This window comes from Rhinoderma darwinii, chromosome 3 (genome assembly GCF_050947455.1).
Source record: "Rhinoderma darwinii isolate aRhiDar2 chromosome 3, aRhiDar2.hap1, whole genome shotgun sequence".
Taxonomy (NCBI): Eukaryota; Metazoa; Chordata; class Amphibia; order Anura; family Rhinodermatidae; genus Rhinoderma; species Rhinoderma darwinii.
The window spans coordinates 237,446,465-237,518,553 of NC_134689.1; positions in this window are offsets into that span (position 1 = coordinate 237,446,465).

Here is a 72,089-nt window from a genome sequence, read left to right on the forward strand (position 1 = left end):
TTAAGGGGTTTGAAGCACATCGGCAGCCCCCACGAAGTGATCGTGGGGGCTACCGATGCTTGTCACGGCAATCGGAGGTCAGACAATGACCTCCGGGTTGCCATGTACGGAGGCCTCGGAGGAGCAGCCTCCGGCCGGTCCTCCGAGGCTTCCTGTCAGTGTGACGGTCACGTCACAATGACAGTTGGAGTACGTTACACTACGTGTGTAGTGTAATGTACTCTAGCAGCGATCAAAGCTGCAAGTCTAAGTGTCCCCTAGTGGGACAAGTGAAAAAAGTAAAAAAAAGAATAAAAATGTTTTCAAAAAAGTGTAAAAATAAAAGTTATAAGTTATATAAACAAACACTGCATTTTTTTCCTATAATAAGTCTTTCATTATAGGAAAAAAATGAACACGTTAAAAAAAGTACACATATTTGGTATCCCCGCGTTCGTAACGACCCCAACTATAAAACTATAATGTTCTTTTTCCCGCACGATGAACACCACAAAAAAAATCAATAAAAAACGACACCAGAATCGCTATTTTTTGGTCACCACCCCTCACAAAATAGAGAATAAAAAGTGATCAAAAAGTCGCTATTTTTTGGTCACCACCCCTCACAAAATAGAGAATAAAAAGTGATCAAAAATGTACCCGAAAATAATACCGATAAAAACTACAACCCGTCCCGCAAAAATCAAGCCCTTACACCGCTTTTTTGACTGAAAAATAAAAAAGTTACGGCTCTCAGAATATTGTGACACAGAAAATAAATTGTTTTATAAAAAAGTGATTTTATTGCGCAAACGCTGCAAAACTTAAAAAAACCCTATATACATATGGTATCGCCTTAATCGTACCGACCCGCAGAATAAAATATAATGGTCATTTATAGTGCACGGTGAACGCCGCAAAAAATAAACTAAAAAACATTGTCAGAATTGCTTGTTTTTGGTCACCCGGCTTGCAAAAAAATGTAATAAAAAGTGATCAAAAAAATCGCATGTATCCCAAAATGGTACCAATGAAAACTACAGATTGTCCCGCAACAAATAAGCCCTCACGCAGCTCCAGTGGTGAAAAAATAAAGACGTTCTGGCTCCCAGGAATATGGCGATGCAAAATGTGCAGAGCGTTCTAAAAGCGGGTAACATCCGACACCATTTATCAGTGCGACACTGGCCACATATCTATGAATTATTATTTATTTATCGCATTATTATACCCTCTTATTATGCCATGATGTTCTCTGCACAGATTACATATGCCCCCACATTATAAACTGAAATACCAGCGAAACCCAAAACAGAAAAACTACCAAGCAAAATCTGCGCTCCAAAAGCAAAATGGCGTCCCTCCCTTCTGAGCCCTGCAGCGTGCCCAAACAGCTGTTTGCGTCCACATATATGGCATCGCCATACCCGGGAGAACCCGCTTAAAGCTTTATGAGGTATTTGTCTTCAGGGGCAAAAACTATGACTTAATAGCACGTCATGGTGCGGGGGTTGATGTATGGAGCGGGCTCACATGCTGAGCCCGCTCCATACGCTGCGGGTGTCGGCTGTGTATTACAGCTGACACCCGGGACTAACGGACAGGAACAGCGATCGTGCGGTTACAGGAGTCTGTAAAAATAACAATATACTGCAATACATTAGTATCGCAGCATATTGTACCCGCGATCCAATGATCGCTGGTACAAGTCCCCTAAGGGGACTAATAAAATGTGTAGAAGAATTAAAGTTATTAGTAGTGAGAAAGAAAAAAGTTTAGTTAAAAAAAAAAACCTTTTCCCATTTTTCTTCAAAAGTAATGTAAAAAAATAAACAGAATTGTTATCGCTACGTCCGTAAAAGGCCGAACTATTACAATATGCCATTATTTAACTCGCACGGTGAACACGGTAAAAAACTGAAATAATTGAAACCATCAAAATCGCTGTAGTTTTCGTTTTTACCGCACGGCGAAAGCTGTAAAAACGAAAACCCCCAAAAATGGAATCAGATTTTTTTCCTATATTCCTATATTTTCCTATTTTTTTTTCAGTTTCCCAGTACTTTTTATGGCACTTTAAATGGTATCAATAGAAACTACAATTCCTCCCGCAAGAAATAAGCCCTCACATCACTTTACTGACGAAAAAAGAAAAAAGTTATGGCTCTTGGAAGGCGGGTAGTAAAAAACGAAAATAAGAAAGCAAAAAATGGATCAGTCCTGAAAGGGTTAATTCATTTCTAATGAAAAAAATGTATGACCCCATGTGGGGTATTTCCGTACCCGGGAGAAATAGCTTTTCAAAAATTGGTTGTTTATTTCTCCTTTATCCCTTGTGAAAATTCAACATTTTAGTGGAAAAAAATTGTGATATTAATTCTCTCCGCCTAATTCTAATAAATTCTGCAAAAGACCCATGCTCACTGTACCCCTAGAAAAATTCCTTGAGGGGTGTTTCCAAAATGGGGAAACTTGGGGGGCTTCCACTGTTTTGGTCCCTCCAGGGCGTTGCAAAGGCGGCATGGCACCGAAAAACAATCCATCAAAATCCGTGCTCCAAAATCCAAATGGCGCTACTTCCCTTCTGAGCGCTGCCATGGGTCCAATCAGCAGTTTATTACCACATATGGGATATTGCTGTAATCAGCAGACATTGCTTTACAAATGTTGTGGTTCTTTTTTCCTTTATTCCTTGTAAAAATTTAACATTTCTATGCTTTTTCAGAAAAAAAGTAGATTTTCATTTTTACAGACTAATTCCAATATATTTAGCGAAAAACCTGTGTGGTCAAAATGCTAACTATACCCCTAGATAAATTCCTTGATAGGTGTAGTTTCCAAAATGGGGTCACTTTTGGAGGGTTTCCCCTGTTTTGGTCCCTCCAGGGGGTTGCAAACGCGACATGGAACCGAAAACCAATCCAGCAAAATCCGTGCTCCAAAATCCAAATGGCGCTCCTTCCCTTCTGAGCCTTGCTGTGGGTCCAATCAGCAGTTTATTACCACATATGGGATATTGCCGTAATCGGGAGACATTGCTTTACATATGTTGGGGTGCATTTTCTATATTATCTCTTGTAAATATTAAAAATTTCTATGTTTTTTCAGAAAAAAGTAGATTTTCATTTTTACAGACTAATTCTGATAAATTTACCGAAAAACCTGTGTGGTCAAAATGCTAACTATATACCTAGATAAATTCCTTGAGGGGTGTAGTTTCCAAAATGGGGTAACTTTTGGGGTGTTTCCACTGTTTTGGCACCACAAGACCTCTTAAAACCTGACAAGGTGCCTAAAATATATTCTAAAAAAAAGGAGGCCCAAAATCCACTAGGTGCTCCTTTGCTTCTGAGGCCGGTGCTTCAGTCCATTATCACACTAGGGCCACATGTGGGATATTTATAAAAACTGCAGAATCTTGGCAATAAATATTGAGTTGCATTTCTCTGGTAAAACCTTCTGTGTTACAATTTTTTTTTTTATTAGTAATGAATTTCGGCAAAAAAAATTTAATTTGTAAATTTCACCTCTACTTTGCTTTAATTCCTGTGAAACGCCTAAAGGGTTAAAACACTTTGTGAATGCTGATTCGAATACCTTGAGGGGTGCAGTTTTCAAAATGGGGTGACTTCTGGCGATTTTCTAATATATAAGGCCCTCAAAGCCACCTCAGAACTGAACTGGTCCCTGAAAAAATAGCCTTTTGAAATTTTCTTGAAAATATGAGAAATTGCTGCTAAAGTTCTAAGCCTTGTAACGTCCTAGAAAAATAAAAGGATGTTCAAAAAACTATGCAAACATAAAGTAGACATATGGGAAATGTTAACTAGTAACTATTTTGTGTGGTTTTACTATCTGTTTTACAAGCAGATACGTTTAAATTTAGAAAAATGCTAATTTTTGCAATTTTTTTCTAAATTGTGGTGGTTTTCAGAAATAAATACCAAAATTATCGACAAAATTTTTTCACTAACATAAAGTACAACATGTCACGAGAAAACAATCTCAGAATCGCTTGGATAGGTAAAAGCATTCCAACGTTATTACCACATAAAGTGACAGATTTTAAAAAATTGGCTGGGTCCTGAAGGCCAAAACAGGCTGGGTCTTGAAGGAGTTAAGTACCTGCAGCTAATTCTTAATTTGGAGAGTTTCTTCATATCTGGCAGCAGACCAAGTCCTCTATCCTACAGGCAGTGGACCGCATGAAGAGAAATGCTGATAGAAAATGAAAGTCCTCCTCAGTTTCTTCCTGGAATTAAAGTCTGGTTATCGTCAAGGAATATTTGTTTGAAAATCTTCTCTTACAAATTGGCCCCAGATTTCTTGGTCCTTTTGAGGTTCTGCAACAAATAAATCCTGTGTCCCATAAGCTTCGGCTACCTCTTATCCTCAAAATTTCCAACTCGTTCCATGTGTCCCTCCTAAAGCCTGTAGTCCTGAACCGATTCTGCATATCCCCTGGTCCTATAGTTGCTCCCTGCGGTTCTTCTGACATCTTTGAGTTAAAAGAGATCTTGGATTTACAAGAGGGTAGGAGGGAGGACCTTCTACCTGGTGGACTGGAAAGGGTTTGGTCCTGAGGAGAGATCATGGGAGCCTGAAGTGAAGGTGGATGCTCCGGCTCTCATCAGGAAATTTCTCTCACGCTCTGGACCTAAGAAGAGGGGGTGTAAGGGGCGGTACTGGAATGGCTGTGGACTGCCAGCATTACTCACCCACCAACGGCCACAACCGCGTCTTAGGTCCAGAGCGTGAGAGAAATTTTCTGATGAGAGCCAGAGCATCCACAATCTCTTCCGGCTAACTTGAAGAGTATCTAATTTGAAGATCCATTCTAATTCCATACATTTTTAATTTTGAGATTATATCACCTCCATGTCTATGACGCAGTACATAAACAATGCAAAGTTTGAAATCATCTTCCCCATGACCCATCTCTACGATGGTATACGATGGTGATTATTGCAGTAGAATGATGATTACCCTGAGGGAAGTTTGATGTTCCATATATGACAACATTATATGCCCATCTGATTTATTATATATGTGAATTAACCAAACTGAATTACATTGGGATTCATCACCTAATGGTCTTAGTATCTTAGACATTATTGACTAGTTGAATATATGTCCCGTCTTGATGTATATCCCCACTATAATTTGGGGTGCACCAAGATGGAGTATGTTGTTCATCTTATGGCTGAGGTGTTCTAATATGGCTGCCGACCTCTTTGCGATCCCTCCCATTGGTCAGGATTTGCCTATCTGTGATGGGTTTGTATATCTGAGATAGTGCAGAGATTGTGCTCTTTTCTAAAATGGCACCTGATATATTCAGCAGCGCCACCTTGCATACGTGAGTTGGCGCGTAAAGTCAAGAGGCATACAGGCGCGAGATTAAGCATAATCTAATTAGTGGACATGTACAATTGGTAGTATAGTACAATATTCAAGGAAAGGTGTATGGGCAGCACAGTAGAACAAAACCTCCAGGGCATACGGGTGCAAGCCTCCAGGGATCGAACTTGTAAATCCCCAATAGTATACAAATGTAGAGAGAAAGAGGCAGCACTCCAAAGGTCAAAATATAAGAAGTTTATTCAAGCTTGACAAAGGCTGCATTGAGCAGGTGAAACGTTGCGCCTTTTTCACTGATGAGTGAATAAACTTCTTATATTTTGACCTCTGGAGTGCTGCCTCTTTCTCTCTAGTATAGGACAATGACAGCCTCCTAGTGATGGTGAAGTAAATCCCTTTTAATTTGTGTATGTATTATACACCCGGTGATATAATTCACATTTGTTCGTGTGTGTTGCCAATCTTATTGATTGGTCTTATTTATATGATATAACTATAACACGCTATGAATATTTCACTTTATCGATATATATTCATGTATGTCTGCATATTTCCATATGATCCCAGTGAAGCGAGTTTTATACAAGGTTTTGTACCTTTTTTATTTATTTTTTTCCACTTTTTTTTTAAATGTTCTTGTATTTGTAATTGTGAAACGTATATATATATATATATATATATATATATATATATATATATATATATATTTGGTCACATTGTTACACTGTTATGCTTGAGAGGCTCATACTAAGCTGAAACGTTGCATGTGGAATTAAACAGGATTGCTATTTCATTTATTTGGTTGTGCTGCCTCATTCTCTATTTCTAGAGAACTTAGATCTGATCAATTTACAGGTGGATCCGACCCGCCGACACAGAGCCCGTCAGGTCAGCGGGACTGGCGGATTCAGTGTAAAACAAGAGATACAGCTCTATAGAGAATACAGAACAGCTGTATCTCCAAAATGAAAAGATTTTTTTTAATAAAGACTAATTACAAAATTACACTGATTAATCTATTTATTAAAAAAAAAAAAAAATGCCCTCAAAGTTATACATAGCCTTTAAAGTTTTTGCTTTTTCCTCTTATGAGCTTGGTTTCTTCAATATCAAGCAAGCACAAAACCGGTTCACCCACCTATGACAGCAACTTCTGGATCTGTCCCTCAAGGACAAACCGGAGATGACAGATTATCTATAAATCTAGTGACTTACAGGTAACGATGTAGTTTTTTTCCTCTTTTCTACTCCATCCGGTCCAGACTTCATGACGACTTCTCCGAGCCATGACCCATTTCTGCACAATTTGGCACTCAGATGTCTTCGGCTCATCACTTTTCCAACGTTTCCACACCTATAAACAAAGATTAAATTATCATGGTGCCACACACAGTGCCCCTAAAAATAATAGCACCAAACACTGTGCCCCTAAATAAAATAATATCAAACGCTGTGCCCCTAAATATTATAGATAGAGCCACACACTGCCCCCTGTAGATAGCGTTACATACAGACCCCTGTAAATAGCGCTACACAGCCCTCCCCCTCTTTAAATAGTGCCACACTGCCCCCTGTAGCAATAGCTACACACAGACCGCTGTAGATAGCGTCACACAGCCCTTCACCTCTTGTATATAGTGCCACACAGGCCCCCCTTGTATATAGTGCTACACAGTAACCCCCTTAGATATAGTGATACACAGCACTCCCCCCTTCTATAAAGTGCTATACAGCAATCCCCCCTTGTATATAGTGCCACACAGCGCCACCCCCCCCTTGTATATAGTGCTACACAACGCCTCCCCCCTTGGACCTGCGGCTCTTGTAATTGATCAGTATAATGTCCCCGATTGCTTCCCCCACAGTATATTGCCACCCATAGCTGCCCCATACTGTAAATAGCGCTGCACAGCCCTCCCCCTCTTTAAATAGTGCCACACTGCGGCCTGTAGATATCGCTACACACAGACCGCTGTAGATAGCGTCACACAGCCCTTCCCCTCATATATAGTGCCACACAGGCCCCCTTGTATATAGTGCTACACAGCAACCCCCCCTTAGATATAGTGATACACAGCACTCCCCCCTTCTATATAGTGCTATACAGCAATCCCCCATTGTATATAGTGCCAAACAGCACCACCCCACTTGTATATAGTGCTACACAGTGCCTCCCCCCCTTGGGCCTGCAGCTCTTGTAATTGATCAGTATAATGTCCTCGATTGCTGCCCCCACAGTATATTGCCACCCATAGCTGCCCCATACAGTATAATGCCCCCCATACAATATAATGCTCAACATAGCTGCCCCATTCTGTATAATGCTCTCCATAGCTGCCCCATACAGTATAATGCCCCCTATAGCTGTCCCATACAGTATAATGCCCCCATAGCTGCCACACAGTATAATGCCCTCCAAAGCTGCCCCATACAGTATAATGTTCCCCTTAGCTGTCCTATACAGTATAATCTCCCCATATGTATGTACCTAATAGAAAAATAATAACTTAATTACTTACCTATTCCCGTTCCCACGATGGGTGAAGGATCCTTCTCCTCCTCTGCACTGTCCCGTGAGTGACTCGGTGCAGACAGGCGCGATGATGTCACTACATCGTGCCTGCCTGCGCCGAGCCGCTCATGGCTGTGTGAATGCTGGAGGGAGGCTCCAGCATTCAACCCAACTGAATCTGCGTCCTGCAGCAGCATGGGAAGGATGGCAATAAATGAATAAGGGATATATTTATTTAGTGTGCAAAATATAAGGATATGCCATAAAAAAATGCCTGCAGTCCCCTACATTAAATTTATGGGAGTTTTGGAAAGAGCCGAGCAAGCAGCAACCTACACTTGATAGGTAAGTTTCCCAGAGGGCAAGCATTTATGGCATATCCTGTTGCATTCCTGTGCACGCAATGTTTTGTGTGGTTTTTAAGAATTTTTTTAGGGCATGGTACGTTTTTTTAAATTATTTTTTTAAATCCAGCATGCTCTAGATCAGGGGTCTCAAACACGCGGGCCGTGGTACGCTTAGGCTGTCATCAGCGTCCAGTGGCGAGAGGAGAGCAGATGGAAGGAGGAGCGCTCCAGCACTCCTTCATGACTTCAGTCCTTTTCCCACTCTGCCGACGCATTGGTGGTAGTTGAGCAGGGACCCGACAGTCCTCTGTAGATAGTGCCCCACACACCCCACTTTTGACAGAGCTACCCCCTCCCTGTGGATGTCTCCATTGGGGCTCTCTCAGGATCAGAATCCCCAGCCAGAGCGCTGCCGATGTGCTGGCCTAGGATTCCTCTGCTGTAGTTTGCGCCCCACACACCCCACCCTGTTGACAGTGCTACACACCCCATCCTGGTAGGTAGCCATAGGGGCTCCCAGGGCTTGCTCCAGGTTTATCTGGGCTCTTGGGTGACACAGACTTAGACGGGGGGGGGGGAACTCGCATCTGCAGTAAAATGGCAGAAAACTTCATTTTGTTCCCCCATATAGACGTTAGGCCCCCAGTTTGTACCCCCATAAATTTAGTGCCCACTGTAGATAGTGCCTCACAGCCCCCTTCCCAGGTAGTGCCACACAGCCCCCTTCCCTGGTAGTGCCACACAGCCCCCCTCCCAGCTAGTGCCACACAGCCCGCCATTTCCAGGTAGCGCCCCACAGCCCCCACCTCCAAGGTAGTGCCACGCAGCCCCCACCTCCCAGGTAGTGCCACACAACTCCTCCCTCCCAGGTAGTGCCACACAACCCCCTCCTCCCAGGTAGTGCCACACAACCCCCTCCTCCCAGAACTATCTCTGCGGTTTGCTCATGTCACTTGTGATGGTTGTCATAGCCCCATATGCCAGTTTTAAACACAACAAATTGATAGCTCTGCCTTAGGCCTCATGCACATGACCATAACCATGTGCACGGCCGTGATTTCCGGGTCGGCCAGCCACGGAGGGACAGCCGCAAGCTGCCCCCAAATCGCAGGCTGTGCATATGGCCGCGGCCATTATTTTCAATGAGCCTGGACCGCAGAACACGGCCTTAATAAGGCTTGCCCATTCTTTCTGCGGTCCGGGCTCCATGTACATGGCCCCATAGGAATGAATGGGGCCGCAATTCTCCCGTGGATTTTGGAGGGAATTGCGGCTGCAAAAGCACGTTCGTGTGCATGGGGCCTTACTCTGTTGTTTGTGTTTATGTTATGTTACCAGTGTTTTCAGAATCTATTACAGCTTTATGTATATTTAAAGCTTAGTCAATGTGACTGACATTGAGAGTTGTATCACATGTCAGATTATGCAGAAACTATACAGGCCTAAAGAAGGGGGCCTAAAATCTGTTCGAGGAACATGAAGAGATGCTTTTACTAGCTCCCCTAAAAAAACACTACAAAAAGACTCCCCTGTAGCCACGTTCCATTATAAAATAAAAATATTGCTTTTAATATAGTAAAATTGGGGCAAATTTACTGATAGTGTTTTAAATTCAGAGAGTTTAAAATTAGAGTAGATGCGCCAAATTTAGCAAAGTGGCTGATGCTGGATAACAAATTTGCTAAATCTTTAGACACTTATAATAACTTTATACCACCGCTTGTTTGGCATATTTTAAGCCACTCCCCATTTTCTTCCAAGCTACGCCCCTTGTTGGACGAGTCGCAAACATCTGTTGTTTTTGCCACATTTCATTGATAAACCGCCGGATGCGGTCGGATCTGGCTTTTAATGACGTATACCAGCCTGTGGGACATCAATCAAGCCAGGTCCTGCCAGCGTGACTCTTCAGAGGAGTGGCCCCACCCCATGAATCTTTATAGGTAATTTGCATATAGCGTGCATTGTTTTCGAAGTTCTATTTTTCACATTGTTATTTTTCTATATTATGAGGCCTGTCTAAATAAGGGTATTATTGTCAACCTATTATTATATTAAACCACTAGCTGGGTTAGTGCCGATATTTAGGGTTCGGCACTAACCCAGTAGAAACTATAATGACTTTCATGTGCCCTAACAACTGAGAACGAGGCCTGAAGTTGCCTTTTCTAGGCCTTACAACATCACTCTTTAATCTCAGAGGTCAACTTCTGAAACCAAGCCTTTTTACGACCACAAACAGTGTTTATATGTCCTAGAGAAAGGGGGGTTGTTGAAAGCTGGATCATTAGCTGAGCCCGCTCCATACGCTGCGGTTGTCAGCTGTATGTTACAATTGACAGCATACCACAAAAAAATAAAAATGAAGGCGCATGCACGTGGGACTGAGACACCCATGGCCGCGGACCGTCGGGATTACTCACCCGCCCGACGGCCGCAGCCATGGATCAGTGAGTGCTGGCCCTCATCTACTCCTTCAGGAGACGCCAGCGCTCACTTCCGCTTCACTCTGCTGTGTCCCGCGCACCTAAATAGTATGTCACCCTGGACTATAAGAAGGGCCCTGCCCTTTCCTTCATTGCCTGAGCGTTGTTGTGTTTACCCATGTTAGTCTTTGCAAATGGTCCCTTAGTGTTTTCCAGTTCCCAGTGTTCCCGTACCTGCTACCGGTATCCTGTATCCTGTGCTACCTTGTTCCTGTTCCAAAGAGAGTTGGAGTTGTGTTGTGCCTTATACTATGCCTTCTGTGTTACAACGCACCTGGTGTCTGCCTGCTGCCAAGGTCCCATCCGAGCCTACCATCGCTACTGTCTGAATTACCACATGTACACTTATTCGAACTATAGACATTGACTTGGTATCCTGTTGGCCAACTGCTATCCCGCTACGGCGGTAAGGCCCTGTGTGTCCACACACCCATCGTGACAGTACGCTCAGGCCATGGATCCCGCTGGTCAATCCAAGACCATGTCGACATCTCAAGCCATACAAGCAGATCTTCGAGACTTTCGGTCATGACAGGACCAACTCCTCCTGGTAGTGAACTCCATTGCACAGTGGCTGGATGCGCAGGCTGCAGCCTTCTCAGCTCCTGTTCCTGTTCGCCCAACTCACCCTCCTGCTACACCTCCTGTCAGCACCAGTGCTGATCACTCGATTCTCGCTACCACTACTGCCTCGTTACAACGGAGACGTGAGTACCTGCAGGGGATTTTTCAACCAGTGCCAGATCCACTTCTATTTACATGCCAGAGCGTTCCCTTCTGATGGTGCCATGATCGCCTTCATCATTTCTCTACTCATTGGCAAGGCCGTAGCATGGGCGAACCCTATCTGGGAACGACAAGGACCAGAGACCCGTCACTTCCAGGGCTTCCTACTGACATTTCGCACTGTTTGAGGAGCCTGACATGTCTCGTCGGCAGCTGCCTCCCTGCTGAACCTTCGCCAGGGAGACACATCGTGGGCGAGTATGCCATTCAGTTCCGTACCCTGGCAGGTGAGCTGTCCTGGAACAATGAGGCCTTGGTGGCTACATTCTGGCAGGGAGTGTTGTCCGAGATCTAGGACGAACTGGCCGCTCGTGATCTGCCATCTACCCTGGACAACCTCATTTTGTTTGCCATCCGGGTTGATATGAGGTTCCGGGAACTATCCCAAGAGGTTTGTCGGAAGAGAAGACTCCCTAGGCTGGCCCTCACTTTCCAGTAGTCCCTATTGCCCTCAGCAGGTGACCCACCTGAGGAGCCTATGCAGGTGGACCGGCTTAAGTTATCTGTCCAGGAGAAACAGAGCAGACGCACCTCGGGACTTTATCTGTATTGCGGCCTCGCAAGACATGTCGTGCATCTGTGTCCTCAGAAGCCAAAAAACTCCAACGCCTAGGATTGGTTGGGGTGACAAGCCTAGGCGATACAGCGCTGGATAGAGAACTCTCTTCTAAACTGTCCATCACCGTCATAATGTCCAACGAGAAGACTCACCGGGCCTCTGCCTATCTGGACTCTGGGTCCGCAGACAGTTTTATTCACAAAGACCTAGTGGATCTCCTCCAGTTGCCCACAACCTTTCTGGAGAGGCCGTTGATCATTGCCTCGGTCAATGGACTGCCTCTGCCTGACCGAATTGTAGCTGTGACCAAACCGCTGAAGATCCAAGTGGGAGTCCTTCATTCTGAGCTCATCTAATTTCTTGTCCTGCCCAAGGCCGTCAACACTGTGTTGCTGGGCATGCCCTGGCTCCGACTACATGCCCCAGTTCTGGACTGGAATTCCGGAGAGGTTCTCCAGTGGGGCCCCAAGTGCCTCAACCGCTGCCTGGGGTAGATCCATCCGGTCCAACCTCCTCTGTCTCAGTCATTGGCAGGATCGCCTTCTCATTATTCTCTGTTCTCGGATGTATTCAGCAATAGGGAGGCGGAGACGCTGCCTTCACACCGGGCGTATGACCGCCCTATTGAACTGGTCCCTGATGCGTCCCTTCCCCGTGGTAGGGTATACCCTCTCTCCTTGCCAGAGACTCAGTCTATGTCGGCCCATATTAAGGAGAATTTGAAGAAGGGTTTCATATGAAAATCCTCCTCCGGGGCCGGGTTCTTATTTGTCAAAAAGGACAGATCTCTACGACCCTGCATCGACTATCGGGGCCTCAACTAGATCAAGGTCAAAAATAGATATCCATTGCCACTTATTTCAGAACTTTTTGACTGCATACGAGGAGCCAAGATCTTTCTAAGCTAGACCTACGTGGGGCTTGCAACCTAATCCGGACTTGCCGGGTTGACGAATGGAAGACGGCATTTAACACCCGAGAGGGGCACTATGAATACCTGGTGATGCCCTTCAGCCTGTGTAATGCTCCCGCGGTCTTCCAAGAATTCATCAATGACATCTTCCAGGATCTCCTCTATGTTTGTGTTGTGGTCTATCTCGATGACATCTTTAATTTTTTTTCCCAGACTCAACAAATCATCAGAGACATGTCCGTCAAGTTCTGCTGCGATTGAGGGAGAATCGCCTGTATGCCAATCTGGAGAAGTGCATGTTTGAGAGGAGTTCTCTACCCTTCCTGGGCTAAATCATGTTGGATCAAGGTCTCAATATGGATCCTGAGAAGGTAAAGGCCGTCCTGGAATGTCCTCAAGGCTTAAGGTCCATACAGCATTTCTTGGGATTTGCCAACTTTTACCGGCAGTTCATCTCAAGCTTCTCCTCACTGACAGCTCCCATCTCTACCCTCACCAAAAAAGGCATGAACGCCAAGGTGTGGACTCCAGAAGCTGAATCCGCATTTAATAGCCTGAAGAGTGCCTTCACAACAGCCTCTACCCGCCATCATCCTGATGTATCTCGACAGTTTCGTTGGAGGTGGACGTCTCCTTGGTTGGTGCTGGCGCACTTCTGTTCCAGAGAGGTCCCAAGGGCAAGGCAGTGGTATTGTAATGACGGGGGTAGGGAAACGGACAAGTGAGCCCTAATCTACCCGCCACTCTGTCCCTGCCTACTTGCAACGACACGCCCTAGGCGACGGGGTACAACTTGGCGGCGGTCCCTACGCTCAGTAAGTGCACGAGACAAACAGACAAGGGAACACAAAGCAAAGGGAAAGGAGCAGTTGCCCACGGCAACACCGTGAGCAACAAGAATGGTGAACGAGCCGAGTCAAAACCAGGAGTGCACGAGGTACCAAACGCAGAGCAGGAGAGTAGTCAGCAAGCCAGGGTTAGTATGGAGCAGGATCAAATAGTCAGAAGCTGTAGCTGGGCCAGGAAACCACACGAGAAGAATCACAAGCAAAGGAGGAACAGGAAAGGCAGGTATAAATAGACAGAGGGCGGGAGCTAGCTCCGTCTGGCCAGGCTGCGATAGGCTCTCCCACTCCTAAGCCTGCCATCCTGAGTGGTGGAAGATGGAGTCAGTCTCAGATACACAGACTCAGGTGCAGACTGATTAACTATGGGAGTATACACAGAAGTTGTGCCTGGCAGATCCTTTACAGTAGCCCCCCTTTTATGAGGGGCCACCGGACCCTTTCTAAGTGGACCTGGTTTATTGGGGAAACGAAGGTGGAACTTCCTGACTAAAACCCCAGCGTGAACATCCCGGGCGGGTACCCAAGTCCTCTCTTCAGGCCCGTATCCTCTCCAATGGACCAGGTACTGGAGGGAGCCTTGGACCATCCTGCTGTCCACAATCTTGGCCACCTCGAATTCCACCCCCTTAGGGGTGAGAACGGGAACAGGAGGTTTCCTCGAGGGAGCCAAGGACGGGGAGCAGCGTTTAAGGAGGGAGGCATGAAACACGTCGTGTATTCGAAAAGATGGGGGCAACTCCAGTCGGAAGGAGACAGGATTGAGGACTTCAATGACCTTATACGGCCCAATAAACCGGGGAGCAAACTTCTATCAGCCTGAGTTTTTTGTACGCTCTGGGATGCCTCTAGGTTCTTCTGAACCTGGGCCCAGACTGTGCACAGACCCACTGGTGATAGCCCTAGATTGGGCACTAAACGTAAGGTCAGGAACAATAAACCTGGTTACTCAAAGAGAACACCTACGTCATACAAACAACCCCCTACGGATCTCTTGAGCAGAAATAGACCATGTACACCTGCTGTCTTCAACTCGTCTTCTATTTTGTCTGTGCCTGTCTCATCATATGCTCAAAATGCCACAATGTTGGTGGGCAATGCCCCACAAACTACTCAGGTGACCACACTGGGAGACGGATATGGTGCATCCAACACTGCTATGGGCCCCTCTGTCACATCTTCTTCTTTTTTAGGACCTCCCAACCTGCACTGGGGTCGCAAATAATAACTCACAGTGCACTTGCCACTAACAATGATAATATGCAGATATTTAACCTATCCTCACATATATTGAATTCTCATCAGTTGACTCTATTACAGAGGGGACTCTCCTATACCCCTGCACCTCCCTTTGATGAGTTCACATGGGCAAAGGATATAAATTTATTTGCCAGAAAATTGGCCCTACATAAACATTTCAGGGGCTCTACACAGGACAACATCCGTCTTGACCATCAGGAACAAAATACAATGAGGGACTTGGAGAGTCTCCTTTGTGAGAATCAGTTTGGAGCCGCTGATGCGGTGGGCCCTTTTTCTACATTACGCCCTAAGTCCAGGCTCACCCCCCCTTTCTCCCAATATGGACATATCGATGTCTTTGTTAAAATGGTCTGTAATGACCTTAAGAAACTTAGGAATGACAGATCTATGCCCTTTGGTAATCTTAACAGCGATGAAAAACTGGCACTGGATGAGTTATGTGGCAATGCAGATCTGGTACTTAAACCTTCCGATAAAGGGGGCAATATCGTGATTATGGACTGTGCTGATTATATAGGCATGGTCCACAGACTATTAGATGACAAAACCACCTACGTCACCTTAAAAAGCAACCCCACTACTGGTTATCTGTTAGAACTGTACGATCTGCTCACTAATGCTAAGAGTGATAATCTTATTACTTTGGACGAATTTAAGCGTCTATACAACCCCACACCCACTCTGGCAACTTTTTATGCCTTACCAAAGGTTCATAAGAACAAACGCCCTATCCCTGGTAGGCCCATAGTTTCGGGTAATGATAACTTGACGCAGGGTATCAGCCTCTATGTGGATGAGATCCTGTCCCCTTTTGTTTCCGCTCTATCGTCCTATCTTAGGGACACTAAGGATACCGTCACCAGGATCCAGGAGATCACTGTCACCTCTACTACCATGCTGGCGAGCATAGACGTGGAGTCGCTTTATACCAATATTCAACACGATCTGGGCCTCACTGCAGTCAAATATTTTTTGAGCACAAAGGGTACCCAATTTCAGCGACACAATGATTTTGTTTTATCACTACTACGTTTTCTTCTCACACATAATTTTTTCACTTTTGATGCCAAATATTATCATCAGATAAAAGGCACAGCAATGGGCACTGTTTGTGCACCTACCTACGCCAACCTTTTCTTGGGTTGGTGGGAGGACACTATCGTTTTTTCAGATGATCTACTTTTTTTCACGTCACATATCTCCTTTTGGGGTAGATATATTGATGACATTCTCATCCTATGGGATGGGGATGTCAACACATTTGTCGACTTCATGTCTATGCTCAACAACAATTCCATTGGCATGAGATTTACTTATGAAATTAACGATCATACGATCAATTTTCTTGATCTGAAGATTTCTCTGGACCCTGGTGGTGGTATCCAAACCGACATATTCCGTAAGGCCACAGCTACTAATAGCTTTTTGCATTGGGACAGTCATCATCCTCCTGCCCTCAAAAGAGGGATACCCATTGGCCAGTACCTGCGGGCTAGACGCAACTGCTCTGATGAGCTATCCTTTCAGAGGGAGTGTGTTGGTCTCTACCACAAATTTTTGGCAAGAGGTTACCCGAAAAAGTGGTTACATAGGGCTTATGCCAGGGCTAGGGCGTCTCTTAGATCTGACCTACTTTCTGTTGGTGGTGCCAGGTCTGCATTGTCAGTGACTTCGGGTACCATCCGATGTATTGGCACGTTCGATGTCTGTTCCTCCCAGGTCGTTAGAGTATTGAAGAAGTATTGGTCTATTCTCACTGCCGACCCTGATCTAAAAGAGGCAATCCCTGCCAACCCCGCCATTACCTACCGTAGGGGAAAAAATCTACGTGATCTTCTAGTACATAGCCATTTTTCATCAACTTCCTTACGGGCACCATCCACCTGGCTGAAGTCACCTGTCACAGGATTTCATCCCTGTGGCAGGTGTTCCTTTTGCCCATTGATGCCTAGAGTCAAGAGTTTTATTAATCCTCTTGACGGCAGGTTATATGACATTAAACAATTTCTTAACTGTCAGAGTGTTGGAGTTGTTTATCTGGCTAAATGTCCCTGCCCAAAACTTTATGTGGGTAAAACTTTGCAGGAATTGAGGAGAAGGGTGTCCAGACATCTCAGTACCATCAACCTTAAGGAGGACACCACTCTTGCCAGACACATGCATAGGTATCACCCTGATAATCCGAAGTTGCTCCAATTTTGGGGCATTACACAGCTTAAGTTGGGACCTAGGGCAGGTAATCTGGATCGTAGGCTTCTACAGGAAGAGGCACGATGGATTCACCGTCTCGGTTCCATGACCCCTCAGGGACTTAATGAGGGCTTTACGTTTAGTGCATTTTTGTGATTTTCTCTGCGTCTCCCTTCACGCATCTGTATGGATTTGTCTATATTGTACTCTATTCGCTTTTACTGTCTTGGTTTCTCGGCTACTTTGCCGGCAACATTTTCTTATTGTGGCCTCCTGACTAGGGGGCTATATGATATAGTATATATGAATATATTTATAAATATGTTTTATTTTGATTCACTGTTCTTACGTGACCTTACTATGCATTTTATGCGCTTGGCGGCCCCTTCTCCCTCCTCTCTCTTCTCTCCCCTCTTTTCTGTTCTATTGTGATGCATGAATGGAGATGCAATCAGTGCCTTCATGCTCTTTGTCATCTTATTTTATTCTTTATTGAATTTTAGGATCACTTCAGAGGTGTTGGTGTGGATGAGCGGCTGCTACCGGTTGGCCTTTTCAGAGGGAGTATGTGATGCACTATGTACATGGTCTGTGAGGGACACGTGGGCATTTTGCCTTTCATGTAGTATTGCACTGGGTCTCTGTTTAGACCTGTGCATATACAGTTCACAGTCAATTGAGATTTATTTCCGGCCCTACACTCTACATGAGTGAGTCATGGTGGCTGTCAGAATGTCCCTTGCACTAAGTCCGTTTTTGTCTTTACGGCGCATGCGCCGATACTCTATGCTCTGTTACACTCTGAGCTAGGCCGCCTTGTTCGGCTCCGCTCTGAGTCTCTCAGCCGCCTCACTGCGCAGGCGTGCCGTCTTTTAACTTTCTCGGCACTTGTCTGTATACTGGTAGTTCACGGGCTGATATGGGCCACCCGTTATCTGGCTTCTTATTGGACACTCACTCTCCCCTGTTGCTCCAGATGGTTGGCCTCATCCTATTGGTTGTCATCCACACACCCACCTCTCGTCATTCCACACTCCCATAAGAGGAGCAGTTTTCTCGTGGCGCCGCCATTAGCCCCATGTACCCCTGAGGACGCTACTAGTTAGCGAAACATGTCGGGGGGGCTCTGTTAATTTTTAATTCCTGCCTCAGCTGGATCTTCGTCTGCATGTTAATAGTGGCACTGATGCCCCTGCACTAACTGTCTGCCGACACTCGGCACACACTGCGAACTTCAGATACTTTGCTAGGTTTCTACAGCTGTCAAATTGACTTCGGTCTGTGGCAGTGAAAGTTTTAAAATTTATGTATAGTTTGCTACACGTAGCTTAATAAAGGTTAATAAAGGTTGTTAATTCTAACTTAATTCTAACTTTATTCTTATTATTATTGGGTGGTCAGGAAATAGGGTTTTGTTTGCCTGCAGGCATTCCTTTTCTGACTATATATTGCACCCGCTGACTACCCAGGGTCAAATTTGTGTTTTTTGTCCCAGACTGTGCACAGTTCCCGATGAACGACCTCTACCTCGGGATTGTTGGAACTACCAGGTGAAACGGAGGAGAACCGTGGATTAAACCCAAAATTGCAGAAAAAGGGGGAGACCCCTGACGAGTTACTGACCCCGTTATTAAGGGAAAATTCGGCGAGGGGAATGAATGAGACCCAATAATATTGACAGTCAGAGATGAAACACCTTAAATATTGTTCTAGAGATTGATTAGTTCTCTCCGTTTGGCCATTAGTTTCAGGATGGAAGGCAGAGGAGAAGGACAGATCAATCTCCAACTTTTTACAGAAGGCTCTCCAAAACAATGAAACAAATTGTACCCCTCTGTCCGAAACAATATTGACAGGGACCCCATGGAGACGCAGGATGTGTTTGACAAACAAGGTAGCTAACATCTTGGCGTTGGGTAATTTCTTGAGGGGCACAAAGTGGCACATATTACTGAAGCGGTCTACTACCACCCACACCACCGACTTGCCTTGAGATGGAGGCAAATCGGTGATAAAATCCATGGACATATGGGTCCAAGGTCTCTGGGGAATGGGCAAAGAACGTAGTAAGCCTGCTGGTCGGGACCTGGGAGTCTTGGACCTAGCACAAACCTCACAAGCGGCGACGTAGGCCTTAACGTCTTTAGGCAACCCAGGCCACCAATAGTTTCTGGCAATGAGGTGTTTGGTACCCAGGATACCTGGATGACCAGATGGTGCGGAGTCATGATTTTCCCTAAGTACCCATAGCCGGTATTGCAGGGGAACAAACAGCTTGTCCTCAGGAAGGTTCCCGGGAGCTGAACCTTGATCAGCTGCAATTTCAGAGACTAAATCAGAATCAATGGAAGAAATGATTATACCAGGAGGCAAAATACAAGCAGGATCTTCCTCCGAAGGAGGGCTGGCCATGAAGCTACGCGACAGTGCATCGGCCTTAATATTTTTAGACCCAGCCCTATAGGTAACCAAAAAGTTGAATCTGGTAAAAAATAGCGCCTATCGGGCTTGTCTCGGGTTGAGCCTCCGGGCAGATTCTAGGAAAACCAGATTCTTGTGGTCGGTAAGGACCGTTACCTGGTGCCTAGCCCCCTCCAGGAAGTGGCGCCACTCTTCAAATGCCCATTTAATGGCTAAGAGTTCGCGTTTGCCAATATCATAGTTAATCTCAGTGGGCGAAAACTTCCTGGAGAAGTAGGCACAGGGGCGGAGATGGGTGAGGGAACTGGTACCCTGGGACAAGACAGCCCCCACTCCCACCTCGGATGCGTCAACTTCCACGATAAATGGCTCCATTTGGTTGGGCTGAACCAGCACAGGGGCCGAGATAAAGCACTTCTTAAGGACCTCAAAAGCCTGGACAGCCTCAGGAGGCCAGTGGAGGAGATCAGCACCTTTGCGAGTGAGGTCCGTAAGAGGCTTAGCGATGACCGAGAAGTTAGCAATAAATCTCCTGTAATAATTAGCGAACCCCAAAAAACACTGTAACGCCTTCAGGGAGGCAGGTTGGACCCATTCCGCCACAGCCTGGACCTTGGCGGGGTCCATGCGGAATTCATGAGGAGTGAGGATTTGACCCAAAAATTGTATCTCCTGTACCCCAAACACACATTTTTCGGTTTTCGCAAACCGTTTGTTTTCCCGAAGGACCTGGAGCACCTTCCTGACATGCTCAATGTGGGAGGACCAGTCCTTGGAAAACACCAGTATGTCATCAAGGTACACTACAAGAAATACCCCCAGGTAATCTCTCAAAATCTCATTTATGAAATTCTGAAAGACCGCAGGAGCATTACACAACCCAAAGGGCATGACGAGGTATTCGAAATGACCTCGGGCGTGTTAAACGCAGTCTTCCACTCATCCCCCTCTTTGATGCGGATAAGGTTATACGCCCCCCGTAGATCAAACTTAGAGAACCATTGGGCCCCCTGAACCTGATTAAAGAGATCAGGAATCAAAGGAAGGGGATACTGGTTCCTTACAGTGACCTTATTCAAGTTACGGTAGTCAATGCATGGCCTAAGACCACCATCCTTCTTCCCTACGAAGAAGAAGCCAGCACCAGCCGGAGAAGTAGAGGGGCGAATGTAACCCTTGGCCAGGCATTCCTGGATATACTCTCTCATGGCTTCACGTTCGGGACAAGAAAGATTAAATATCCTACCCTTAGGGAGCTTAGCTCCTGGTACCAATTCAATTGCGCAATCGTATTCTCTATGAGGAGGTAACACTTCGGAGGCCTCCTTAGAGAAAACATCAGCGAAGTCCTGAACAAACTCAGGTAGCGTGTTCACCTCCTCAGGGGGAGAGATAGAATTAACAGAAAAACATGACGTCAAGCATTCATTACCCCATTTGGTAAGCTCCCCAGTATTCCAGTCAAACGTGGGATTATGCAACTGCAACCAGGGAAGGCCTAAAACCAAATCGGAAGATAATCCCTGCATCAACAGTACAGAGAACTGCTCCAAATGCATGGAGCCAACAAGGAGTTCGAAAACAGGGGTATGCTGCGTAAAATAACCATTAGCAAGAGGAGTGGAGTCGATACCCACTACCGGGACAGGTTTAGGCAACTCAATCAAAGGCATAGCTAGAGACATAGCAAATTCCACAGACATGATATTAGCAGAAGACCCTGAATCCACGAAGGCACTGCCGGTAGCAGACCTACCACCAAAAGAGACCTGAAAGGGAAGCAAAATTTTATTACGTTTCATATTTACGGGAAATACCTGTGCGCCCAAGTGACCTCCCCGATGATCACTTAGGCGCGGAAGTTTTCCGGCTGCTTATTCTTACGCCTTGGACAGGTGTTCACTTAATGCTTGTCATCCCCACAATAGAAGCAGAGACCATTCTTCCTGCGGAACTCTCTACGTTGTCGGGGGGACACGGAGGCCCCGAGTTGCATAGGTACCTCCGAGTCTTCCGTGGACCTCGGGAGGCATCATGGGGGAGTCAGAGGGAAAAACACAAAAACGTTCAAGCTGTCGTTCCATGAGACGTCGGTCAAGTCGTACCGCTAAAGCCATAACCTGGTCCAGGGAGTCAGAAGAGGGATAGCTAACTAACAGGTCTTTCAGGGCATTCGACAGACCCAACCTAAACTGGCACCTTAAGGCAGTGTCATTCCACCGAGAAGCTACGCACCACTTCCTAAAGTCAGAACAATACTCCTCAACAGGTCTCTTACCCTGACGTAAGGTCACCAGCTGACTCTCGGCAAAGGCAGTCCTGTCAGTCTAGTCATAAATGAGTCAGAGAGCAGAAAAGAAACGATCAACGGAGGAAAGTTCAGGGGCGTCAAGAGCCAAGGAGAAGGCCCACTCTTGGGGCCCTTCCTGGAGCCGGGACATAATTATACCCACCCGCTGGCTCTCAGAACCTGAGGAATGAGGCTTTAAGCGGAAGTAGAGCCTACAACTCTCCCGAAAGGAGAGAAAAGTCCTCCGGTCCCCTGAGAACCGGTCAGGCAACTTGAGGTGGGGTTCAAGAGGTGAGGTGAGGGGCACTACCATGGTAGCGTCAGGCTGGTTGACCCTCTGAGCCAGGGCCTGGACCTGTAGGGAGAGACCCTGCATTTGCTGGGTCAGGGTCTCAAGGGGGTCCATAGTAGTGTCAGGGAGCAGGGTAGACTAGGTATATGGGCTTGTGATTACGTAATGACGGGGGTAGGGAAACGGACAAGTGAGCCCTAATCTACCCGCCACTCTGTCCCTGCCTACTTACAACGACCCGCCCTAGGCGACGGGGTACAACTTGGCGGCGGTCCCTACGCTCAGTAAGTGCACGAGACAAACAGACAAGGGAACACAAAGCAAAGGGAAAGGAGCAGTTGCCCACGGCAACACCGTGAGCAACAAGAATGGTGAACGAGCCGAGTCAAAACCAGGAGTGCACGAGGTACCAAACGCAGAGCAGGAGAGTAGTCAGCAAGCCAGGGTCAGTATGGAGCAGGATCAAATAGTCTGAAGCTGTAGCTGGGCCAGGAAACCACACGAGAAGAATCACAAGCAAAGGAGGAACAGGAAAGGCAGGTATAAATAGACAGAGGGCGGGAGCTAGCTCCGTCTGGCCAGGCTGCGATAGGCTCTCCCACTCCTAAGCCTGCCATCCTGAGTGGTGGAAGATGGAGTCAGTCTCAGAGACCCAGACTCAGGTGGGGACTGATTACCTATGGGAGTATCCACAGAAGTTGTGCCTGGCAGATCCTTTACAGGTATGTGGCTATTACTCTAAATTCTTCTCTTCCGCAGAGCGCAACTACTCGATTGGAGATCGGGAGTTACTGGCCATCAAATTGGCCCTGGAGGAGTGGAGACATTACTGGCCATCAAATTGGCCCTGGAGGAGTGGAGACATCTACTAGAGGGCGCAGCTCATCCCATCATTATATTTACTGATCACAAGAACCTCACCTATCTCCAGATGGCCCAACGGCTGAACCCCCGTCAAGCCAGGTGGTTGCTGTTCTTTGCCCTGTTCCAGTTTGAGCTGCACTACCACCCGGCCAACAAGAATGTGAGGGCCGACGCCTTGTCCTGGTTGTTCGAGACAGGACACCATGGAGTCTCCACAAAATATTATTGGTCCGTCCTGCATCTCTGTCAACCCTCTGCAAGTTAGAGACATCCCTCCGGGGAGGACTTTTGTGCGCCTGGCAGATAGAGGGAGAATCCTCTGCTGGGGACACAGCTCCAAACTGGCAGGTCACGCGGGTGCCCGTAAGACCAGAGACCTGATTGCCCATTGTTTCTTGTGGCCCACGCTGCCCAAAGACATCATGGATATTGTCTCGTCCTGCACGGTGTGCATGGCTAACAAGGTTGCTCACTCCAAACCTGCTGGCCCGCGCCAGCCTGTGCCCAATGCTCCCTGGCAGCATTTAGCAATGGACTTTGTCACGGACCTGCCTCCCTCTGCTGGATGCAGTGCAGTCTGGGATGTGGTGGACCGATTCTCAAAGATGGCTCACTTCATTCCCCTGACCGGCCTACCTTCTGCTTCTCGACTGGCCAACCTCTTCATCCAACACATCTTCTGCCTGCACGGCCTACCTCTGCATATCGTGTCTGATCAAAGTTCTGGAGAGCCCTCTGTAAACTCCTCGATGTAAAGTTGGACTTTTCCTCCGCCTACTATTCCTAGTGCAATAATCAAGTTGAGAGGATCAATCAGATCATGGAGAACTACTTACGACACTTCATCTCCAGGCAGCATGATGTCTGGGTGCAGCTTCTTCCTTGGGCCGAGTTCTCGTATAATAACCATACAAGCGAGTTCACAAGAACCACACCATTCTTCATCATCTACTGCCAACACCCACAAATTCCTCTCCCGGTGTCCGTTACGTCCGAGGTGTCCGCAGCTGATTTCGCTTTTAGGGACTTCCTGCAGATCTGGCAGCAAACTCGATCCTCTATTCTGCTGGTGGTTGACCGCATGAAACGAAAGGCAGACACAAGGAAAAGAGAGCCTCCACAGTTTCTTCCGGGTACCAAGGTCTGGCTGTCCTCTAGAAATATCCGGCAGAGGGTGCCGTCATACAAGTTTGCTCCCAGGTTTCTCGGACCCTTCGAGATTTTGCAAAAGACCAACCCTGTCTCCTACAAGCTTCGGCTGCCTCCTACCCTCAAGATCCCTAACGCCTTCCATGTTTCCCTCCTGACGCCTGTGGTCCTGAACCGCTACACCAAGATTCCTAGTCCTGCAGTTTCCCCCAGCGGTTCATCGGATACATTCGAGGTTAAGGAGTTCCTGTACACCAAGAAAGTTATTTAGTGAATTGGAGGGGGTTTAGTCCAAAAGAGAGGTTCTGGGAGCTAGAGGAGAGCCTCAATGCTACTCTCCTGAAGAAGTTACTCTCCCGCACTGGCCCCAAGAGGAGGGGGAGTGAGAGGAGGGATACTGTGACACCCACAGCCATGGACCATTGGGGATTAATCACCCCTTGATGGCCACAGCCATGGATCAGTGAGAGCTGGCCCGCATCTCCTCCTCAGGAGACACCAGCGCTCACTTTCGCTTCACTCTGCTGTGTCCCGCAGGCTGTCAAATTAGCCCATGATCACCCTGGACTATAAGAAGGGCCCTGCCCCTTCCTTCATTGCCTGAGCGTTAGTCTTTGCAAATGGTCCCTTAGTGTTTTCCAGTTCCCAGTATTCCCATACCTATATCCTGTATCACCTTGTTCCTGTTCCATAGAGAGTTGGAGTCGTGTTGTGCCATATGCTACGCCTTCTGTGTTATACTGCGCCTGGTGTCTGCCTGCTGCCAAGGTACCATCCGAGCCTACCATCGCTACTGTCTGAATTACCACAGGTACCCTTGTTCGAACTATAGGTCGATACCAACTTTCGCTTGGTATCCTGTTGGCCAGCTGCTATCCCGCTACGGAGGTACGGATCTGTGGGTCCACACTCCACCCATCGTGACAGAGGCTGATGGTGGACGTGTGTCACTAGAGCTCCGTACTTCAACGGGAGTATCCAGCTATTATAAGCTATTTTCAGCCACTCACCTCGCTTGCCTTCCACTGGAATCCCTCCTGCTTCATCGCATGGATATTTTGATGGTGAAAGGGAACGCCAAAAAGTCCGGGATTGTGACCAGATCGACGGCTACAGAAGCGGCGACTCCGTTGCAGAGTGCACACGCGGAGCAGGCCATGATGGCGCCGGACCCGCCTCACTCTCCTCAGTTGTAGGCACCCTCACCGGACCCGATACACTGTGTGGATGGAGGTACCCCTACTTATCAGAGCCTAAGCCCTGCCTCAGATCTGTTTGGGGAAGAGGACTCTAATGCTTCCTCTGCAGAACCCACGGTGCGAGGGTTTTCAATTAGTCAGTCTGGGCAGGAGGGGCCTCCGCCATTATCCTCCACGCAGCTACAAGCTGACACTGACACTGGTGCATATTCGAGGGGACAAAGTTCTTATTGCACGTTTTTCGCAACTTTTACAGCAAGAGCTGGAAAAAACATGTGTAAACATCACATCTGAACTTAAAGGTGATTTTCAAGCTCTAGGATGGAAGCAATGGAGGCTAAAATTGATAATAGGGTGTCGACTGTTAATCTGCACTCTGATTGTATTCATGATATATACCAACAACTTGAGAAAACCCACTCTAAGCTTTAACACATGGAAAATAGATCCAGGGTCTGTCAGAGAATGTTCTGGATTTAGAATCTGCGGTACATGATCTTTTCAAGCAGCTCTTTCCTGATTTATCTGAATGATATTTTGACATTGACAGAGTGCATAGGGCACTTACTGCTCCCCGTACAGACGGTCTTCCCAGAGATGTGTTGGTGAAGCCTCATCATTGTTCTGTGAAGGAAAAGGTCATGAAAGCTTCCAGGTCCTCAGAACAGTTTCGACTGCGTACCTGCGGCTTTCAGATCTTTGCTGATTTGGCTCCACGTACGATCCAGAGGTGTCGTTTATTAAAACCTCTCTTCCAAGTCCTGATTCGTCACGAGATCAGATATCGATGGGCTTTCCCTTTTCGTCTTACATTTTCCTGCCGCAATCGGTCACACAGCTTTGCTTCTCTCCGAAGGAGAAGCCATTTTTGAACACTTGGGTCTTATTTTGAAAGATGGCACGCCCCCGCTGAGGAAATTGCCACCGCCTGCTTCCTCCTCTGCTACAGCACGTCTTCACCCGCTTTGGCGTTCCAGATCTTCCCTCCGTTTCTAATGACTGAGCTTGACCATCCTTGATGTTATCGGGATGCACTCCTCATGGGATCCTGCGACTGGAACTCTCTTCACATACGGGTTCCCTTTGATGCTTGCTATTAACGTTTACTTTCACATTGCTTTTGCCTTTATTCTTGTGGTATTTTTTGCTGTTGTCTTTCAGATAGATATGGGCTTAGCTAGTGGGAGCTGGCCCTTCAGTGATGGCATGCCCTCCTTGGGATCTTGAGAGACCCAACTGATATTGTATTGTTCTTGGGGTGGGGCGCTGTTTGGAGGTTGTTTTACATCTTGCTATATGTACCAAAATAACATCTGTTTATTGTCCTTTTTTTTTAATTTTTACTTTTGCTTCTCTTCCCTTCTATTTTCCGGTCTCCTTCTTATGATGGTCGAGTGTCTTCGATATTGTGCTTTCTGTGAACATTTAGGTAATAGCTGATCCTCCTTTAACATTGTCACAATGTTCAAGGCCTCAATTCACCGATTAAACGGCGCAATGCTTTCCAAACATATAAATTCTTGCATTGTGATATTGTGTTTTTACAAGAATTACATTTCTCCACTAGCTCTTGTCCTAAATGTATGCATAATCATTATCCTTTGTATCACCTAGCTCTTGCTGTGGAGAAGAAAAGAGGAGTGGGCATATTTTTCAAAATAAATCTTCTTTTCACACATCAAACCAGGGTGGCAGATATTTGCTCGTGAGTGGTAGACTACAGGACACGCAGGTCACATTTATCTCTTATTACGCACCAAACGAAGGGCAACTACGTTTTTTTAATGCCATGTTTAGACACTTACTTCCTCATCTCCTTGGTGATGTGTTTTTGGGTGGGGATTCTAATGTAGCATTGGATCACCTCCTTGACAAAATGCTCACAGGTCCCCCCTCCCTTTGCCCCCCCCTAAACATGGGTTGCAATTAGCCAAAGTTTTACACTCCCATGATTTTGTGGATGGCTGAAGATCTGCTAATCTCTCCACCAGAGATTATACCTTTTACTATCATGCCCATTCATTTTATTCTCATATAGACCATCTATTCCTTCCATCTCAGCTCTCAAATAGTCTACTTCGTGCCAAAATACATCCCATTTTGTGGTCAGATCATGACTTGGTGTTGCATACATTGGATTTCTTCTGGCTTAAACCTAGGCATTGCCGCCATCAGGGCAGTACTACTAGTACTGCCGTCAGGGGCCCCGCCACATGGCTTAAGAGAAGGGGCCCGCCTAGCTGTCGTCGTCCCCCACCCCAAGACTGTCGCCCCCTCCCTCGCAAACCTTGCGGGCCCCCCCTCGCATTCCTCGCTGCCCCCCCTGCATACCTGTTGCTTAATGAACAGGACGGGGAAGATGCAGCATGAGAACCAGAAGCTCCGTCTGGAGATTCCGCCCCCCAGCTCCTCTACACAGCCGACCGGACCTGCAGGCTGGTGAGTTTTTCTCCCCTCTTCACCCTGCTTCCCATTCCTCCTGACCCCACTTGTAGAATATATAAAGTATGTTAAAATTGTTTTTGTGTTTTTTTTTCATTTTCCTAGCGTTTTTTTGCGGTGATTTTCGCAATCGTGGCAAAAATTGCACAGTTTTGCTGCGATTATATCAAAATCGTGGCAAAAACCGCGTGATTTGTGCTGCGATTACAAAAATTGCATAAAAAAAAGATACAAAACATGAAAAAATAGTGCTGTTAGGCTATATTCTCACAGTGCGGCCAAATCACGTTTTTGATGCGATTTTGCAAAGATTGTGGCAAAAAAAATGGGATTTGACCGCACTGGGTAACTAGACTAAGGCCTTATTCAGATGGCCTGTTTGGTCCGTGATATACGGAGCGTGTATCGGCCGTATTTTCCAGGCTGACCACAATTCATGGAGTCGGACTCCTAGCATCATAGTTATCACTGCTGCTAGGAGTCCCTGCCTCTCCGCGGGAATACTGCCCCATACTATAATGATACTTTCAGTATGGGACTGGGGACAGTATTCCCACAGGAAGGGAGGGACTCCTATGATTATAGATAACTGTGATACTAGAAACACGGCTCCCTGAAATGTGGTCGGTCCGGGAAATATAGCCGATACACGGTCCGTATATCACAGACCTAACATGGACGTCTGCATAAGGCCACTTACTTGTCTCCTATTTTTGGTGCGGATTGGGCACTGAAAATTCACTACAAATTACAATATAAGGCGATATTCAGACGAACATGTGTGAAATCAGCCGTGAATAATGGCAGTTTTTCACGGCCAATTTGCACCCATGGGGGATCCGTTTTCAAACATCCCTCATAGACTCGAGTCAATTGAGGGATTCGTGAAAATGCACAAAAATAGGACACGTTTTATCTTTTTACAGGCCCTTCCCACGGTCCATTATAGCAACGACCGTGTGAATAACCCCATAGAAATACATGCAGCCGTGTGACGGCCATTAAAAAAAATGTCCTCCACACGGACGTTTAACACGTTAGTCTGAATAAGCCCACGGCATTTAAAGTGTTATAATCAGGGGGGCGCCCCCTGAAACAAGCCATCACGCAGCCCCCCACCACAACCCGCGGCACGATCGGCTGTTAGCAACGGTTGTCATAGCAGCCTGGGGGCCTAATGAAAGCCCCCAGGTCTGCCATCTTTGTACTCCTTTGAATCTCTGCCTCCGGCAGGGCTTCAAAGGGGACTGTCAGTATCACAATATACTGCAATACATTAGTATTGCAGTATATCATGCAGTGGATGATCATTGCTGTTGGTCGCTGCTTCAAGTCTCCTATGGGGGACTAATAAAAAAATGTAAGAAACTGTTTGTTTTATGTTTGCTTTATGTAATAATAAAATAAAGCATTAAAAGTTTAAAAAAAAACCTTTTCACATTTTTTCCCTAAATCACTGTTAAAAAAAAATTAAAGTTATCATAACTAGTATCGCCGCATCCTTAAAAGTCTGAACGATCACAATATAGCGTTGTTTAACCCGCTGAGTGAATGGCATGAAAAATATATATAAAACACGCAAATTACTGGTTTTTGGTCACCTTAGGGCTCCAAAACAAGTGACCAAAAAGTCGCATATACCCCAAAATTGTATCGGTGAAAACTACAGCTCGCCCTGCAAAATTTAAACCCTCGGATGGCTAAATTGATGGAAAAATGAAAAAGTTCTGGCTCTCAAAATATGGCGACACAAAAGATTTTTTTAATTTAGCAAATAGTTTTATTTTTTTAAAAGTGGTAAAACATAAAACAAAACATATACACTACCGTTCAAAAGTTTAGGGTCACTTAGAAATTTCTTTATTTTTGCAAGAAAAGCAGTTTTTTTCAATGAAGATAACATTAAATTAATCAGAAATACACTCTATACATTGTTAATGTGCTAAATGACTATTCTAGCTGCAAACGTCTGGTTTTTAATGCAATATCTACATAGGTGTATAGAGGCCCATTTCCAGCAACCATCACTCCAGTGTTCTAATGGTACATTGTGTTTGCTAAATTTGTTAGAAGGCTAATGGATGATTAGAAAAGACTTGAAAACCCTTGTGCAATTATGTTAGCTCCGCTGTAAACAGTTTTGCTGTTTAGAGGAGCTATAAAATTGACCTTCCTTTGTGCTAGTTGAGAATCTGGAGCATTACATTTGTGGGTTCGATTAAACTCTCAAAATGGCTAGGAAAAGAGAGCTTTCATGTGAAACTCGACAGTCTATTCTTGTTCTTAGAAATGAAGGCTATTCCATGCGAGAAATTGCCAAGAAACTGAAGATTTCCTACAACGGTGTGTACTACTCCCTTCAAAGGACAGCACAAACAGGCTCTAACCAGAGTAGAAAGAAAAGTGCACAACTGAGCAACAAGACAAGTACATTAGAGTCTCTAGTTTGAGAAATAGACGCCTCACAGGTCCTCAACTTGCAGCTTCATTAAATAGTACCCGCAAAACGCCAGTGTCAACGTCTACAGTGAAGAGGCGACTCCGGGATACTGGCCTTCAGGGCAGAATGGCAAAGAAAAAGCCATATCTGAGTCTGGCTAATAAAAGGAAAAGATTAATATGGGCAAAAGCACACAGACATTGGACAGAGGAAGATTGGAAAAAAGTGTTATGGGCAGACGAATCGAAGTTTGAGGTGTTTGGATCACACAGAAGAACATTTGTGAGACGCAGAACAACTGAAAAGATGCTGGAAGAGTGCCTGACGCCATCTGTCAAGCATGGTGGAGGTAATGTGATGGTCTGGGGTTGCTTTGGTGCTGGTAAAGTGGGAGATTTGTACAAGGTAAAAGGGATTTTGAATAAGGAAGGCTATCACTCCATTTTGCAACGCCATGCCATACCCTGTGGACAGCGCTTGATTGGAGCCAATTTCATCCTACAACAGGATAATGACCCAAAGCACACCTCCAAATTATGCAAGAACTATTTAGGGAAGAAAAAGGCAGCTGGTATTCTATCTGTAATGGAGTGGCCAGCGCAGTCACCAAATCTAAACCTCATAGAGCTGTTGTGGGAGCAGCTTGACCGTATGGTACACAAGAAGTGCCCATCAAGCCAATCCAACTTGTGGGAGGGGCTTCTGGAAACATGGGGTGAAATTTCTCCCGATTACCTCAGCAAATTAACAGCTAGAATGCCAAAGGTCTGCAATGCTGTAATTGCTGCAAATGCAGCATTCTTTGACGAAAGCAAAGTTTGAAGGAGAATATTATTATTTCAAATAAAAATCATTATTTCTAACGTTGTCAATGTCTTGACTATATTTTCTAGTCATTTTGCAACTCATTTGATAAATATAAGTGTGAGTTTTCATGGAAAACACAAAATTGTCTGGGTGACCCCAAACTTTTGAACGGTAGTGTAAATTTGTTATCGCCGTAATCGTATCAACCTGTAGAATAAGGTGAATATGTAGTTTTAACCGCCTGATGGATGCCGTAAAAATAAAACCCCCTCAAAAAATGGTGTAATCACAGTTTTTTGCTCATTTCACCCCACAAATAATTTTTTCCAGCTTCCCAGTACATTATGCAGTACAATAAATGGTGCCATGAAAAACTACAACCTGTCCCGCAGAAAACAAGCCCTGATATGGCTATATAGATGGAAAAATAGAAAAATTATAGCTTTTGAAAATGTGGAGGAAAAAACAAAAGTGAAAATCCAAAAAATGGTGCGGAAGGGGTTAAAACCGCTGCATGACTTATGTTGCAGAATTGTAAAGTATTTCATCCCTTACAATGTAAACAGTTAATTTGCTGTAAATCCCTAGCAAATTCTGTAAGGCACACATTGAGGAATTTGGTGCACAAAATCCGCATCAAAACCTCAGTTAATTCCGCAGGTAAAATCTGCACCTAATAGTGCGTTTTTTGATAAGTTTATAGGTGCATTTTTTACATTTTGATGCGGAAATAGGTGCAGGTTTTATGCTGCAGATTTTTTATTATTTTTTAAACTAGTCAAAAATAATTCGCAAGCGGAAACGCAAGATAAATTGACATAAATCATATTTTCAAATACGCACCGCAGGTCAATTTTTGTGCAGAAAATGCGACATGTAGATGAGATTTCTTGATCTCATTTACTTTGCTGCTCCGGGTTTACACTACGGATTTGCCGCATGAAAATACCTGCGACAAATTTGCACGTAATAAGCATCGTGTGCATTTGGCCTAACAGAGTTTTTTTTAACTCACCCTAAGGCCCCGTTCACACATGTTGGATTTAAAACGGATTACGATGACATGCCGATGATTCTGCATCCCATGCATATGAGGTTTCCGCAAACCAGTTCACATGCTGCGAAAATTTTTCCACGTGTATTTTTGTCCACACCATGAAAAAAAATCCACCACAGCAATAAGTATAGCATGCTACTTATTTTGCATTGAAAAACCGAGGATAAGCAACTTTGAATGACAATGGGACTTAGGCCTTGTTCAAACAGTTTTTTGCAGGCAGAAAAATCTGCCTCGAAATTCCTTCAGGCTTTCTCTGCCTCCCATTGATGTCAATGGTAGGTCAGAGACGGAAATGCCCGAAGAAAGGGCATATCACTTCTTTTTCTTGCGAGAGTTTTTGTCCGCTCGCGGGAAAAAACCGCCATCACCTCCCGTTGAAATCAATAGGAGGCGATTTCGGCAGTTTTTTTGCAAAAGTTTTCAACGCGTTTTCCGCTGCAAAAGATACGGCAAAAAAACTCTGTGTGAACAGGGCCTTATTCACGTGCGGATCTGCTACACGCTTGTGGCACATCTGCATCAGAAATCAAAGGGAAAGCCTCCGATTTTTGCTGTGGAAAAACACATTGAACTTTATTGACAACGTAAGAACGGAGAATTAGCTCTCCTACATCCTCACAAGCGCTTCCCCCTCCCTTAAGGCACCTTCACATCATGCTGTTGCCCTAAGTTTATCGTGTATGTCAGGAAATCTCCTAACGTACAGTATAAACAACATTGATAATTCACAGGGCTCCATTATGTCCTTTTAGCCCACGTCGGGCTGGTAGACGTTGGTATACCTTATTTTTGGAGGATGGAATAGCGTAGTAGACATTGCTATTCTGGAGTCCCCAGGCAGAGCATCACAAGGTCTCTACCCGTGGACTTTGTCCCTGGGAAAGCTCCTGACATCACTGTCCATATATGTAAAGAGACATCAGGGGATTCTCCAGGGCCGGAATCCCTGGCCAGAGCATTGCCGACTCTCCGGCTGTGTACTCAGGCTTTGCAAAGCTTCAGACGTTACTTTACGTATATGGACATCAGGAACAGCGCCATAGTCCCTGGGCAGAGCGCTAGTAGAAGGCTCCAGCCCTGTTCACGGACAGTGACTTCAGTAGTTTCCCCTGGGCCATTCCCAAGGCGACGTATCCCACTGTATGCCATAGAGGTCGGATAAGTTTTGGCTAAATAGATCAAAATCCAGGGCATTAACCGGTCACTGCCTGCTCCATGGTTTTCTTCACTGTAATTGACATCAGCACCAAAATCAGTGCCACACTTTCCGTTGCCCACCCCCGGTAATGGAGGGGAGGGGGGGCCCAGACATCTTGGCTGTATGGGGCCCAGAAATTCCTGATGACGGCCCTGAACCTAGGTATAGCTCATGGCGCTTGAATGAATCCCTCCTGACAAACCCTCAAATATTAAAAGAAATTACAAAGGAACTTGAACAGTAATTCCAACTTAACTGTGTGACTGACATTTCACCGGCAATTAACTGGGAGGCCCACAAAGCTACCCTTAGAGGGAAACTTATTCAGATTGCCTCGTGTCTAAAAAAAAAACGAGACCAAGCTCTTAAAGATAAGGAACTGACTTACTTAGCTTTACTTAGACAACAGAAGGCGGACACTAACCTTGATTTGCGGTCTAAAATTGAGGATGCCCGTACTGAGCTTAATTTATGCCTTACAACTATAGCAGAACGTCACATCCGATGGACGCAATACTGTTTTGTTTTTTTGTTTTTGTTTTTTTGCCCAAAGTGACTAACCCGGCACCCTATTAGCTCGGAAACTTGCTCCATTGTCTCGTAATTTTATGGTCCCTAAACTAAGGCTAGCGAATAGTAATCTCACACAGCACCCTAAAGAAGTTCTCAATAGGTTATTTTCATTCTATTCCTCCCTGTATAAATCCCCTCCCCAGCTGGATTAAATGAAAGCTGATACATTATATAAGGATATCCCCTTGCCTGTATTATCAGACCCCCACAGAGATAATATGGAGACCCCTATATCAACTCAGAAAAGTTCTGGCTGCGATTAAATCCCTTAAACCAGCTAATTCCCCAGGACCAGATGAATTCTCTAATCTCTATTATAAAAAATTTGTGGATGTTTTTGCCCCTCACTTAGTCTTCCTATTTAACGCTTTAAGGGAGGGTAGTCCTCCTGGACCTGAAGCTCTCAGGGCGTACATTTCTGTGATCCCAAAGCCAGGTAAAGACCCCTCTTCTTGTCAAAACTATAGGCTGATATCACTAATTAATGTTGACATGAAGATCCTCACTAAAATCTTGGCCACGAGACTCAATGTCTTTCTAGAACAATACATTCACCCTGATCAGGTGGGTTTCGTTCCAAACAAACAAGCGGCTGATCAGGCTAGAAGGATCATTGATCTTATATCCCTTGTTCGTTCACGCTGTGATGGGACACGGAAGACGGGAGCACTATGCCTGTCACTGGATTTGCATAAGGCTTTCGATTCTCCTACCTGGGTGTAATGACGGGGATAGGGAAACGGACAAGTGAGCCCTAATCTACCCGCCACTCTGTCCCTGCCTACTTGCAACGACCCGCCCTAGGCGACGGGATACAACTTGGCGGCGGTCCCTACGCTCAGTAAGTGCACGAGACAAACAGACAAGGGAACACAAAGCAAAGGGAAAGGGGCAGTTGCCCACGGCAACACCGTAAGCAACAAGAATGGTGAACGAGCCGAGTCAAAACCAGGAGTGCACGAGGTACCAAACGCAGAGCAGGAGAGTAGTCAGTAAGCCAGGGTCAGTATGGAGCAGGATCAAATAGTCAGAAGCTGTAGCTGGGCCAGGAAACCACACGAGAAGAATCACAAGCAAAGGAGGAACAGGAAAGGCAGGTATAAATAGACAGAGGGCGGGAGCTAGCTCCGTCTGGCCAGGCTGCGATAGGCTCTCCCACTCCTAAGCCTGCCATCCTGAGTGGTGGAAGATGGAGTCAGTCTCAGAGACACAGACTCAGGTGCAGACTGATTAACTATGGGAGTATACACAGAAGTTGTGCCTGGCAGATCCTTTACAGTAGCCCCCCTTTTATGAGGGGCCACCGGACCCTTTCTAAGTGGACCTGGTTTATTGGGGAAACGAAGGTGGAACTTACTGACCAATACCCCAGCGTGAACATCCCGGGCGGGTACCCAAGTCCTCTCTTCAGGCCCGTATCCTCTCCAATGGACCAGGTACTGGAGGGAGCCTTGGACCATCCTGCTGTCCACAATCTTGGCCACCTCGAATTCCACCCCCTCAGGGGTGAGAACGGGAACAGGAGGTTTCCTCGAGGGAGCCAAGGACGGGGAGCAGCGTTTAAGGAGGGAGGCATGAAACACGTCGTGTATTCGAAAAGATAGGGGCAACTCCAGTCGGAAGGAGACAGGATTGAGGACTTCAATGACCTTATACGGCCCAATAAACCGGGGGGGCAAACTTCTTGGACGGGACCTTAAGGCGCAAGTTCCTAGACGATAACCACACCAGATCCCCGACCATAAACAAGGGGTTAGCAGAACGTCTTCTATCAGCCTGAGTTTTTTGTACGCTCTGGGACGCCTCTAGGTTCTTCTGAACCTGGGCCCAGACTGTGCACAGTTCCCGATGAACGACCTCTACCTCGGGATTGTTGGAACTACCAGGTGAAACGGAGGAGAACCGTGGATTAAACCCAAAATTACAGAAAAAGGGGGAGACCCCTGACGAGTTACTGACCCCGTTATTAAGGGAAAATTCGGCGAGGGGAATGAATGAGACCCAATCATATTGACAGTCAGAGATGAAACACCTTAAATATTGTTCTAGAGATTGATTAGTCCTCTCAGTTTGGCCATTAGTTTCAGGATGGAAGGCAGAGGAGAAGGACAGATCAATCTCCAACTTTTTACAGAAGGCTCTCCAAAACAAGGAAACAAATTGTACCCCTCTGTCCGAAACAATATTGACAGGGACCCCATGGAGACGCAGGATGTGTTTGACAAACAAGGTAGCTAACGTCTTGGCGTTGGGTAGTTTCTTGAGGGGCACAAATTGGCACATCTTACTGAAGCGGTCTACTACCACCCACACCACCGACTTGCCTTGAGATGGAGGCAAATCGGCGATAAAATCCATGGAGATATGGGTCCAAGGTCTCTGGGGAATGGGCAAAGAACGTAGTAAGCCCGCTGGTCGGGACCTGGGAGTCTTGGACCTAGCACAAACCTCACAAGCGGCAACGTAGGCCTTAACGTCTTTAGGCAACCCAGGCCACCAATAGTTTCTGGCAATGAGGTGTTTTGTACCCAGGATGCCTGGATGAGCAGATAGTGCGGAGTCATGATTTTCCCTAAGTACCCTTAGCCGGTATTGCAGGGGAACAAACAGCTTGTTCTCAGGAAGGTTCCCGGGAGCTGAACCTTGATCAGCTGCAATTTCAGAGACTAAATCAGAATCAATGGAAGAAATTATTATACCAGGAGGCAAAATACAAGCAGGATCTTCCTCCGAAGGAGGGCTGACCATGAAGCTACGCGACAGTGCATCGGCCTTAATATTTTTAGACTAAGCCCTATAGGTAACCAAAAAGTTGAATCTGGTAAAAAAATAGCGCCCATCGGGCTTGTCTCGGGTTGAGCCTCCGGGCAGATTCTAGGAAAACCAGATTCTTGTGGTCGGTAAGGACTTTTACCTGGTGCCTAGCCCCCTCCAGGAAGTGGCGCCACTCTTCAAATGCATGGAGCCAACAAGGAGTTCGAAAACAGGGGTATGCTGGTTAAAATAACCATTAGCAAGAGTAGTGGAGTCGATACCCACTACCGGGACAGGTTTAGGCAAATCAATCAAAGGCATAGCTAGAGACATAGCAAATTCCACAGACATGATATTAGTAGAAGACCCTGTATCCACGAAGGCACTGCCGGTAGCAGACCTACCACCAAAAGAGACCTGAAAGGGAAGCAAAATTTTATTACGTTTCATATTTACGGGAAATACCTGTGCGCCCAAGTGACCTCCCCGATGATCACTTAGGCGCGGAAGTTTTCCGGCTGCTTATTCTTACGCCTAGGACAGGTGTTCACTTGATGCTTGTCATCCCCACAATAGAAGCAGAGACCATTCTTCCTGCGGAACTCTCTACGTTGTCGGGGGAACACGGAGGCCCCGAGTTGCATAGGTACCTCCGAGTCTTCCGTGGAAGAGCGAAGCAACGGGACCTCGGGAGGCATCATGGGGGAGTCAGAGGGGAAAACACAAAAACGTTCAAGCTGTCGTTCCCTGAGACGTCGGTCAAGTCGTACCGCTAAAGCCATAACCTGGTCTAGGGAGTCAGAAGAGGGATAGCTAACTAGCAGGTCTTTCAGGGCGTTCGACAGACCCAACCTAAACTGGCACCTTAAGGCAGGGTCATTCCACCGAGAAGCTACGCACCACTTCCTAAAGTCAGAACAATACTCCTCAACAGGTCTCTTACCCTGACGTAAGGTCACCAGCTGACTCTCGGCAAAGGCAGTCCTGTCAGTCTCGTCATAAATGAGTCCGAGAGCAGAAAAGAAACGATCAACGGAGTAAAGTTCAGGGGCGTCAGGAGCCAAGGAGAAGGCCCACTCTTGTGGCCCTTCCTGGAGCCGGGACATAATTATACCCACCCGCTGGCTCTCAGAACCTGAGGAATGAGGCTTTAAGCGGAAGTAGAGCCTACAACTCTCCCGAAAGGAGAGAAAAGTCCTCCGGTCCCCTGAGAACCGGTCAGGCAACTTGAGGTGGGGTTCAAGAGGTGAGGTGAGGGGCACTACCATGGTAGCGTCAGGCTGGTTGACCCTCTGAGCCAGGGCCTGGACCTGTAGGGAGAGACCCTGCATTTGCTGGGTCAGGGTCTCAAGGGGGTCCATAGTAGTGTCAGGGAGCAGGGTAGACTAGGTATATGGGCTTGTGATTATGTAATGACGGGGGTAGGGAAACGGACAAGTGAGCCCTAATCTACCCGCCACTCTGTCCCTGCCTACTTACAACGACCCGCCCTAGGCGACGGGGTACAACTTGGCGGCGGTCCCTACGCTCAGTAAGTGTGCGAGACAAACAGACAAGGGAACACAAAGCAAAGGGAAAGGGGCAGTTGCCCACGGCAACACCGTGAGCAACAAGAATGGTGAACGAGCCGTGTCAAAACCAGGAGTGCACGAGGTACCAAACGCAAAAGAATCACAAGCAAAGGAGGAACAGGAAAGGCAGGTATAAATAGACAGAGGGCGGGAGCTAGCTCCGTCTGGCCAGGCTGCGATAGGCTCTCCCACTCCTAAGCCTGCCATCCTGAGTGGTGGAAGATGGAGTCAGTCTCAGAGATACAGACTCAGGTGCAGACTGATTAACTATGGGAGTATACACAGAAGTTGTGCCTGGCAGATCCTTTACACCTGGGAGCACTTATTTTTTGTCCTGAAGCACTGGGGCTTTGGAGATACATTTCTTACCCTTTTGGGAAGTCTATATTCGGCTTCATCTGCACAGGTAATGATCAAGGGATTCTTCTCAGACCATATAACTATAGGCAGGGGAACGAGACAGGGGTGCCCCCTATCCCCTATTCTTTTTGTCCTGGCAATTGAGCCCCTGGCCCATCTGATCAGGATGAATAACGATATAAAAGGGGTTGAGGTTAGGGGTCAGACACATAAATGTGCACTTTATGCGGACGACATCTTACTGGTTTTGTCGTCGTCCCTTACGTCCCTCCCGAATCTCTATCACGTTTTAGACCAATTTTCCCAAATCTCGGGATTGAAAGTCAACTATGACAAGTCTGAGGTTTTGAAAATCAGCATTCCACATTCTATGACCAAGTTGATACAATTGAACTTTGAGCTGAGATGGAGAAAAGACAAAATCTCATATCTGGGGGTTCACCCTACTACTTGCTATTCCACCCATTTTCGCACAAATTTCCTCCCTCTCAAATAAAAATTGAAAACAGACCTGTTGCATTCGGCTTCTATGCCTCTTTCCTGGTTCAATAGGATAGCAGCTGTTAAAATGACAGTTATTCCCTGAATCTTATACTTCTTCCGCACTTTGCCAATAGATGTCTCTGCCCCCTATTTAAAAGACCTTCAAAGGCTTATATTGTCCTTCGTTTGGGGTCCTAGACGATGTAGAGTCCCTCAAAGTACTCTGTATGCTCCTAAAGTATCCGGGGGTTTAGGTTTACTGAACCTCACTAAATACTACTATGCTGCTCGTCTGACACCTTTAGGCCTCATTTACACGAGCGTAATATACGCGCGTGCGACGCATGTGCTTTTCACGCGTGTCGTACGCACCTATATTACTCTATGGGGCAGTTTAGACGATGCGTGAATTTTGCGCAGCGTGAGTGCGTTGCGTAAAACTGACGACATGTTCTATAATCGTGCGTTTTTCACGCAACACGCACCCATTGAAGTCAATGGGTGCGTGAAAACCACGCATGCCGCACGGAAGCACTTCCGTGCGAACTGCGTGATTCGCGCAAGAGCTGTCAAAAGGATGAATGTAAACAGAAAAGCACCACGTGCTTTTCTGTTTACAAACATCCAAACGGAGTGTCAAATTAGAGATGAGCGCACCGAACTTCACCGGGTTCGGCCGAACTCGTTTTGACCGAACCCGGCAAAAAATGTTCGGGTACGCGACGGCAGGAGACAGTCACTGTCCACGGTGCTGAAAGAGTTAAACTGGTTCAGCGCCATGGACAGTGACTTCCGATCACAATATACATGAACGTGTAAAAAAAAAAAGTGACAGCTGCAGCCAATCACAGGCCAAGCACAGCCTGCAGCCAATCACAGGCTGCAGCAGTCTCATGGACTGCCGCGTCATCCTGGGAGGTGGGGCCGGATGACAAGAGAGGGACGCGTCACCAAGGCAACGGCCGGGAGACCGGACTGGAGGAAGCAGGAAGTTCATGGTAAGTATGAACGTCTTTTTTTGATTCACAGGTTGCTGTATATTGTGTTCGGCATTCACTGTCAAGGGTGCTGAAAGAGTTACTGCCGATCAGTTAGCTCTTTCAGCACCTTGGACAGTGACGGGCGTCGACTAGCTTCATCTCTATGATGGCGGCTGCGCGAAAATCACGCAGCCGCGCATCATACACGGATGACACACGGAGCTGTCAAATGCCTTTTGCGCGTGCAAAACGCAGCGTTTTTTGCGCGCACAAAACGCACACGCTCGTGTAAATCAGGCCTTAGTCTCACTCCACAGTGTAAGGCCTCATGCACACGACCGTAAAAACACCCGTTATTACGGGTCGTAATTACGACCCGAAATAACGGGCCCATAGACTTCTGTTGGCCATGGGTACGTTCCCGTTATCTCACGGGAAGGTGCCCGTGCCGTTAAAAAGATAGAACATGTTCTATTTTTTTATTTTATGGGCCGTGCTCTTATACTTTATAATGGCCTGCCGTGGCCTGTCCGTGGCCTGCCGTGCCCGTAATTACGAGTCGTAATTACGAGCACGGTCGTGTGCATGATGCCTAAGTAACCAAACACGTTGCTTTTCCATAGAACAGGCAGCTACTCCTGATGTTCCTGTAGACCAGTTGTTATGGCTGAAGCCCAAGCACAGACCACCTGTGTTGCGTCCACTCCTCTCTTCTTCCTTGGCGTTGTGGGATAAGTTTAGTCATAGGTTCTGGCTCTCTTTGGTGCACACACCTGCAGCCAGATTATTTGCTAATCCTATTTTTGCTCCTGGAATGCAAACCGTCAGCGTTTCAATGGTGGCTGGATTAAAATCTATACCGAATTGTACAATTTTGTGATAGACTAGGCGTAATTTTTATCAGTCCATTTTTATCAGTCCATCCACCACATGCTGGACTCCGGTAAACCTACTCCGGTTCTGCAGAATACTTCAGTATTTGAGAATTTATGTTTGAATAATTCTAGTGGTCATCATATATCGTCTAATATTTACTAATTTTTTGTTTCTCCGTTGGACAAGCCGTCATATATGTCTATGTGGGAGAGGGACTTACACACATCCTTTACTGTTAGGGAATGGCAAGATATGGCAGAACAAACTGCGAAAATTTTTATTAACGCTTCGCTGGTCGAAGCCAATTATAAAGCATTTTTACGATGGTATTTAGGTCCTTCTAGACTGGCGAAGATATTCACTTCTACCTCGTCTTCTTGCTTCAGACACTGTGGATGTGTGGGAGACCCTCTGCATATATGGTGGGGTTGCCCGAAGGTACGTCGGTTTTGGCGACTAATCTTTTTAATATATTATATTCTATAACTCAGATTAACTTGAAATTGTCCCCGTCACAGGCGTTACTTAATGAGACCGTCCCTGGAATGTCTAAAGCCTCTCTTAAGGCATCATTTACACGAGCGTAATATACGCGCGTGCTTTTCACGCGTGTCGTACGCACCTATATTAGGCTATGGGGCAGTGCAGACAGTGCGTGCATTTTGCGCAGCGCGAGTGCGTTGTGTAAAACTCACGACATGTCCTTTCTTTGTGCGCTGTTCGCGCATCACGCACCCATTAAAGTCAATGGGTGCGTGAAAACCACGCAGGTCTCAAGGAAGCACTTCCGTGCGAACTGCGTGATTCGCGCAACAGCTGTCAAACTCTGAATGTAAACAGAAAAGCACCACGTGCTTTTCTGTTTACAAACATCCAAACGGAGTGTCATAATGATGGCGGCTGCGCGAAAATCACGCAGCCGCGCATCATACACTGATGACACACGCAGCTGTTAAGTGCCTTTTGCGCATGCAAAACGCCGCGTTTTTTGCGTTCGCAAAACGCACACGCTCGTGTAAATCAGGCCTAAATTTGTATCCTTTCTTTTCCTGGCAGGCAAAATTGCTATAGCTACATCTTGGAAAAATCCTGTGATTCCTCTTCATCTGGTTGAGGGTATGTTCACACGGCCTATTTTCGGACGTTTTTCGGGCCGTAAATGCCAGAAAAACGGCTGAAAATTCGGAGTCAGAACGCCTCCAAACATCTTCCCATTGATTTCAATGGGAAAACAGTGTTCTGTTCCGACGGAGCATTTTTCGCAGCGTTTTTTTACGTGTAAAAAAGCGGCCGCGAAAAAGAAGTGCAGGACACTTCTTGGGACGTTTTTGGAGCCGTTTTCCATGGACTCTATTGAAAGCTCCAGAAACGGCCGTAAAAACGCCACGAAAAATGCAAGTGGCTCAAAAAACGTCTGAAAATCCGGAGCTGTTTTCTCTTGACGTTTTTGACTCAGCGTGTGAACATACCCTAAGACTTAACTGAATAGGATTATGGTCAATGACCGTTTACACTGTATGATGAGGAGCTCTTCCTTCAAGTTTGGCAGCCATGGCTCCGATATCTTGGGACGATCTCTTAGTTTTCATTTTGCTTGGAAGACATTTGACCCTCATTTTTCTGTCTTTCCCCCCTTTTTTCCCCTCTTTCCCCCCTTTTATCCCCTCTTTCCCTCCCTCCCTTATAATCCTTTCTTATTTTATTTTCCTTTTTCGATGTATGGCAATATTTGGACTATACTTTTCTGTTACGATTCGATTTACGGGGAATTCTGTTATTTGCTCTGTTTGATGTATAGTCTGTCTTACTTGAAAACCTTTAATAAAAATTATTGAAACACAAAACAATAAAAATATTAAAAGTTCAAAACCCCCCCCACTTTTCGAATTTTTTATCAAAAGAAATGTAAAAAACAAAACATAATTGATAACGCCCTGTCCATAAAAGTCTGAACTATTACAATATAACATTGTTGAACCCGCACGTGGAACGCCAAAAAATACGACATTATTGCTGATAAATGTAACAAAAAGTCGCATGTACCTCAGAATGGTATTAACATAAACTACAGCTTCCCCCGTAGAAAACAAACCCTTAGGGCTTGTCCACATGTAACAGCATTGCTGCGTATTTTCCGACCAGAATTGTGGATGGAAAATACCCAGCGGAATACAGTAGCAGCGAAGTGGGTGTGATTTAAAAAATGTCATCCACATGCTACGGAAAAATTCAGTCCAGAAATTCACCTGCGGTGCAGAATTTTAGTTCCGCAGCATGTCAATTACTGTTGCGGAAAGTGGACTGATTTCCAGCGTTTTTTTCTGAAGTGAATTTGCTGCGGAAAAACTGCGGAATTTCTTACTGGGGTAGAAATGACATCACAGGAAGAAGAAATATCACCATCACACAGCCCTTAAAAAAAACGCAGCAAAAATTGGCACTATTTTCCACAGCAAAAAATGCATGAAATGGTGTGGATTTTCCACAGTGTTTTGTCTGTTAGTTGATGCGTAAATGCTGCGGAAATTTTTTGCACCAAATCAGTTATGTGTGGACAAACACTTAGGGTATGTTCACACGGCCTATTTACGGACGTAAATCGGGCGTTTTTGCCCCGAATTACGTCTGAAAATAGCGCCTCAATAGCGCTGACAAACATCTGCCCATTGAAAGCAATGGGCAGACGTTTGTCTGTTCACACGAGGCGTATATTTACGCGCCGCTGTCAAATGACGGCGCGTAAATAGACGCCCGCGTCAAAGAAGTGACCTGTCACTTCTTTGGCCGTAATTGGAGCCGTTATTCATTGACTCCAATGAATAGCAGCGCTAATTACGGCCGTAATGGACGCGGCGTTCAAGCGCCTGCACATGCCGTTACGGCTGAAATTACGGGGATGTTTTCAGGCTGAAACATCCCCGTAATTTCAGCCGTAACGGACGCCCTCGTGTGAACATACCCTTACACCGCTCAATCAATGGAAAAAAATAGTTCTGAGTCTCAGAATATGGCGACACAAAACAATATTGTTCTCTTTACAAAATGTTTCTATTTTGTAAAAGTAGTAAAACATTAAAAATAACTATATAACTTTGGTATCTCCATAATCATATTGACCCACAGAATAAAGTTAATATGTCAGTTTTACCGCAGGGTGAACGCTGTAAAAACAAAACCCAAAAAACAATGAGATTATAGCTTCTTTTTTTTTTTTTTTTTTTCATTCCACCCCACAAAATAGTTTTTCAAAGTTTACCAGTACAATATATGGTACATTAAATGGTGCCATTAAAAACCCCAACTTGTTTCGCAAAAAAAAAGCGCTCATATGGCTGTGTCAATGGAAAAAAAAAAATTCTGGCTCTTGAAAGGTGGAGGGGGAAAAACTAAAATGAAAAATGGCCTGGTCGCTGAACCTGGGCAAGTACCAGGGCCCACTACCCTTGGGGGGGCACACTCGGCTTCCGGGTGCTGATGCTGCCGTCATGGCTCCTCCAAGAGTGGAATCCCCGGCCAGAACATTGCCGACGCTCTGCTGGTGATTCTGCTCCTAGAGGAGCCCCAGACAGTGGCGTAGCTATAGGGGGTCGCAATTGTGACTGCGCTCTGAAGCTAGGGGGCACCGCACCACACTGGCGCAGTAGCACTGCAATGAATCCTCTACATTGCTGGGAAGGCCCACCCACTGTGCAGTCCACCCAACCAGCCCGCTTCTAGCTGTTTTCCTCTTACTCGTGACCTAGAGGGAAAGGAATGGCTACACAAGAAGAACTCATCGTGTGCATGTCTGCACCTCCCCGGCAGTACGAGCCGCGGTGTCCAGGAAGTGCTGAGTTCAGGAATTCTGACTCCAGTTTCTGTCTGACCATAACACCAGCTGTATGTAAGTAGCTACTAGTAATGCAGCTATTAACCCCTTCATTGTGTGTATGTCTGTCAGGCCGGATTCACACGAGCGTGTGCGTTTTGCGCACGCAAGAAACGCTGCGTTTTGCGTGCGCAAAAGGCACCTAAAGGAACAGTGTCATCACAAATTATTTTTTTATATGTTAAAGATGTTAGTGCTTTATTAAAAACGTTTATATTCATTTGTGTGTTTGTGTTTTACTTTTTCTTATTTTTACACTTTTTCTTCCCTATGGGGGCTGCCATTTTTTGTTCCATTTCTGTGTGTGTCGATTAACGACACATACAGACATGGAATACGGCAGCCACAGTCCCATAGGGACTGCGAACGGCTCCCGTCCCATTGACTGCAGTGTACGGCGTCTGTGTGGGAACTGCGCATGCGCCGCTCCCACACAGTCCTATTCGAAATTGGCGCCGTCCGGCGCCATTTTCCTGTGGACCGGAAGTCGCGGCCGGACAGTAATATTACTACTTCCGGTCGCGGCTTCCGGATTTGTGCGCTTGCACCAGCGACAGCAAACGGAGCGGACGGGCCGGAGGGAGCCGCGGCGGCAGGAGCAGGTAAGAGATTTCAATGTATGTTCGTGTTTGTGTGTGTTTACTACTGTATGTAAACCTACTACACTGTGGGTTAGCTCAAAAAATGGCGACACACAGTGTAGGAGGTTACATCGCTCAAACCCCTCGTTTATCCCGGCACTAGCCAGGATAAAGGAGGGGGGGATGCTGAGAGCTCACTAGAGCGAGGGCTTTTAACCCAATGTTGCAATGCTGCAATTTTGGGAACAGCTCCATCTAGTGACCAAAAATGGGTAGTATTATAAATTAGAAATAATTTATAATATTTCCTGGACTCGTGCAAAAAAATAAAAAAATTTGAACAATGTTTAATCACCCACACACTAAATGTTTAATTTTTAAAAAAAAAACATGTTTTTCTGGCAACACATTCCCTTTAACAGCTCCGTGTGTCAGCCCTGTATGATGCGCGGCTGCATGCTTTTCGCGCAGCCGCCATCATTATGACACTTTGCTTGGATGTTTGTAAACAAAAAAGCATGTGGTGCTTTTTTGTTTTCATTCATCCTTTTCACTGCTGTTGCGCGAATCACGCGCGTCCCACGGAAGTGCTTCCGTGTGACTTCAATGGGTGTGTGATGTACGAAATATGCTCAAAGAACGGACATGTCGTGACTTTTTCGCAGCGGACTCACGCTGCGTAAAAATCACGCAACTGTCCGCACGGCCCCATAGACTAATATAGGTCCGTGCGACGTGCGTGAAAATCACGCGCAATGCACGGACGTATATCCCGTTCGTCTGAATAAGCCCTCATGCTGAGCAGTCACACCTCAGGGCTGACTGTTTAGCATAACAGAAAAAGTATAAATAAACAAATACATATCTATCTTTTTAACCCCTTAGTGACTAGCCTATTTTAGGCCCTAATGATCAAGCTATTTTTTCAGTTTTTCTATAGTCGCATTCAAAGAGCTATAACTTTTTTATTTTTCTGTCGACATAGCTGTATAAGGACTTTATTTTTTGCAGGATTAGTTGCACTTTTTAATATCACCATTTTGGGGTACATATAATTTTTTGGATTATCTTTTATTAACTTTTTTGGGGGAGAATAGAAAAAAAACCTGAAATTCCACCATTGTTCTATGCGTATTTAAATTAACGCTGTTCACTGTGCGGCATAAATAACATGTTACCTTTATTCTATGGGTCGGTACGATTAAGACGATACCACATATGTATAGGTGTTTTACGACTTTTGCACAATAAAAACCCTCTTGAACTAAAATTATTTGTTTTTCCATAGTCTTTCCAAGAGCCATAATGTTTTTATTTTTCCGTCAATCTAGTGATTTTTTGGGCTTGTTTTTTCGGGACGAGACATAGTTTTGATTAGTTTTGATTGGTACCGTTTTGGGGTACATGGGACTTATTGATCAACTTTTATTATGACTTTTGTCACATTGGGTGCGTGGACCCACTGGGCCATACCACCTTGACGGTATAGCAGCTGGCCAACAGGGTAAAAGTCAAGGTCTATAGTTTGGATAGGTGTACCTGTGGTAACTTCAGACAGTAGCGAATATACTCTTGGATGGGACCATGGCAGCAGGCAGACACCAGGCGTGGTGTAACAAGGAAGGCGTAGTACACAGCACAACACGACTCCAACTCTAAACTGCACTTGGACCAAGATAGCACGGGATACAGGTAGCAGGAACGGGAACACCTAGAACTGGAAAACCCTAAAGGAACCATTTGCAGAGACGAACATAGGTAAACGACAACAACTGACAGGCAATGCAGTAATGGGCAGGGCACTTCTTATAGTCCAGGGTGCTCATGGGTTAATTTGGGAATTTAATTAAGGTCCATGCGCTGGCCCTTAAATACTGGGAACGAGCGTACGCGTGCACACTACGGGACACAGCAGAGTGAAGCGGAAGTGAGCGCTGACGTATCCTGAGGTGGAGATGCGGGCCAGCGCTCACAGATCCATGGCTGCGGCCGTCAGGAGGTGAGTAATCCTCCTGACTGCCTTCAGGAGGATTAGGGGCATTGAGGTTTTCCTCTGGCTCCCAGAACCTCTCTTCAGGACCAAACCCCTCAAAACCACCAAATAGAAAGTTCTTCCTCCTACTCTCTTGGTGTCCAGGATCTCCTTAACCTCTAATGTATCCGATGAACCGCTGGGAGCAACTGCAGGACTAGGAATCTTGGTGTAGTGGTTCAGGACAACAGGCTACAGGAGGGTGACATGGAAGGAGTTGGGGATCTTGAGGGTAGGAGGCAGCCGAAGCTTGTAGGAGACAGGGTTAATCTGTTGCAAGATCTCGAAGGTAGAAGAAACTTGTATGATGGCACCCTCAGCCGGATATCTCTGGAGGACAGCCAGACCTTGGTACCTGGAAGAAACTGGGGGGTTCTCTTCTCCTCATGTCTGCCTTACGTTTCATGCGGTCGACCGCCAGCAGAATGGAGGATCGGGTCTGCTGCCAGATCTGCAGGAAGTCCCTAACATAACGGACACCGGGAGAGGAATTAGTGGGTGTTGTCCATAGACAATGAAGAACGGTGTAGTTCTTGTGGACTCGCTTGTATGGTTATTGTACGAGAACTCGGCCCAAGGAAGAAGCTGAACTCAGTCATCATCCTGCCTGCAGAGGAAGTGTCGTAGGTAGTTCTCCATGATCTGATTGATTCTCTCGACTTCATCGTGGGACTGGGGATGGTAGGCTGAGGAAAAGTCCAACTTTACATTAAGGAGTTTACAGAGGGCTCTGTACTGAACCCCCCCCCCCGATCAGACACGATATGCCGAGGTAAGTCGTGCAGGCGGAAGATGTGTGGGATGAAGAGGTTGGCCAGTCGAGAAGCAGAAGGTAGACTGGTCAGCGGAACAAAGTGAGCCATCTTCAAAAAAAGGGTTCAGCCGTTGGGCCGTCTGGAGATAGGTGAGATTCTTGTGGTCAGTGAATATCAGGATGGGATGAACTGCGCCCTCTAGTAGATGTCTCCACTCCTCCAGAGCCAATTTGATGGCCAGTAACTCCCGATCCCCAATCGAATAGTTGCATTCTGTGGAAGAGAAGTGTTTAGAGTAATAGCCACATACCACTGCCTTGCACTTGGAACCTCTCTGGAACATGAGTGCACCAACAGAGGAGACGTCCACCTCCAACAAAAACTGTTGAGATACATCAGGATGATGGAGGATAGAGGCTGATGTAAAGGCACTCTTCAGGTTATTAAATTCGGATTCCGCTTCTGGAGTCCACACCTTTGCGTTCATGCCTTTTTTGGTGAGGGCAGAGATGGGAGATGTCAGTGAGGAGAAGTTTGGGATGAACTGCCTGTAGAAATTGGCGAATCCCACGAAACGCTGTATGGACCTTAAGCCTTGAGGACGTGGCCATTCCAGGATGGCCTTTACCTTCTCTGGATCAAGGCCTCAAGATGGATCCTAGGTGATGTAGCCCAGGAAGGGTAGAGCATCTCTCTCAAACACGCACTTCTCCAGCTTGGCGTACAGGCGATTCTCCCTTAATCGCAGGAAAATTTGACGTACATGTCTCTGATGAGTCATCGGATCTGGAGAAAAAAATCAAGATGTCATCAAGATAGACCACAACACAAACATAGAGGAGGTCACGAAAGATGTCATTAACGAACTCTTGGAAGATCGCGGGAGCGTTACACAGGCCGAAGGGCAATACCAGGTATCCATAGTGCCCGCCACGAGTGTTAAATGCCGTCTTCCATTCGTCACTCCGGCGAATCCGGATTAGGTAATAAGCCCCCCGCAGGTCTAGCTTAGAAAAAATTTTGGCTCCTCGCATGCGATCAAACAGTTTTGAAATCAATGGCAACGGATATCTATTTTTTACCCTGATTCTGGTTGAGACCCCAATAGTCGATTCAGGGTGGCAGAGAACCATCCTTTTTCTTAACGAAAAAGAACCCGGCTCCTGCCGGGGAGTAGGACTTCCGTATGAAACCCCTCTCCAGATTCTCCTTAATATAGGCGGACATGGAGTGAGTCTCTGGCAAGGAGAGAGGATATAACCTACCACGGGGAAGGGATGCATCAGGAACCAGCTCGATAGGACAGTCATACGCCCGGTTTGGAGGCAACGTCTCAGCCTCCTTCTTGCTAAAGTCATCAGAAAACTGTGAGTAGTGAGAAGGCATTCTTGAAGGGCTCCCACTTGGAGCTTCAGTGGTTTGGTCACAGCTACAATCGGGTATGGCAAAGCTAGTCCATTCACCGAGGATACAATCAAAGTACTCTACAGGAAGGTTGTAGGCAACTGGAGAAGATCTACAAAGTCTCTCTAAATGAAGAAAGCTGCGGATCCAGAGTCCAGATAGGCAGAGACCCGGTGCGACTTTTCGCCGGACACTATGGTCACGGGGATGGACAATTTAGAAGAAAGTCCTTCAAACAGGTTTGTCTCTCCAACCAACCCTTGGCTCTGGGGCTTTTGGGGGCACAGATGCAGAAGATGGCCTCTGAGGCCGTAATACAGTCTGTCACGATCACAGGGTATGTGGACCCACTAGGCCGCTCCGCCGTAGCGGGGAGGCAGCTGATCAGGTCACAGTCTACACGAAAGTCAATAGCAGATAGCAATGCTTGGGTACCTGAACTAGTCCAGACGGTGGCTGTGGCTTCAGCATGGATGGAGGCCGCTGCAGCAGGTAGCACCAGACGTGGCGGGCAGTATCCGATGTGGCAGAAGACAATGGACGTGGCAGAAGGCACGGGAGGTAGCAGAAGACACGGGACGTGGCAGAAGACACTGGACGTGGCAGAATACACTGGACGTGGCAGAAGACAGCAAGTGCAGTAAACACTGGTTGGCACAAGAACAATACGGGATACAGCAACGGGTAACAGGGCATGGGTAACAACTGGAACGGGGAAACACTAAGGGACCATTTGCAAGACAGACTGGGATAGACTAACAACGTTCAGGCAAGGATCAGAAGGCCTGGGGCCTTCTTATAGACCAGGAAATCATAGCAGTTGATGATTATGACGATTTCCTTTGTGCGAGCGCTGGCCCTTTAAGACCGTGCACGAGCGTGTGCGCGCACCCTACGGGACACAGCAGAATGGAGCTCACGGATCCATGGCTGCGGGCGTCGGGAGGTGAGTAAACCCGACGGCCCGCGGCCATGGACGCTACACAGTCCCGAAGTGCCTCTGCGTTGTCTCCCTGGGTAGACAGCTTTAGTTGGTCCATCCTCAAAGACTACTTTTAGAGGAACAGCTGAGGAGGACATCAGGGGTTTCTGCAATGTAGGAGCCAGACTAGGGAGTCCTCCCTCCTGATGGGCCTCTTGGAACCGTTCTCGAATCCTTATGTCAATCCGGGAGGCCAAAAGGATGAGGTCATCCAGGGTAGATGGCAGATTTCAGACGGCAAGCTCATCCTTTAATCTCAGGGGACAGTACCTGCCAGATTGTAGCCACCAAGGCCTCATTGTTCCACAACAACTCTCCCACCAGGGTGCGGAAGTGAATGGCGTACTCGCCCACGGAAGTGTCTCCCTGGCGAAGCTTCAGCAAGGAGGCGGCTGCCGACGAGGCTCGTCCAGGCTCCTCAAACACCGTTCAAAATGTCCGTAGGAACCCCTGGAAGTCACGGGTCTCTGGTCCTTGTCTCTCCCGGATAGGGTTCATCCATGCTAGGGCCCTGCCAGTGAGGCGAGAGACGATGAAAGTGACCCTTGCGCCATCAGTAGAAAATGCTCTTGCATACAGACTGAAGTGGATCTGGCACTTGTTCAAAAATCCCCTGCAGGTCCTCGCGTCTCCATCATAGCCATGAGGTAGTGGCAGAGAAAATCGGGAATCGGCACTGCCAGGAGGTGTAGTAAGAGGGTCTGTACTGCCAGGAGGTGTAGTAGGAGGAACAGCAGCTTGCACGTCCAGCCGACTTGCAATAATGTTCAACACCTGGAGGAGTTTGTCCTGTCGAGACCAGAGGTCTAGCATATCTGCCTGCAACACTAGTGACGTTGTCATGGTCTCGGATTGACAAGCGGGGTCCATGGCCTGAACGTACTGTCACGTTGGGTGCATGGACCCACTGGGCCATACCGCCTTGACGGTATAGCAGCTGAACAACAGGGTACAAGTCAAGGTCTATAGTTGAGATAGGTGTACCTGTAGTAATTTCAGACAGTAGAGAAGATAGGCTTGGATGGGACCTTGGCAGCCGGCAGACACCAGGTGTGGTGTAACAAGGAAGGCGTAGTACACAGCACAACACGACTGCAACTCTAACTGCCACTTGGACCAAGATAGCACGGGATACAGGTAGCAGGAATGGGAAAACTGGGACTGGAAAACACTAAAGGGACCATTTGCAGAGATGAACATAGGTAAACGACAACAACGCTCAGGCAATGGAGGAAGGGGCAGGACCCTTCTTATAGTCCAGGGTGCTCATGGGCTAACTTGGTATCAAATTCAGGTGCCTACGAGACAGAGCACAGTGAAGCGGAAGTGAGTGCTGGTGTCTCCTGAGGAGGAGATGCGGGCCATCGCTCTCAGTTCCATGGCTGCGGCCATCAGGAGGTGCGTAATCCTGACGGCCCGCGGCAATGGATATTACAACTTTTTTGGGGGGCAATGGAAAAAAATAGCAATTTTGCCATTGTTTTTTGCGTTTTTTTTCCCGTTGTTTACCTTGCGATTTAAATGACTATTGTTTAAGTCATTACGGTTGCGGCAATACCATATATGTGTACTTTTATTTATTTTTACACTTTTACTAAATAAAACCACTTTTTATGGAAAAAAAAGTTATTTCTTTTTTTTATTGTAATTTTTATTAATAATGTTTATTTCACATTACTTACTTATTTTTTTAGTCCCACTAGGGGACTTTACTATGCGATCTTTAGATCAATGCTATAATGCTTTGGTATACTTAGTATACATTATTGCCTGTAATCCTGTAAATCCGACAGGCACGTCCTAATAGGCATATGCTCAGGGCAGACCTGGGGGCTTTAATCAGGCCCCCGGGTGCCATGGCACCCCATCGGAGGCCTGCAATTGCATTTGCGAACCGCCATGGGTGACAGAGGGAGCTCACTCCCTCTATAAACAAGTTAAATGCCGCGGTCGCTACTTCGATCGCGGCCGTTGGAGCAGGAGCTTGACTGTCGTTAGGCAGCCGAGCCCCGGCTCCAGCGTTCACGGGACCCCCGTGCGGGACTTAGACTGGGCCGCAATGAAATGGCAACGGCCTAGCCAAAGGCCCCTTAGAGACCGCCGTGAAAAGGCGTATTAGTGGTCACTAAGGGGTTAAATATATAAGTAAATACATATAAATACATGAATATATAAAGAAATACACATGCACACACACACACACACACACACACACACACACACACACACGGCTGTAGCAAGTCCTCTTCGGCTTTGTGGCCATGACTAACGGCTGTATTCTGTCGTCCAATCAGCAAGCAGCAAAGCCGGGACTAAGACCCACGGCCAATCAGAGCAAACCCTGGCCATGACTGACGGCTGTATTCTGTCGTCCAATTAACAAGCAGCAAAACCGGGACTAAGACCCGTGGCTAATTAGAGCGAACCTCATTAGTTGGGTGAACGGTGATAGGTAAGTAATTGTTATTTTCTATAAGGTACATATGGGGGGCATTACACTGGGTATGGGAGGTGGGCTGTCTGATATGGCAGCGATAGGGTTGCATTATACTGTGAGGGGCTGCTATGGGGGGCATTATAATGTGGGGCAGGTAAGGGGTCATTATACTGTGTGGGGGTTGCTATGGGGGCATTATACTGTGGGGGCAGCTATGGAGAGGATTATACTGTGTGAGGGCAGCTATGGGGGGCATTATACTGTGGGGCAGCTATGGGGGCATTATACTGTGTGTGGACAGCTATGGGGGGCAATATACTGTGTGGGGGCAGCTATGGGGGGCATTATACTGTGTGGGGGCAGCTATGGGGAGCATTATACTGTTTGTGAAAAGCTATGGGGAGCATTATACTCTATGGGGCAGCTATGGGGGTGGCATTATACTGTGTGGGGACAGCTGTGGGGCATTATACTATGGGGCATTATACTGTGGGGGCAGCTATGGGGGGCATTATACTGTGTGGGGACAGCTATGGGGGCATTATACTGTGGGGTCAGCTATGGGGGGCATTATACTGTGTGTGGGCAGCTATGGGGGGCATTATATTGTGTGAGGGCAGCTATGGGGGGCAATATACTGTGTGTTGGCAGCTATGGGGGGAATTATACTGTATGGGGGCAGCTATGGGAGGCATTTATATATATTAACAGACCACTGCAGTATTATATGGGTATGTGCACACGGTGAGAGGCTTTTACGGCTGAAATGACAGACTGTTTTCAGGAGAAAACAGCTGCCTCGTTTCAGCCGTAATTCCTCCTCCTCGAATTTTGCGAGCCTTCTCTGACAGCCGTAAATTTTGAGCTGTGCTTCATTGAGTTCAATGAAGAACGGCTCAAATTACGTCTGAAAGAAGTGTCCTGCACTTCTTTTGACGAGGCTGTATTTTTACGCGTCATCGTTTGACAGCTGTCAAACGACGACGCGTAAATGACAGGTTGTCTGCACAGTACGTCGGCAAACCCATTCAAATGAATGGGCAGATGTTTGCCGACGTATTGTAGCCCTATTTTCAGACGAAAAACGAGCCATAATACGCCTTGTTTACGTCTGAAAATAGGTCGTGTGAACCCAGCCTATATGTATAAACAGACCACTGCATTCCTTTTGCTAGCAAACCCATGTAACGGGTTTTCTATACTATGTGTAAAGGATCTGCCAGACACAACTTCTGTGTCGACGCCCATAGGTAATCAGTCTGCCCCTGCTTCTATGTCTGTGAGACTGACTCCATCTTCCACCACCCAGGATGGCAGGCTTAGGAGTGGGAGAGCCTATCACAGCCTGGCCAGACGGAGCTAGCTCCCGCCCTCTGTCTATTTATACCTGCCTTTCCTGTTCCTCCTTTGCTTGTGATTCTTCTCTGTTTGTTTCCTGGCCCTGCTGCAGCTTCTTGAACTACTGATCCTCTGCTTGTGATTGACCTTGGCTTTTCTGACCACTCTTCTGCTCTGCGTTTTTGTACCTCGCTCATCTCCTGGTTTGACTCGGCTCGTTCACCTCGCTTGTTGCTCACGGTGTTCCCGTGGGCAACTTCCCCATTTCCCTGGCTTCTTTGTACCCTTGTCTGTTTGTCTGTCGTGCACCTATTGAGTGTAGGGACCGTCGCCCAGTTGTATCCCGTCGCCTAGAGCGGGTCGTTGCAAGTAGGCAGGGACTGAGTGGCGGGTAGATTAGGGCTCACTTGTCTGTTTCCCTACCCCGACATTACATAATCACAAGCCCATATACCTAGTCTACCCTGGTCCCTGACACTACTATGGACCCCCTTGAGACCCTGGCTCAGCAAATGCAGGGCCTCTCCCTACAGGTCCAGTCCCTGGCTCAGAGGGAGAACCAGCCTGATGCTACCCTGGTAGTGCCCTTTACCTCACCTCTTGAACCCCACCTCAAGTTGCCTGACCGGTTCTCAGGGGATCAGAAGACTTTTTTCTCCTTTCGGGAGAGTTGTAGGCTCTATTTTCGCTTAAAGCCCCACTCCTCTGGTTCTGAGAGCCAGCGGGTCGGTATAATTATGTCCCGGCTCCAGGACGGGCCCCAAGAATGGGCCTTCTCCTTGGCTCCTGACGCCCCTGAACTTTCCTCCGTTGATCTTTTCTTTTCTGCTCTCGGGCTCATTTATGACGAGACTGACAAGACTGCCTTTGCCGAGAGTCAGCTGGTGACCTTACGTCAGGGTAAGAGACCTGTTGAGGAGTATTGTTCTGACTTTAGGAAGTGGTGCGTAGCTTCTCGGTGGAATGACCCTGCCTTAAGGTGCCAGTTTAGATTGGGTCTGTCGAACGCCCTGAAAGACCTGCTAGTTAGCTATCCCTCTTCTGACTCCCTAGATCAGGTTATGGCTTTAGCGGTACGACTTGACCGACATCTCAGGGAATGACGACTTGAACGTGTTTGTGTCTTCTTCTCTGACTCCCCCATGATGCCTCCCGAGGTTCCGTTGCTTCGTTCTTCCACGGAAGACTCGGCGGTACCTATGCAACTCGGGGCCTCCGTGTCCCCCCAACAGCGTAGAGAGTTCCGCAGGAAAAATGGTCTCTGCTTCTACTGTGGGGATGACAAGCATCAAGTGAACAACTGTCCTAGGCGTAAGAATAAGCAGCCGGAAGAAATTCCGCGCCTAAGTGACCATCGGGGAGGTCACTTGGGCGCACAGGTATTCCCTGTAAATATGAAACGTAATAAAATCTTGCTTCCCTTTCAGGTCTCTTTTGGTGGTAGGTCTGCTACCGGCAGTGCCTTCGTGGATTCAGGGTCTTCTGCTAATATTATGTCTGTGGAATTTGCAATGTCTCTAGCTATGCCATTGATTGATTTGCCTAAACCTGTCCCGGTAGTGGGTATCGACTCCACTCCTCTTGCTAATGGTTATTTGACACAGCATACCCCTCTTTTTGAACTCCTTGTGGGCTCCATGCATTTGGAGCAGTGCTCTGTACTGGTGATGCAGGGATTATCGTCCGATTTGGATTTAGGCCTTCCCTGGTTGCAGTTGCATAATCCCACGTTTGACTGGAATACTGGGGATCTTACCAAATGGGGTAATGAATGCATGACGTCATGTTTTCCTGTTAATTCTATTTCTCTCCCTGAGGAGGTGAACACTCTACCTGAGTTTGTTCAGGACTTCGCTGATGTTTTCACTAAAGAGGCCTCCGAAGTGTTACCACCTCATAGAGAATATGATTGCGCAATTGAATTGGTACCAGGAGCTAAGCTCCCTAAGGGTAGGATATTTAATCTCTCTTGTCCCGAACGTGAAGCCATGAGAGAGTATATCCAGGAATGCCTGGCCAAGGGTTACATTCGCCCCTCTACTTCTCCGGTAGGTGCTGGCTTCTTCTTCGTAGGGAAGAAGGATGTTGGTCTTAGGCAATGCATTGACTACCGTAACTTGAATAAGGTCACTGTAAGGAACCAGTATCCCCTTCCTTTGATTCCTGATCTCTTCAATCAGGTTCAGGGGGCCCAATGGTTCTCTAAGTTTGATCTACGGGGGGCTTATAAACTTATCCGCATCAAAGAGGGGGATGAGTGGAAGACAGCGTTTAACACGCCGGAAGGTCATTTCGAATACCTCGTCATGCCCTTTGGGTTGTGTAATGCTCCTGCGGTCTTCCAGAATTTCATAAATGAGGTTTTAAGAGACTACCTGGGGGTATTTCTTGTAGTGTACCTTGATGACATACTGGTGTTTTCCAAGGACTGGTCCTCCCACATTGAGCATGTCAGGAAGGTGCTCCAGGCCCTTCAGGAAAACAAACTGTTTGCTAAAACCGAAAAATGTGTGTTTGGGGTGCAGGAGATACCGTTTTTGGGTCAAATCCTCACTCCTCATGAATTCCGCATGGACCCCGCCAAGGTCCAGGCTGTGGCGGAATGGGTCCAACCTGCCTCCCTGAAGGCGTTACAGTGCTTCCTGGGGTTCGCTAATTATTACAGGAGATTTATTGCTAACTTCTCGGATATCGCTAAGCCTCTTACGGATCTCACTCGCAAAGGTGCTGATCTCCTCCACTGGCCTCCTGAGGCTGTCCAGGCTTTTGAGGTCCTTAAGAAGTGCTTTATCTCGGCCCCAGTGCTGGTTCAGCCCAACCAAATGGAGCCATTTATCATGGAGGTTGACGCGTCCGAGGTGGGAGTGGGGGCTGTCTTGTCCCAGGGTACCAGGTCCCTCAGCCATCTCCGCCCCTGTGCCTACTTCTCCAGGAGTTTTCGCCCACTGAGAGTAACTATGTTATTGGCAACCGCAAACTCTTAGCCATTAAATGGGCATTTGAAGAGTGGCGCCACTTCCTGGATGGGGCTAGGCACCAGGTTACAGACCTTACCGACCACAAGAATCTGGTTTTCCTAGAATCTGCCCGGAGGCTAAACCCAAGACAAGCTCGATGGGCGTTATTTTTTACCAGATTCAACTTTTTGGTCACCTATAGGGCTGGGTCTAAAAATATTCAGGCTGATGCACTGTCGCGTAGCTTCATGGCCAGCCCTCCTTCGGAGGAAGATCCTGCTTGTGTTTTGCCTCCAGGTATAATCATTTCCTCTATTGATTCTGATTTAGTCTCTGAAATTGCGGCTGATCAAGGTTCAGCTCCCGGGAACCTTCCTGAGAACAAGCTGTTTGTTCCCCTGCATTTCCGGCTAAGGGTACTTAGGGAAAATCATGACTCTGCACTATCTGGCCATCCAGGCATCCTGGGTACCAAGCACCTCAATGCCAGAAACTATTGGTGGCCTGGTTTGCTCAAAGACGTTAAGGCCTACGTCGCCGCTTGTGAAGCTTGTGCTAGGTCCAAGACTCCCAGGTCCCGACCAGCGGGCTTACTATGTTCTTTGCCCGTTCCCCAGAGACCTTGGACCCATATCTCCATGGATTTCATCACCGATTTGCCTCCATCTCAAGGCAAGTCGGTGGTGTGGGTTGTAGTAGACCGCTTCAGTAAGATGTGCCACTTTGTGCCCCTCAAGAAACTACCCAATGCTAAGACGTTAGCTACCATGTTTGTCAAACACATCCTGCATCTCCATGGGGTCCCTGTCAATATTGTTTCTGACAGAGGGGTACAATTTGTTTCATTGTTTTGGAGAGCCTTCTGTAAAAAGTTGGAGATTGATCTGTCCTTCTCCTCTGCCTTCCATCCTGAAACTAATGGCCAAACTGAGAGGACTAATCAGTCTCTAGAACAATATTTAAGGTGTTTTATCTCTGACTGTCAATATGATTAGGTCTCATTCATTCCCCTCGCCGAATTTTCCCTTAATAACCGGGTCAGTAACTCGTCAGGGGTCTCCCCCTTTTTCTGTAATTTTGGGTTTAATCCACGGTTCTCCTCCGTTTCACCTGGTAGTTCCAACAATCCCGAGGTAGATGTCGTTCATCGGGAACTGTGCACAGTCTGGGCCCAGGTTCAGAAGAACCTAGAGGAGTCCCAGAGCATACAAAAAACTCAGGCAGATAGAAGACGTTCTGCTAACCCCTTGTTTGTGATCAAGGATCTGGTGTGGCTATCGTCAAAGAATTTGCGCCTTAAAGTCCCGTCCAAGAAGTTTGCTCCCCGGTTTATAGGGCCATACAAGGTCATAGAAGTCCGTAACCCTGTTTCCTTCCGACTGGAGTTGTCCCCGTCTTTTCGAGTACACGACGTGTTTCATGCCTCCCTCCTTAAACGCTGCTCCCCGTCCTTGGCTCCCTCGAGGAAACCTCCGGTCCCTGTTTTCACCCCTGAGGGGGCAGAATTCGAGGTGGCCAAGATTGTGGACAGCAGGATGGTTCAAGGCTCCCTCCAGTTCCTGGTCCATTGGAGGGGATACGGGCCTGAGGAGAGGACTTGGGTACCTGCCCGGGATGCTCATGCTGGGGTATTGCTCAGGAGGTTCCACCTTTGTTTCCCCAATAAACCAGGTCCACCTAGAAAGGGTCCGGTGGCCCCTCATAAAAGGGGGGGTACTGTAAAGGATCTGCCAGACACAACTTCTGTGTCGACGCCCATAGGTAATCAGTCTGCACCTGCTTCTATGTCTGTGAGACTGACTCCATCTTCCACCACCCAGGATGGCAGGCTTAGGAGTGGGAGAGCCTATCACAGCCTGGCCAGACGGAGCTAGCTCCCGCCCTCTGTCTATTTATACCTGCCTTTCCTGTTCCTCCTTTGCTTGTGATTCTTCTCTGTTTGTTTCCTGGCCCTGCTGCAGCTTCTTGAACTACTGATCCTCTGCTTGTGATTGACCTTGGCTTTTCTGACCACTCTTCTGCTCTGCGTTTTTGTACCTCGCTCATCTCCTGGTTTGACTCAGCTCGTTCACCTCGCTTGTTGCTCACGGTGTTCCCATGGGCAACTTCCCCATTTCCCTGGCTTCTTTGTACCCTTGTCTGTTTGTCTGTCGTGCACCTATTGAGTGTAGGGACCGTCGCCCAGTTGTACCCCATCGCCTAGGGCGGGTCGTTGCAAGTAGGCAGGGACTAAGTGGCGGGTAGATTAGGGCTCACTTGTCTGTTTCCCTACCCCGACATTACACTATGTGTGTGTGTATGTGTGTGTGTGTGTATATATATATATATATATATATATATACATGTATATACTGCATATACATATACTGTATATATATATATATATATATATATATATATATATATATATATATATATATATATACTATTCCTTCTCAATGTATTAGAATATCATCAAAAAAGTTATTTTTTTTCAGCAATTCGATTCAAAAAGTGAAGTTCATATTATATGGATTAATTACACAAAGAGTGATCTATGTCCATTTTATTAAACAGCCTATGAAATACAATTTGGACATCAATAAAAAGCAGTAATATCACATCGCTACATAATGAAATCAATACTAGTAACAAGAGACTGAGTATCCGGTCATACCGGAAACAATACTCACATTCTCACATTTAGAAAATGTACATTAGAGATCAACATATATAAAGCATATACAGTAGTTTGATATACACAGTCATTGATTAACAGAGTTAAAGCAAGGTAAACTGAACAACGCACATGTGATATTTGCACCTAACAGTATGTCATCATAAATTGAATGCTTAATAGAGTGATGGACATGAAATGTTAGACCTCCAGATTACTTCTTTATAACCTTGCACAGCGATGGGACCTTCCAAACATCCTATTATTAGTGTCCCCTAGAACCTCAAAGATCAGTAGAGAGTCTTGCACTCAGCGATCTCAGGGATCAGTCTCTTCCATTGACCTAAGGTTGGGATTTTATCACCCATCCATCTGAGTGCGATGGCTTTACGGGCAAAGAACAAAGACTCCCTAAGAAAAATTCTTGTGTGATATTGTCAGGGATCATTACTATGTATATTGTTTGAAAAATATTATCCTCACACATATGTATATACATTTCAGTTCTTTGTGTAATATACTGATATATATAACAAGTTCTTTGTTCATGTTGGACACACCTATGGAAGACACCGCCCCCTGGAATGCAAGAAGAGTGAGTCTGAGAAGTTACAGCTGAGAAACCGGTGGGGGGCTTGGGCACTCCCACATCTCTGGGGAGGAGGCATGTGTCTCTTTCTGTGTTTCTTTGTTCTGAATAAAAAGTTTTCAGTCTTCCTCCTGCCTGACAGAGGGAAGTTGTGTACCAAACATCTTTGGCTGGTTTACTTCTTTCCAGGCATTCCTTCAGCTTTCAATTTACAGAGGTGGTTATTCGGTGTGAAATACGGACCTGACATTTGGCGCCCGAACGTGGGGCCTCACTCGAGGAAATATCAAAATCCGGACAATCGACAATCACAGGGTGAAACAGAGGACTCAAAGTTGCCCACTGAAGGAATTTGATAACCTCCGCAATAACACGGTAAGCGAATTGATTTTATAAATCTTCGTCTTATCTGTGTTAGTGGACAGTCTTGTGGCGATCTGTAGAACCCTTTTGTTGATTTCCTGGATTATCTCAGGCGACAGAGGTGATATTTTCCGCTGTGAGGTTGGAAACCTGTGAGACCTTAGTCGCGCCCAACTAACCATCCTCTGGGTAATTAGAGTCTAAATAAAAGATTATATAACAGACCGGAGAGCTGCAGACTGCAAATTTTAATATTTCCAGCGAGGCCAGAGATTTTTATATCCTAGCGAGATGTAATAAATACATTGCAGACTAGAGATTATACTATTTCGGCGAGACTTAGCGTTGCAGACTGTGAAATTATAATATTTCCTGCCAGACCAAGTGTTGCAGATCGAAAATTGTTATATAAATTACGTGTATAATATAGACTGTTAGAATGGATGGTTTACGGTCCATATTCAAATCTCCAGGATCGTCCGTAAAATGAAGAAATTGATGGAAGTGTGTGGGATCCATGGAGGAGGGCGGCTCCAAGCCGCAGATTGGGCAAAAGGTATTCTGGAGAACAAAGGGAAGTTGGAAGGTAGTAAGTTGCCGGAAAGTGCTTTAGAGGGATTTGCAGAAGAGGAAGTTAGGAATAAGAAAGGTATTGTATGTATTAGAAAACAGGACCAGCCGACGCCCGGTAATGGTGTCCGTACCTCATGTTGAGTGTGTCCTCATTGTGAGTGGGAAACCCCCCCCTCACAGCTGCGCACTGTGTTTCCAATGGGAGAGGCTGCCCCCCCCTGCCCCTGATGTGGCCACGCCTGGCCCAACCAAATCAGTATGAAATAATCGCCTTGTTAATTTTGTCATTTGTAGTGTCTTTTCTATTTACAGAAGTTCCATTCTAGTGTATGGGACGCTGTACACTGATGAAACAACACGTCATCATAATATAGAGATGGTGGCCGACAGATTGGACTGTTCCAGATGTGTTTGATGTTTTGGACGTAGATAATTCCTATACAATGGTGTGATGAATGATTGCAGATACGTATGTTGTTTTGCCGGCATTGAAAGTGTTAAGATTATGAGACTAGACGCTGTGAGAAGTGAGTGTGTGACCCCCCCCTCCCCCCTGTAGTGTGCTGTGTTTGGGAGGAGGAGGGGGGCTGACTGGGTGCAGTCTGCAGGGCTGATGAGACAAAGGATTTCAATATGCACTGCTTTTATATATATATATATATATATATATATATATATATATATATATATATATATATATATATATCAGTAATGTCTACAAACCTAAATAAATTTCTTCTCTTTGCGCATGCGCTGTTGTTTATAAAAGTTACGATATTTATGTGTTATGATGTGATCAGATTTCATGTGTTTTGATGTTAATTCAGATGTATTAAACTATAGATACTGTGAGACACGGGGTTTTGAAAATGTATGTACCCCCACCGTTCCCTATTTTTATATACAGTTTATTGGTTTGCAGTAATTAATGTTATCAGAGATAATATTTTCTGTTTTATTGAATAACTAACTACAATTGTTTTGTTTTTGATTTCACACATGAGTTATGTCATTGTAAAGATAAAATGTATTTTCGTCAGGAAAAAGTCATTTTTGTTTCAGGCTGTTGTACATTACAGGGAGTTAAACTAGTGCCCGACTTTGTTATGTTGAGATGTAGTTTTGAACTCTGCTACATTACTTTCGCAGAGTCCACAAAGGGGGGAATGGTGAAGGGACTGATCAGGTACAATTTGGGTTTGTTTTGAATTAATTAATTTGGTTTCAGGAGATCTAAAAATGTGTAAGAGACCCCAATGAGTAATTCAGATTAAATGTGTATGAGAGTAACCTAAATGTTGAGGTTTTTCTGTGTAGATGGTTCCAGATCTTTCCAGAACAGTAAATATGGCACTGGGTAAGCTGTGCTGTAGTCTCCAATATGGGGTATTGTAAAGGATCTGCCAGGCACTGCTTCGGGGTTAACTCCCAGAATTAATCAGTCAACACCTGAGTGTACATCCCTGAGACAGACACCAGCTTCCTCCACTCAGGCTGGCAGGCTTAGGAGTGGGAGAGCCTATCGCAGCCTGGCCAGACTCAGCTAGCTCCCGCCCTCGGTCTATTTAAGCCTGCTCTTCCTGTCCATCTGTGCTTGTGAATTCTTTCCTTGAGGTTTCCTGGCCCAGCTACAGCTCCTGCTATTTTTGATCCTGCTCCATACAGACCCCGGCTTACTGACTACTCTTCTGCTTTTCGCTTTGTACCTCGCACTCTCCTGGCTTGACTCGGCTCGTTCACTACTCTGTTGCTCACGGTGTTTCCGCGAGCAACTGCCCATTTCCCTTGCTTGTATTCCCTTGTTTGTTTGTCGTGTTTGTCATGCACTTACTGAGCGCAGGGACCGCCGCCCAGTTGTACCCCGTCGCCTAGGGCGGGTCGTTGCAAGTAGGCAGGGACAGAGTGGCGGGTAGATTAGGGCTCACTTGTCCGTTTCCCTACCCCCCCCACCATTACAAATTCACAAGCCTTATACCTAGTCTACCCTGGTCCCTGACACCATTATGGAACCCCGTGAAACCCTGGCTCAGCAAATGCAGGGTCTCTCCCTACAGGTCCAGGCCCTGGCTCAGAGGGTCAACCAGCCTGATGCTACCTTGGTAGTTCCCCTCACCGCACCCCTTGAACCCCACCTCAAGTTGCCCGACCGGTTCTCAGGTGACCGGAGGGCTTTTCTCTCCTTTCGGGAGAGTTGTAGGCTTTACTTTCGCTTAAAGCCTCACTCCTCAGGTTCTGAGAGCCAGCGGGTGGGTATAATTATGTCCCGGCTCCAGGAAGGGCCCCAAGAGTGGGCCTTCTCCTTGGCTCCTGGCGCCCCTGAACTTTCCTCCGTTGATTGTTTCTTTTCTGCCCTCGGACTTATTTATGACGAGACTGACAGAACTGCCTTTGCCGAGAGTCAGCTGGTGACCTTACGTCAGGGTAAGAGACCTGTTGAGGAGTATTGCTCTGACTTTAGGAAGTGGTGCGTAGCTTCTCGGTGGAATGACCCTGCCTTAAGGTGCCAGTTTAGGTTGGGTCTGTCTAATGCCCTGAAAGACCTGCTAGTTAGTTATCCCTCTTCTGACTCCTTAGACCAGGTTATGGCTTTAGTGGTACGACTTGACCGACGTCTCAGGGAACGACAACGTGAACGTTTATGTGTTTTTTCCTCCAACTCCCCCATGATGCCTCCCGAAGTCCCGTTGCTTCGTTTCTCCCCTAAAGACTCAGAAATACCTATGCAACTCGGGGCCTCCGTGTCCCCTCAACAACGTAGAGAATTCCGCAGGAAGAATGGTCTCTGCTTCTACTGTGGGGATGTCAAGCATCAAGTAAACAACTGTCCCAAGCGTAAGAATGCTGTCAGAGAGCTCCCGCGTCTAAGTGATCATCGGGGAGGTCACTTGGGCGCACAGGTATTTCCCGTAAATATGAAACGTACTAAGATATTGCTTCCCTTTCAGGTCTCTTTTGGTGGTAGGTCTGCTACCGGCAGTGCCTTCGTGGATTCAGGGTCCTCTACTAATATCATGTCTGTGGAATTTGCTATGTCTCTCGCTATGCCTCTTATTGATTTGCCTAAACCTGTCCCGGTAGTGGGTATCGACTCCACTCCTCTTGCTAATGGTTATTTTACACAGCATACCCCTGTTTTTGAACTCCTTGTTGGCTCCATGCATTTGGAGCAATGCTCTGTACTATTGATGCAGGGATTATCGTACGATTTGGTTCTAGGTCTTCCCTGGTTGCAGTTGCATAATCCTACGTTTGACTGGAATACTGGGGAGCTAACCAAATGGGGTAATGAATGTTGTACGTCATGTTTTTCTGTTAATTCTATTTCTCCCCCTAAGGAGGTGAACACGCTACCTGAGTTTGTTCAGGACTTCGCTGATGTTTTCTCTAAAGAGGCCTCCGAAGTATTACCGCCTCATAGAGAATACGATTGCGCTATCGAATTGGTACCAGGAGCTAAGCTTCCTAAGGGTAGGATATTTAACCTTTCTTGTCCCGAACGTGAAGCCATGAGGGAGTATATCCAGGAATCCCTGGCCAAGGGTTACATTCGTCCCTCTTCTTCTCCGGTAGGTGCTGGCTTCTTCTTCGTAGGGAAGAAGGATGGGGGTCTTAGGCCATGCATTGACTACCGTGGCCTGAATAAGGTCACGGTAAGGAACCAGTATCCCCTTCCTTTGATTCCTGATCTCTTTAATCAGGTTCAGGGGGCCCAATGGTTCTCTAAATTAGATCTACGGGGGGCGTATAACCTTATTCGCATCAAAGAGGGGGATGAGTGGAAGACTGCGTTTAACACGCCCGAAGGCCATTTCGAATACCTCGTCATGCCCTTTGGGTTGTGCAATGCCCCTGCGGTCTTCCAGAACTTCATAAATGAGATTTTGAGAAATTACCTGGGGATATTTCTTGTAGTGTACCTTGATGACATATTGGTGTTTTCCAGGGACTGGTCCTCCCACATAGAGCATGTCAGGAAAGTGCTCCAGGTCCTTCGAGAAAACAAACTGTTTGCCAAAATCGAAAAATGTGTATTTGGGGTACAGGAGATACCATTTTTAGGTCAAATCCTCACTCCTCATGAATTCCGCATGGACCCTGCCAAGGTTCAGGCTGTGGCTGAATGGGTCCAACCTGCCTCCCTGAAAGCGCTACAGTGTTTTTTGGGGTTCGCTAACTATTACAGGAGATTTATTGCTAACTTCTCGGTCGTCGCTAAGCCTCTTACGGACCTCACTCGCAAGGGTGCTGATGTCCTCCATTGGCCCCCTGAGGCCGTCCAGGCTTTTGAGACCCTCAAGAAGTGCTTTATCTCGGCCCCCGTGCTGGTTCAGCCCAACCAAAGGGAGCCATTTATTGTGGAGGTTGACGCGTCCGAGGTGGGAGTGGGGGCCGTCTTGTCCCAGGGTACCAGCTCCCTCACCCATCTCCGCCCCTGTGCTTACTTTTCTAGGAAGTTTTCGCCCACGGAGTGTAACTATGATATTGGCAACCGCGAACTTTTAGCCATTAAATGGGCATTTGAAGAGTGGCGCCACTTCCTGGAGGGGGCTAGGCACCAGGTAACGGTCCTTACCGACCACAAGAATCTGGTTTTCCTAGAATCTGCCCGGAGGCTAAACCCGAGACAAGCTCGATGGGCGTTATTTTTTACCAGATTCAATTTTTTGGTTACCTATAGGGCCGGGTCTAAAAATATTAAGGCGGATGCACTGTCGCGTAGCTTCATGGCCAGCCCTCCTTCGGAGGAAGATCCTGTTTGTATTTTGCCTCCAGGTATAGTCATTTCCTCTATCGAGTCCGATTTAGTCTCTGAAATTGCTGCTGATCAAGGTTCAGCTCCTGGGAACCTTCCTGAGAACAAGCTGTTTGTTCCCCTGCAATTCCGGCTAAGGGTACTTAGGGAAAATCACGACTCCGCACTATCTGGCCATCCAGGCATCCTGGGTACCAAACACCTCATTACCAGAAATTATTGGTGGCCTGGTTTGCCTAAAGACGTTAAGGCCTACGTCGCCGCCTGTGAGGTTTGTGCCAGGTCCAAGACTCCCAGGTCCAGACCAGCGGGCTTACTGCGTTCGTTGCCCATTCCCCAGAGACCTTGGACACATATCTCCATGGACTTTATCACCGATTTGCCTCCATCCCAAGGCAAGTCGGTGGTGTGGGTGGTGGTAGACCGCTTCAGTAAAATGTGCCACTTTGTGCCCCTCAAGAAACTACCCAACGCCAAGACGTTGGCTACCTTGTTTATCAAACACATCCTGCGTCTCCATGGGGTCCCCGTCAATATTGTTTCTGACAGAGGGGTACAATTTGTTTCATTGTTTTGGAGAGCCTTCTGTAATAAGTTGGGGATTGATCTGTCCTTCTCCTCTGCTTTCCATCCTGAAACCAATGGCCAAACGGAGAGAACTAATCAGTCTCTAGAACAATACTTAAGATGTTTTGTCTCTGACTGTCAATTTGATTGGGTTTCTTTCATTCCCCTCGCCGAATTTTCCCTTAATAACCGGGTCAGTAACTCGTCAGGGGTCTCTCCCTTTTTCTGTAATTTTGGGTTTAATCCACGGTTCTCCTCCGTTTCACCTGGTTGTTCCAACAATCCCGAGGTGGAGGTCGTTCATCGGGATCTGTGCACAGTCTGGGCCCAGGTTCAGAAGAACCTAGAGGCGTCCCAGAGCATACAGAAGGCTCAGGCCGATAGAAGACGTTCTGCTAACCCCCTGTTTGTGGTCGGGGATCTGGTGTGGTTGTCATCCAGGAACTTGCGTCTCAAGGTTCCGTCCAAAAAGTTTGCTCCCCGGTTTATTGGGCCGTATAAGGTCATTGAGGTCCTCAGTCCTGTCTCTTTCCGGCTGGAGTTACCCCCGTCTTTTCGTATACACAACGTGTTTCATGCCTCCCTCCTGAAACGCTGCTCCCCGTCCTTGGCCCCCTCGAGGAAACCTCCTGTTCCCGTCCTCACCCCTGAGGGGGTGGAATTTGAGGTGGCCAGGATCGTGGACAGCAAGATGGTCCAAGGCTCCCTCCAGTACCTGGTCCATTGGAGAGGATACGGGCCCGAGGAGAGGACTTGGGTACCCGCCCGGGATGTTCACGCTGGGGTATTGGTCAGGAGGTTCCACCTGCGTTTCCCCAGTAAGCCAGGTCCACTTAGAAAGGGTCCGGTGGCCCCTCATAAAAGGGGGGGTACTGTAAAGGATCTGCCAGGCACTGCTTCGGGGTTAACTCCCAGAATTAATCAGTCAACACCTGAGTGTACATCCCTGAGACAGACACCAGCTTCCTCCACTCAGGCTGGCAGGCTTAGGAGTGGGAGAGCCTATCGCAGCCTGGCCAGACTCAGCTAGCTCCCGCCCTCGGTCTATTTAAGCCTGCTCTTCCTGTCCATCTGTGCTTGTGAATTCTTTCCTTGAGGTTTCCTGGCCCAGCTACAGCTCCTGCTATTTTTGATCCTGCTCCATACAGACCCCGGCTTACTGACTACTCTTCTGCTTTTCGCTTTGTACCTCGCACTCTCCTGGCTTGACTCGGCTCGTTCACTACTCTGTTGCTCACGGTGTTTCCGCGAGCAACTGCCCATTTCCCTTGCTTGTATTCCCTTGTTTGTTTGTCGTGTTTGTCATGCACTTACTGAGCGCAGGGACCGCCGCCCAGTTGTACCCCGTCGCCTAGGGCGGGTCGTTGCAAGTAGGCAGGGACAGAGTGGCGGGTAGATTAGGGCTCACTTGTCCGTTTCCCTACCCCCCCCACCATTACAGGTATTGTGTAAGAGACCATCCCCCTCCAGCAAATTTACACAGGAGGCAGAGGTGACGTCACCCACACCAGTCTTTATGGATTTAGATGGGGGAGAAGGCAAAACAAAAATTGTCTGGACATTGTTAATTTGATGTAAAGTTTTTAGGAATTTCTTTTATTTTTTATTTGTTTTTTGTATTAATCAAGTATTTGCAGAACCTGATAAAAGTGAGATTCTCAAAGTGTTCTGGATTATCAGATGAGTGTGGAGAGTGTATAACATTTGGTTTTATTTTAGAGGATGAAGACGCCACCCCTTTGAAATGTTCTATCTATATGTGACATGGGTTTTTAATGTAAATTTGTAATGTAGAAATACTTCATACAGTATGTACAAGACAGGACACGAGGCAACAGGTAAATTGTCCAGAAACCACTCTCACCTTCTTGTTCGTCTCAAGGAGCGGAGCTGGAGGTGCTCGCTGAGACTTGTAACCTGGCAAAAGGTAAGACGGCCAACATTTACACTGACTCTAGGTACGCTTTTGACATCGCCCTCAATTATGGGCCCATTGGTAGTAGGAACTTTATTGGATCATCGGGTAAGCCAATTGAGAGAGCGAGAGACGACAGACCTGACAACAAGGAGATATGCAGCCAGGTGTCAGTAAATTGGCTTGTCCCTGGATACAATAATGCCACCGCTAGGTTTGTAGCAGCCGGCATGATGTGCGCACGGCATGACATAGGTAACACAGCAAAGTTACCTGTGAAAAGTGCCGCCCGGCAAGATTACCCGTCCCAGCGACTGCAGAACATACAACTACCCGAGGTAGACGTGTATGACAATGTGCTCGTGTGTGTAGACCTGTTCTCAGGGGGGCCTGAAGCCCGGCCGGTATCTTCCCCACTGCAGACATTGTGTGTAAGTGAAAGGGGAACAGTGCTTATCCCAAGTATTGACCTGGTGTTTGTACAATGATAAGATGTCAGCAGTTCTCTAGACGTTGTCCCAAGGTTAGTTTGTTTACTATCTGTATTTAAGAAGTGTTGTGGGAATATTAAATACTGAGGTTAAGTTTTATGTAAAGTTCTAGACCAGCCTTAGCATTGGACTATTAGAGTCATGCGTCAGATAAAAAGGTACAGAAGCGGAATATTCCCATTCGAAAACATTTGTATTTGTTTATTTTTGTTATTGTGAAAGGAAAATTTTAGAGCAGAGAATTCTGTGCAGTGTATATGTGTATGTATAGATATATATAAAGAAGAAGAATCAGTTTGTAAGTTTTAGTTACTGACCAGTGTGAACGTTTAAAATAAATCTGTCATTGTTAATGTTTTTCTTCAAGTTAATTATCTGATTAAGATCTAATTGGTATGTCCCAGACTTTACAGCTGTTGCTGCTAAATTCTGTTAGAGCTGTTTGATTTGCCTACAGAACAGTCCTGGCAGACCGGTGCCAACCTTATCATACCCGCCTCCCACGAAGAGAACCAACCTTGAGAGGCCTTCCCAGGTAGAACGAACCAGATTAGAGTAATAAAAATTGGTTTAAGACATTTGTCAGATAAACATGTGGAATCTGTGTATGTTTCTGTGAGGTGGAGATGTTCTAGGCAATCAGCTGAGATCAAGGTACAAATCCTGCTGAAAGAGTATCACCAAGTGCAAATGAAATGTACCCAGTAATCACACATCTTCTAGGTGCATTGTCCATTTTAACAGAGAAGTTTTTCCTTTTATATATATATATATATATATATATATATATATATATATATATATATATAAAGGTGTTTGATGTCATTTAAGGGCCTGACATTATTGTATGTACTTAGAACAACGTTTATAATGTATGCAGATGATGTTATCACCAGATTAGTATTTATTTTAACAATTGACAAGGGTTGGGGGTCCCCAGCAAGTGCCAGTAAACATGAACTAAAAGACTTTTAACACGATGAACTCCATCACTGAGATGCGGCAGGCACAGCCTGAGCCACTACAACGCGTTTATCATGAACTGACGGCAGTGTCACAATTCTAAGCGGCCACCCAGACAAGTAACTTGCCAGAGGAAGAGTACAGATGCGGAGGGTTTGTGATATTCACAATACAACTCCACTAATCCGCCTACGTGGGATCTCACCCCAGGCTCACAGCATGAGGTGCTATGTACAGCCCGGTGACGTAAACTAAAGGAGACGGTGTCGGACAGATGAGAAGGACCAAACCAAGTCCTGATGACATCAGCAAAGATCAAAGTAAAGACCAAAGACCTGAGTGAATCCGTCAGCAGGATCAAGTGTTTTGATAAGTAAGTGGCTAGGAGGGGGTAATAATAACTCCCCCACTGGACACCAACGTAGTCTAACTCCACAATTGTGTGGGTTACCTTGAGGGTGACAGTCAGTGAAGAGCAGAAGACAGGAGAAGAAGAAGACGATGGTGTACAGGACTGGCAATGAACTGATGGGACCCGAAACCTGAGGGTGATAGCGTGAGATGGGTGATAGCATTATGTTATTAGTTGAGGCCCTATTGTTTATAATGTCTGAGGTTTATAATTATAATGTGTGTAAATATGCCACGGTGCTGCAAATTACAATCTGAGGAGTTTTATGTGAAGGTGTGAGGTGAGGGTCACTGTGCTGCCCATGACCTGTCATATGTGCAGGGGTAAAGTCCCATTAGGACAGTAAGTGACAGTGCGACAATTATTACTGTTAATAAAAATGTAGACCGGATTAATTATATATATTACAACCAGCAGCGGTTTGTAGATTATATCAAGACAACCATCCTGTATCCAGATGAGAATAGGGAAAGTTAGGACCACTCCGACACCTTGGAAGTCCAGGTACAAAGGGGGGTTACTCATCAGGAGTAGCTCGTCTCAAGCTGGTGAAGAAATCCAAAACCCCTACCCGCCTGGTTCGAGTGGTCAGTGGTAGGTTGCTAGGCAAGACTCAGGGATAGAGTAATAATATTTTTAGGGGGGACAGTCAGGGATCATTACTATGTATATTGTTTGAGAAATATTATCCTCACACATATGTATATACATTTCAGTTCTTTGTGTAATATACTGATATATATAGCAAGTTCTTTGTTCATCTCGGACACACCTATGGAAGACACCGCCCTCTGGAATGCAAGAAGAGTGAGTCTGAGAAGTTACAGCTGAGAAACCGGTGGGGGGCTTGGGCACTCCCACATCTCTGGGGAGGAGGCATGTGTCTCTTTCTGTGTTTCTTTGTTCTGAATAAAAAGTTTTCAGTCTTCCTCCTGGCTGACAGAGGGAAGTTGTGTACCAAACATCTTTGGCTGGTTTACTTCTTTCCAGGCATGCCTTCAGCTTTCAATTTACAGAGGTGGTTATTCGGTGTGAAATACGGACCTGACAATGTGGCCATAACGATTCATCTAAGAGACCTAGAAGGCACACCTCAGGGAATAACGGCACCGGAATCCCCAGTACAGGCGTCAGTTGCGTAGTTATTTATTTCCAAAATTAGTTAATATATGAGCACTCCCAAGCCATATGCCAGAAGTCAGCTTGTGTTTTAGAGCATTTGTGACATCTAGTGTTTGGGATTCTCTCCATTAGAAAGTATAATTGTGTCATGCGATTGTTAACCGCAGGAGAGACGTAGAGTGGGGACGCCAGTGCCTTCTCCCAATCCTCTAGGGATATACCGGGAACAAGTATCTTCCACTTGGTCTCAGAGGCTAATTGAGTGGATTTCAATCTATTTCCCAAAAGATATGTATATAAGGCTGAAATGACGCCCCTGGGCCCTTGTGTT